This window comes from Schistocerca cancellata, chromosome 1 (assembly GCF_023864275.1).
Source record: "Schistocerca cancellata isolate TAMUIC-IGC-003103 chromosome 1, iqSchCanc2.1, whole genome shotgun sequence".
NCBI lineage: Eukaryota > Metazoa > Arthropoda > Insecta > Orthoptera > Acrididae > Schistocerca > Schistocerca cancellata.
Genome location: NC_064626.1, coordinates 76,324,733 through 76,396,821, shown reverse-complemented (window position 1 = coordinate 76,396,821; position 72,089 = coordinate 76,324,733). Strand labels below are relative to the sequence as shown.

The window sequence follows — 72,089 nt, the reverse complement described above, 5'->3', positions numbered from 1 at the left end:
CTCTTGACTTTCATTTATGGGGGCATTTGAAAGCTCTTGTCTACGCAACCCCGGTACCAAATGTACAGACTCTTCGTGCTCGTATTGTGGACGGCTGTTATACAATACGCCATTCTCCAGGGTTGCGTCAGCGCATCAGGGATTCCATGCGACGGAGGGTGGATGCATGTATCCTCGCTAACGGAAGACATTTCGAACATTTCCTGTAACAAAGTGTTTGGAGTCAGACTGGTACGTTCTGTTGCTGTGTGTTTCCATTCCATGATTAATGTGATTTGAAGAGAAGTAATAAAATGAGCTCTAACATGGAAAGTAAGCGTTTCCGGACACATGTCCACATAACATTTTTCTTTCTATGTGTGTGAGGAATGTTTCCTGAAAGTTTGGCTGTACCTTTTTGTAACACCCTGTATAAAACTGTAGATAAGGTCAAAGGTATCCTAACGGACCAGCGCTGGCCTAAAGCGAGCTTGAGGAATTAAATCCCTCCCTAAAGCTGAAGCAGGCAAAGAAAGGGTGAGATTGACCTCCACAAAATACTAAACTCATTAATTGACCAGAACCCCCCCCCCCAAAAAAAAAAAAAAACATCGCATGTCAAAACCCCATTTCACTGGCGGGACAAGTTTTACATAATTTAAAGTATAAAATAGTTATTTAACTAATTAACTAAAATCTCACAGAAAACTGGATAAACAAGTTACACAAACGCATTTATCTTGGTTGCTTGACGTGCGTCGTGAGTGGTATGGGACGTCCTGGTTATCGATTCAAACAAACCCAGGACTCAACCACAAGACAATAAAATTCATCTCTGATACATTGGGCTGAATATTAACACTGAAATGAATCCAACGGCACGCTGCGGAAGAAACGGAAGAGAATACTAAAGCGTCTGATAGGAACAGTCAACAGTAGTCACGACGAATAACTTCGGCAGTATAGCCGCGTTACTGTATCACCGTTTTAGCGGAATGTGAAAGTGAATCACCGCTGAACAAAGGTGTATGATAGGTCTTACTTTGACTGATACATACTCCGGCGAATAGCTACCGGTACCGGGACACAGTCTTGCTTGATAGGTCTTACTTTGATGCACACTCCGACGAATAGCTACCGGTACTGAGACACACTCTTGCTTCCACACCGGCAAAATAGAGGAGACATCACTGGTAGAATCTCCGTAACGCCTACAAAACTCCCTTTGCATCGTCTGACATAATCCGACTACAATGTATTACCTTTCTATTTATGAGCGAACGAGGGGATAAAGAAACTGAACTTATTTGTTTCAACTTATTTATTCACATTTTAAGCAATATCTTTCAAAGTACTCTCCACTTGCTCTAATAAAGCAGTCTAATCTTTTATTCCATTTTTCAAAACATAATTTAAATTCATCTTTTGTGTTGCTTGACATCATCTCCGTCGTTTCTTTCTTCATCTCAGCAACATCAGCAAAATGCTTTCCTTTCATGTGACACGGTGCACGGTCGGGAGAGAAGGGGGCGTGAGGAACTGGGGTCATACCATTTTTAGTCAAGAAATGTCGTACAGACAGTGCTGTGTGGGCAAGGACATCATCATGATTGAAACACCAGTCACCGACTGCGATCAATCAAGCCGCTTCTACCGCAAACTGTTGCGCAGTGTTTTCAAAACTTCCAAGTAGAAACCCTGCTTAACAGTCTGACCCTGCGGAACAAAATCTGAATCCTAACTCCTCCCACATTTCGCCTGACGAGCTTTCTAGGAGCGAGGCTTACTTGAATTTTTCCATTGACTTGATTGTTGCTTTGATTTAGGATCGTAAGCTTAGCGCCAAGTTTCGTCACCTGTGATAAATTTTTAGAAAGAAGTTTGAATCATTTGGAGACGTTCTCTTTCGAAGCACAGTATGCTTCCAATGCGGCATTTTTGTTCAGCAGTCATGGCACAAATTTGGCAACCACCCTTATTGTTCCCAGATCTTCTGTTACAAATCGCTGCACTGAACTTCAAGTCACACCCGGGAACTCACAAGTTCTTCAATGGTCCGTCGTCGATTTTTGTTCATGACTGCAGGCTTGTTTTCAACATTTTCATGTGCTCGGGCCACGGAATGACGACCAGAACGCGGTTTGTCATCAGCTGACATTTCACCGTTTTCGAAACGGGAAAACCACCCACAAGCTTGAGTTTTCCTCCTCGTCCTTGTACGCAGTTTTTAATATTTCAAGAGTTTCTGTTACACTATTTCTGAGCAAAATGCTGAATTTCGCCGCCACACACTGTTCGCGAAAATCATTCATAACGATAATCACACAAAGTAGTTGACACTATAGACTATGCCAAAACTGCTCCTGCTGACCTCCTTCAGTGACGGCACTCGGTTTACTGACTCTGGAATGTCCGCTCTATGCGCTTCCAACGACAAACCGCGGTACTGCCCACCAAAAAATAGTCCGGATTCTTTTGGGTTCTCCCTTGTACATCAGAAGAACGATAAGTATCTTCCGCATGTGGGATTTACAGGGCTGTCACTCAGGAAACTTTGCGAATAAACCTGAACAGTCTTTGGAGAGCAAGCTTTTCTATCTGCAGTACGCCTCCAACCAAACGAAACTAAAAATAATAAACACAACTGGTTTACCATCTTGAGCGTGGGTTCAAATGGTTCAAATGGCTCTGAGCACTATGGGACTTAACTTCTGTGGTCATCAGTCCCCTAGAACGTAGAACTAATTAAACCTAACTAACCTAAGGACATCACACACATCCATGCCCGAGGCAGGATTCGAACCTGCGACCGTAGCGGTAGATAATTGCAGCATCCAAGAAGAAATCGTGGGAAGACTTTGGAAACAGGTTGGAGACTATGGGTCAAGCTGCTGAAAAACCATTCTGGAGTGTAATTAGCAGTCTTCGAAAGGGAGGTAAGAAGGAAATGACAAGTATTTTGGACAGGTCAGGAAAACTGCTGGTGAATCCTGTGGATGCCTTGGGCAGATGGAGGGAATATTTTGAAGAGTTGCTCAATGTAGGTGAAAATGCGATCAGTAATGTTTCAGATTTCGAGGTAGAATGGGATAGGAATGATGATGGAAATAGGATCACATTTGAGGAAGTGGAAAAAATGGTCAATAGATTGCAGTGCAATAAAGCGGCTGGGGTGGATGAAACTAAGTCGGAACTCATCAAATACAGTGGAATGTCAGGTCTTAAATGGCTACACAGGATAATTGAAATGGCCTGGGAGTCGGGACAGGTTCCATCAGACTGGACAAAAGCAGTAATCACACCAATCTTTAAACACGGAAACAGAAAAGATTGTAACAACTACAGAGGTATCTCTTTAATCAGCGTTGTGGGTAAAATCTTCTCAGGTATTGTTGAAAGAAAAGTGCGAGTATTAGTTGAGGACCAATTGGATGAAAATCAGTGTGGGTTTAGGCCTCTTAGAGGTTGTCAGGACCAGATCTTTAGCTTACGGCAAATAATGGAGAAGTGTTATGAGTGGAACAGGGAATTGTATCTATGCTTTATAGATCTAGAAAAGGCATATGACCGGGTTCCTAGGAGAAAGTTATTGTCTGTTCTACAAGATTATGGAATAGGAGGCAAACTTTTGCAAGCACTTAAAGATCTTTACATGGATAGTCAGGCAGCAGTTAGAGTTGACGGTAAATTGAGTTCATGGTTCAAAGTAGTTTCAGGGGTAAGACAAGGCTGCAACCTGTCTCCACTGTTGTTCATATTATTTATGGATCATATGTTGAAAACAATAGACTGGCTGGGTGAGATTAAGATATGTGAACACAAAATAAGCAGTCTTGCATATGCGGATGACTTAGTTGTGATGGCAGATTCGATTGAAAGTTTGCAAAGTAATATTTCAGAGCTAGATCAGAAATGTAAGGACTATGGTATGAAGATTAGCATCTCCAAAACGAAAGTAATGTCAGTGGGAAAGAAATATAAACGGATTGAATGCCAAATAGGAGGAACAAAGTTAGAAGAGGTGGAAGGTTTCAAGTACTTAGGATGCATATTCTCACAGGATGGCAACATAGTGAAGGAACTGGAAGCGAGGTGTAGCAAAGCTAATGCAGTGAGCGCTCAGCTACGATCTACTCTCTTCTGCAAGAAGGAAGTCAGTACCAAGACTAAGTTATCTGTGCACCGTTCAATCTTTCGACCAACTTTGTTGTATGGGAGCGAAAGCTAGGTGGATTCAGGTTACCTTATCAACAAGGTTGAGGTTACGGATATGAAAGTAGCTAGGATGATTGCAGGTACTAGTAGATGGGAACAATGGCAGGAGGGTGTCCACAATGAGGAAATCAAAGAAAAACTGGGAATGAACTCTATAGATGTAGCAGTCAGGGCGAACAGGCTTAGATGGTGGGGTCATGTTACACGCATGGGAGAAGCAAGGTTACCCAAGAGACTCATGGATTCAGCAGTAGAGGGTAGGAGGAGTCGGGGCAGACCGAGGAGAAGGTACCTGGATTCGGTTAAGAACGATTTTGAAGTAATAGGTTTAACATCAGAAGAGGCACCAATGTTAGCACTGAATAGGGGATCATGGAGGAACTGTATAAGGGGGGCTATGCTCCAGACTGAACGCTGAAAGGCATAATCAGTTTTAAATGATGATGATGATGATGATGATGATGATGATGATGACCGTAGCGGTCTCGCGGTTCCAGACTGTCGCGCCTAGAACCGCTCGGCCACCCTGGCCGGCTTGAGCATGGGCAAGGTTGCCAGAGTGCCTTAACGTTTGTACAGTATTTTCCCAATTCACTATCCGATTGCTCCTAAGGGCGTTGGTAGTACAAAATTATCAGCATAGTCATACGGTAATCACTACTGACACGTAATCGTTAAAATACCTTACGTTCGGTGGCATACAGTTTCCGCCTACCTTAATTTCAGTCGATCTCTTTATGACGTATTCAATGGACTCCGAACTTCTGTGACTGCTACCTTACTCATTGATTAAAGGAAGTTAGAATGGAAATAGTTTTTTTACATTTTCGAATTGTTATCTCATTATAAAATTCGCAATTTTTCGAATAAAATGATATATATATCGCATTTAAACTCACATGGGAAGTATTTTTTTTTAATATAATCTACACCGGTTGAAAATGTTAAAATTTTTACTTGCATTACTTCAAGATCTAATGAAATCAGCAATTTTTTATATAGAAGGCTGTGGGTTGCTGTGTTATAAAGGTCATGCCCAGAAGACGATGGGCACCAGGTTGAGGAAGTTGAAACAAACTTTGAGAGACAAGAAAATTTCTGATTGTAAAACCATAAGAGGCAGGCTGACAGACAAAATGATTGATGAACTACAGCAGTATTACGGGACAGCCATTAGAAATAATACTGAGTATTTGTTGAAAATGAAGCAGGCAGTGTGGGCTACCTTCTTCTACAGACTGTCAACTGATGAAAAACCAGTACACTACCTTTGCCCTCCTCGACCTGATTCATGGTGCAATTACCGCAATGCCTCGTAATCAAACAGTTCATATAGCCATAAACATTCCATCCCAGCACCAGTCATGGGTATCATAAAACCTATTTACACAGACCTGGCAAATCCTGAATTACTGAAGAAGTGTCTGCATAGTCAGCCTCAAAATCCCAATGAGTCGTTCAATAATCTTATATGGACTCGCTTACCAAAAAATGTTTTTGTTGGAATGAAGACACTAAAGTGGGGGGTCAGTGATGGCAACATTGGTAAGGTGAAAATGCTACAGCATATGGGATATACGGTATGGTGCAGGATGCTTCTGAGTGACTAAAAATAAAAAAATTAAGCATGTATTAAGTGAGTTATAGTATTTTGAAACTTTAGAAGCCGTTCCTGAAAATTTACATTTTCTGTTGCATTTTTCCATAAATCTCAGAAACCACTTTGAGTAGAGTATTCAGAGTTTCAGGAAGTAATAACATACATATCCTGAGTCTACTGAACTAAAAGAAGAACGTTATGTTATGTAAAATTAAAATTTTTTAGGATAATGTACAAAAAAGTACACAAAATTTTAACTGTACAATTAAAAAATTGTATTTCCAAAAGCAGTGGCTGAAATGCAATTATTGTTGTTCAGTAGACTCCGAACATACAGTTCAATGTCCTGTAAAAGTTTCATGTCAAGGGCTACAGTGATTCCTGAAATGCAGGGAAGCCAAGTCGCTAAATTTGACATTGTTGGGATAGGGCGTTCCAACTCCCCTTAAGCGTTTCATTGTCTGGCAGTCAGAATGTATTGAAGACACGCAGAAAACTTTTCATTGTTGAATAGCATCAAACCTCTTAGCCGCAGGTTGCTCCTTACAGCAGTTAAAAAATAGAGAATACTTGAAATTTGGAGTGCACAATGCCTAGCAATAGACTGTGTATCCAGATACGATCATGCGAGAGTCCACCTACGAAAAAGCATAGTCTACACTTTGCACATCATAGGCATTGTTTGGCAACTCTGTTGTCATAGCAGTGATTCGCGGGTGTCGGACTGATTTATCATGCTGAATTCGCTTGACATTTTCTTGCCATCCCCTACTTAAGATATCACACTGTGTCAGAAAAATAATCTTTTTAGATAACAAAGTCGTTTCATCCATAAGCTACCCCTACTATCATCTTCCACACTGCGACCTATCAGCTATGAAAATCGCAGTGAGTGTGTCTTTACTGCAGCAATGCATTTCCGCTTAGTCGTGAAGCGCCCACTATCAAAATCGGTAGCTGCTTTTGAAATTGGTTCCAGTTTTGCTGTACAAGGTGTATCTTGCCATTTCCTTTCATAGCTAATTTAATTGAGCTGCTATCTGTCACAAGTACGTGACATATCTTAACCCTCCGTGTCATATGTCCCCTGACAACCTTGCAGGAGTTGCCATAGTCATCTGCTTCGTGAATTCCAAATTAGTTATGTACTAACAAAACAAGAGCAAGTGTCAGAACAGATTCGTACCGATTGTTAGCGACACGAATCTATATTTTGTTCATTATCCCTGTATCACACAAGAAGGGAAAAATGACGGAAGCAATGAACAAGCTTGGTAGTATGCGTTACCTAAGGTAGATCTAGAGGCGAAAAAATACAGAAATACAAAACTGCACATTTCTTCTGTTTTGTTCTTGCTTCAACAGTTTTTCATTCAATTATTTCTTGTGAAACTTCAATCTGATTTATTACTCCACGACATCGACGTATTACTCAAATAGCCGTAATATCTCCACATTTTAGTGGTATTCTTGATATTCTAGTTGTGTATGACACACGACCGTATATAGATACATTTGAGACCAACATTGCGTAATATCGTACTGTCTGTTGATATTTTGGACAAGGTCGTTTTGCACACATCTTTTATATTTTAAAAATAAACTTTCAATGCAAGCCGAACAGGATAAGTGTGAAACTCATTTGTATTTTTCAAGGGAGTAAACTGTTTTCGGTCTGACGCCATCTCTTAGATCGACATCTGTAAGTGCAGCTCCACTGAGGGCTGGTTGGAGCAGGCTGTAGCTAGCAGAGAGGACATTGTCAGCTGTCCATGGAGTTCTTCACATTGCTAGTACAACTGAAACTTGGGAATAATACTGACAATGTTTGGCACCTTGTCATAGTTCACTCACTTTCGGGGCTGGTGCTGAGTGATCCCGCTAAACTCTCGTAATATTCTCTTTTCACATCGATGAAGTAATCTGCATTGTCATCACTTTTACACTGAAGCGCGAAAGTAACTGATGTAGCCATGCGTATTCAAATATAGAGATATTTAAACATCCAGAATACGGCGCTGCGGTCGACAACAAGACAACAGGAGCCTGATGCAATTGTTAGATCGGTTACTGCTGCTAGAATAACAGGTTATCAAGATTTAAGTGAGTTTGAACGTGGTGTTATAGACGGCGCACGAGCGATGGGACACAGCATCTCCGAGATAACGGTGAAGTGGGGATTTTCCCGTACGATCATTTCACAAGTGTACTGTGAATATCAGGAACCCGGTAAAACATCGAATCTCCGACATTGCTGCGGCCGGAAAAAGATCCTGCAAGAAAGGGACCAACAACGACTGAAGAGAATCGTTCAACGTGACAGAAGTGCAACCCTTCCGCAAATTGCTGCAGATTACAATGATGGACCAACAGCAAGTGTCAGCGTGCGAACCATTCAACGAAACATCATCGATATGGGCTTTTACACAAAGTACGCGAACGAACTTGCCCCCCTTCTTGCAGCGGTGTACCGTAGGTCTCTGGAAGAGCGTAGCGTTCCAAAAGATTGGAAAAGGGCACAGGTCATCCCCGTTTTCAAGAAGGGACGTCGAACAGATGTGTAGAGCTATAGAATCTCTAACGTCGATCAGTTGTAGAATATTGGAACACGTATTATGTTCGAGTATAATGACTTTTCTGGAGACCAGAAATCTACACTGTAGGAATCAACGTGGGTTTCGAAAAAGACGATCGTGTGAAACCCAGCTCGCGCTATTCGTCCACGAGACTCAGAGGGCCATAGACACGGGTTTCCAGGTAGATGCTGTGTTTCTTGACTTCCGCAAGGCGTTTGATACAGTTCCCCACGGTCGTTTAATGAACAAAGTAAGAGCATATGGACTATCAGACCAATTGTGTGATTGGATTGAAGAGTTCCTAGATAACATAACGCAGCTTGTCATTCTCAATGGAGAGAAGTCTTCCGAAGTAAGAGTGATTTCGGGTGTGCCGCAGGGGAGTGTCGTAAGACCGTTGCTGTTCACAATATATATAAATGACCTTGTGGATAACATCGGAAGTTCACTGAGGCTTTTTGCGGATGATGCTGTAGTATATCGAGAGGTTGTAACAATGGAAAATGGTACTGAAATGCAGGAGGATCTGCAACGAATTGACGCACGGTGCAGGGAATGGCAATTGAATCTCAATGTAGACAAGTGTAATGTGCTGCGAATACACAGAAAGATAGATCCTTTATCATTTAGCTACAAAATAGCAGGTCAGAAACTGGAAGCAGTTAATACTATAAATTGTCTGGGAGTTGGCATGAGGAGTGATTTAAAATGTAGTGACCACATAAAATTAATCGCCGGTAAAGCATATGCCAGACTGAGATTCATTGCAAGAATCCTAATGAAATGCAGTCCGAAAACAAAGGAAGTAGGTTACAGTACACTTGTTCGCCCACTGCTTGAATACTGCTCACCGGTGTGGGATCCGTACCAGATAGTGTTGATAGAAGAGATAGAGAAGCAACGCGCTTTGTTACAGGATCATTTTGTAATCGCGAAAGCGTTACGGAGATGATGGATAAACGCCAGTGGAAGACTCTGCGAGAGAGACGCTCAGTAGCTCGGTATGGGCTTTTGTTGAAGTTTCGAGAACATACCTTCACCGAGGAGTCAAGCAGTATATTGCTCCCTCCTACGTATATCATCTCGCGAAGAGACCATGAGGATAAAATCAGAGAGATTAGAGCCCACACAGAGGCATACCGCCAATCTTTCTTTCCACGAATAATACGAGACTGGAATAGAAGGGAGAACCGATAGAGGTACTCAAGGTACCCTCCGCCACACATCGTCAGGTGGCTTGCGGAGTATGGATGTAAATGTAGTGTAACCTTGATGACTGCACAACACAAACCTTAATGCCTCGCCTGGGCCCATCAACACTGACATTGCACTGTTGATGATGGAAACATGTTGCCTGGTCGGAAGAGTCTAATTTAAAATTGTATCGAGCGGATGGACGTGTACGGCTATGGAGGCAACCCCATGAATCAATGGACCCTGCATGTCACCAGGGCTCCGTTCAATCTCGTGGAGGCTCTGTAATAGTGTGGGACGTGTGCAATTGGAGTCATTTGGGACCGCCGATACGTCTAGATACGATTCTTATGGATGACACATACGTAAGCATCCTTTCCGGTCAACTTCATCCACTCATGTCCATTATGTGCTCCGACGGTCCGACGGACTTTGGCTCTTCCAGCAGGACAATGTGAAACTCCACGCGTCCAGAATTGCTACAGAGTGGCTTCAGGAACACTCTTCTGAGTTTAAACACTTCCACTGGCCGCCAAACTCCCCAGGCATGAATATTACTGTGCATATCTGGGATGCCTTGCAACGTGGTGTTCAGAAGAGATCTCCACTCCGTCGTAATCTTAAGGCTTTATGAACAGCCCTACAGGATTCATGGTGTCAATTCCCTCCAGCACTACTTCAGACATTAGTCGAGTCCATGCCACTCCGTGCTGCGGCACTGTGTGAGCTCATGGGGCCCTACACGTAGGGTGACCAGACGTCCGGATTAATCTGGACATGTCCTCCTTTTTAGCTCTTTGTCCGGGGTCTGGGCGGATGTTTACAGTGTCCGGCTTTTTCGCAAAGTTGAGCGTAATACAGTGAAATTTACAATTCGTCCCGTTCTATTGCTCTTTTCTTAAATACTTTAACTATTGGCACAGGCTTCGTGATAAACACGCACGAAGGCGGTGTTAGTAGGTGGTACCAGGATCGTGGATGATATCGTTGATCGACCTATAAGCGAATGCAAATATGGATTATTTAAAATTTTCGTTTCGTATCTTCGCTTTGTATTGGCTTGGCTTCATGTAGTGCACGTGTGATTTGTGAGTGTAATATTTAACAGAGTGAGTTATGTAAAATATTTGGCTATACCTAAACAAAAGTGTACATTTTCTGATGTCCTTTCCTGAAAAATATCCGTCTTTCAAGAAAGGAGAAATGAATTTGAAGCGGAATGTAAAATATGTGGAGCTGGAACGTACGTCTCAGTGGCCAATAAAGATAAGAAATAACTCGACAGATTTACTGTCGTGGTTTTATTTCATTGTTTCATAATCATTCAATTTATTTGTATTAGGAAGGTTAAAGTGCTGTTTACATGTCGTCAGCTGCTGCTTGAATTGTAGATGTTGGTAGTGGTGTGTCGAGTGAAGGGAGGTGAATGGTCTTACGTTTTTCACTTTGTAAAGAATTCCGTGTTGTTGACATACCAAAACAATTGACGCCACAAGAAACCACAGTCAATGTTTTTAATTTTTTTATATTGCTCAGTTAACCACCACCTGACCATCAGTAACAACTGACAACTAGTTTTAATTGCCGGCCGAAACACGCAATCTTATTGGTTGCCTGAACGCTATAAAACGAAATGCATGTTGCTTTGTCACTGAAATGTTAAATTTCTTGCACAGGTGGCGAAGATCTTGAAAATCACATAGCCACTCAGAAGCATTAAAAAAACCTTCAGGCTTCCAGTTCAATGTCTAGGTTAGAGACATTATTTCAGAAACAACAATCTGCTTCTGCTACAAGCCACAGAGTTCTTTTTGGAGAAGGAGCATTAGCATTAGATAATGTTAGGCATCATTTTGGCTACAGATCAGTGGATTGTAGGCCAAAATTAAATGAAGCAATTTATTTTGACTCGGATGCTGCTAAAAAGTTTTTTTCAGCCAGAACAAAAACTCAACAAACATTATTTACAAATAATGTGACTGCTCTCCACATGCCTTGACTGTAACAATGGAAGATTTGAGTGGCATATCTTGTTTCGGTGTCTCTACTGATGGAAGTAACCATGGGAATATAAAAATGTTTCCGATTGTTATACAATATTTTGACTACAAACAGGGTGGTTTAAAAACAACAGTAATGGAGCCAAAATCTACTCTAAATGAAACATCTGGGACAGTTGCAGAGTACATTACAGAAACTTTACATCATTTGGGTATTGTTAATAAGTGTGTGTCATTTACTGGTGGTAATGCAAACACAAACTTTGGTGGTATTAACCGCAAGGAAGGCAATAATATATACAGCAGATTAAAGACATCTCTGAAAAATGAGCATTTGATTGGAGTGGGATGTCCACCTCACATTTTACACAATACAATTCAGCATGGACTTTATTGACTTTCTATTGATTTAGAGTGTATTATTGTAAAAATACATAATTATTTTTCTATTTACACAGAACACAACAGTTGCAATCATTCTGTGAATTTGTTGAAGTTAATTACAAACAAGTCCTGTCTCATGTGAAGACTAGGTGGCTGTCTCTTTTTCCAGCCATTGAAAGGTTACTGGAAATGTATGCGGCTCTTAAAGCTTACTTTCTCTCTGAAAGCAAACCACCAAAGGTTTTGTTTCAATTTTTGAGAACAGGCTGAGTGAAGCTTACTTATGGTATTTGCATTCATTGATGTCTTTGTTCAGTACAAGTATTCTGGAATTAGAAAAGGAGGACAACTCTGTGGTTGATGTCATTGAAATTTTAGTCAGTATGTAAGGCACTTGAGAACAATTACGTGAAAAATTCATTTGCCTTAAGGTCAAGCAGATCCTGAAAATTGCAACAGAGAAAGGCTTCGAGAAAGAAGTCAAACTTTTTACAGAGGAAGCTATTTTACTTTATCAATCATGCCATGAATATTTGAAACGGTGGCTCTGTATGTTTGAGGACTTCCCATGGATGTCACTTAAAAATGATTTTAGCTACAGTGATGTTGAGAAAAGTCTTGTGTATTTGCAGGAGAAATGTAAAGCCTTTAAAATTGAAAATGCAAAATGTTTTGATCAGTTCTGCAATTTCTAAAAAGGAATAATGATGATCCAGAATTTAGGACTTCATCTTATAGTAAAAAATGGGCAAAGTTTTTTTGTGACAGTGACTGTCACTCACAGTTGCTGAATACTTTTTCAGTATTTCAGGGCATAATGCTAATGCCGAAAGAATATTCTCTCTCATTACCACACAGTGGACTGATGAGAGGAATAGATTAAACCTTGAATCAGTGAAAGGTCTGTTGATGGTCCAATATAATTTAAAAGAATTTTCATGTGTCATTTTACAATTATCTCTTAAGTAAGCCTAAACTTCTGCATAAAATTGGTTCCTCCGAGAAGTATCAATAATGGTTAAGGAATGTATGTATGTTATGTCTATAAATAATAAACTCATTTATTAAAATTGAACATATGTTTGATGGGGAATACTTCAGATGAGGATACCACCCGTCAGCTTTGGACAAGTCAGATGTAAGTAGCCAATCAGGAGTGGCATTTAGGCAGCCGTCTTTGTTAAATCTTAAAACTATACGTAAATACAAAAAAACAATTGATGCCACACTGTCACCACAATCAATGTTTTTAATTAAAAAAAAATATTGCTCTGGGAATCACCACCTGACCACCAGTAACAATTAACTACTAGTTTTACTGGTTATTCCCGGCAGTCACGTGACTTGTCCAAAGTTAACGGGTGGTATCCTCATCTGCAGTTGACCCGTTTGATGTGTCCTCTTTTTATTCCTTTGTCCTCCTTTTTGAAGCTGTTTGTCCTGCTTTTTAAACAATTACATCTGGTCATCATGCCTACACGATATTAGGCAGAAGTACCAGTTTCTTTGGCTCTTCAGTGTACAGCACAACTAAAGTTGTGCGAGTATAGTTCCATTGGCCAGTGCGAGAATGTCATAAGAGACACCAGCCTACTAACACACACAGCTGCTACTGAAACGGTCGCAACAGCAACGTGGCGAGCACGCCAGACCGTGCTGTCTGCACAGCGACAGAGCAGTCTGACAGCGATTCTGAAACTGCGTCTACAGTAGCCCCAACATCTGCAAATCGTGATATGTAATCAAGATAAGGATGGGAGAACAAAATGGTTCAAACATAAAGCCCCCCCCATCAACAACTGCTCGTCAGAATATTGTGACACGGCTTCCAGGTGTAAAGGGGTAGGCAAAAAATCGAAAACTGTTCTCGACTGCTGGAAAGTATTTTTTTTCCAGACAGTGTAACTGACGGCATTGTGAAATACACAAACCAAGAGCCAGACAGAATGGCAGCAGGTTATTCACCGAGTACTCGAGACTCCCCACAGACAAATTTTGAAGAATTTTCTGCTTTCCTCTGTGTTTTCTATCTCGCCGGAGTGAAATGGCCACCGATGAAACCGCACCTTTTTTTTTTTTTTTTTCCTCTCCCCCCTTCATCGATGAGTGGAAGAAGGCTCCACACTCTCCTACAAGCTGCACATTTTGATGACAAGTCTACCAGGGCGCAGAGGAAGGAAACAGAAAATCTGGCACCGATCAGGGAAATATTCGATGGGTTTGTGAATGTCTGCAAGAATTACAGTGTACGAGCGTTGACAACAATAGACGAGATGCTGGAAGCTTTCCGTGGATGTTGCAAATTAATGCAGTATCTTCCCAATAAGCCGCCAAAATACGGAATAAAAGCATATGCACTCTGTGATGCCAGAATTATTTTACATGTTGAATATGGAAATACATGTAGGTAAACAGCCTGCTGGTCCACATCAAGTACCTAATGGTGCAAGGAATGTGGTGTTACAACTATTTCTACCCACTGAAAACACGGGCAGGAACATGATGGACAATTATTTTACATAGATACCAGTCGCTCGCTAACTGTACACTAATCATCGACTCACAATAGTAGGTACTCTATGGACTGACAAGAGAGAAACTCCACCAGAGCTGCTGTCTGTAAAGAGGTCAATGAACAGCGGCATTTTCGAGTCTGGAGAGAAGCCAGGTAACAATTGTCTCCTTTATTCATATGTTCCGAACAAGAAACAAAAAACATTCTACTAACAGTGGCGAATCAAATAAACCTGAAGTGATTACATTCTACAATCTTACAGAAGGTGGCGTAGATGTTGTCAACCGTATGAAATCGGAAATTCTGTTTCAAGTATAAGCAACTGCTGGCCCTTCATGCTGTTTTTCACCTTGCTGAACATCGAGGTGATAAATGCTCAAATAATATAAAAGATGAATACGAATGACTTAATGCTAAGGAGAAGATTCCTAACAGAAATGAGTACGCCCTACCACTTGAAGGAGAAAATAAAAGGCGTTGTAGGTATTCACAGCCTGCCTACAGCAGAAGTGGGTCAAGAGAAAAAACAAGATGTCACTACTGCCCCACAAGAGAGAGAGAGAAAATACAAATACCCAGCATCGTTGCTCTCTTTGTTCCAGTTATATTAGTAAAGAACATACAGCAACAAGCGTTCTTACTTGCCATGTGTTTTCATCACAAGAACCAGGAACTGACTCATATTAGTAACACGGGTGTGATGGTAATCTTGGACGTTTACTTTCAGTTGCTGTTTCGAAACACTGTTAGGAGAAATGTTGTGATAATTGTGTGTAACCACTGCATATTGAATTTTTAAAACTAAAGCAAGATATATGTTTCATCATGTTTATATGTAATTATAATGTTTTGGTAATAATAAGAAAGTGATTTACTTACTAATTGTGACTCTGTATGCAACCAACAGCAAAAAATGTAAAGAAATATTTTTTTTAGAAAAAATCTAACAAGGGAGCTTTGGCGCGACAGCAATAGCCGCGAGCGATCCTGGGTTAAACCTATGTACCTCGTATCTTCTGGCCCTGTATTGCAATGACTCTTCGTTTTGTGCACCCATAACAAAACAAACTGAATTGTTGGAAACTTGTCGCCTTGCCGCATTCTTATTGCTCCTTTGAATGGCTCTAAAATGTCGCGAGCTCTTTTGCAGTGTTGTTGTAACGAGTACGTTTTTCAGAGACGCCTCTCTCCAGAAAAAGTTTCATGGATTTTGTCGTATTGTCTTACTACATACTGTAGCATTCTAAGCAAGCTCTTCTACCTACCCTCCATTTCTTGCTTCAGGCTTTTCTGTATCAAACCCACGTCACCAGTTTTCTTCATGAAATGGACGGTATCTTTAGCGTCATAAGTCATGGAATAAACCACTCAAAGTCCATTTATCAAATAATCGTCATCCAACATGTGTTTCAGGACAGTGTTCAAAACATGTGTAATGAGTCCATAATGCTGATAGGGTTGCAGTGCTTTCCATACATTATCACCTTGTCAGTGGCAAATGAAATCTTATTAAAGTACTTGGGATTTACTCCTAACAATTTGAATAATGTTTCCTCGATGTAATTCTTAATAAATTAGTTGTCTCTGATCTTGCTACAGCTTTACATGGCATGCTTTCCATTCTGCGAAAGAACCTATTACTTCACCAAAGTTCGGCAAACGTTTTACTGCATGAAAAATCAAAATATTGTCTAATACTGAAAAAAATTGCTAATAAGAAACGGTATCCAAAACTGCTTTGGTTTATTATTTGATTATGTCTATCTTGTCACTGCGTGTTAAACTCCACTAAACTCTGTCCGAACAGGCCTTGGAAGGCCCAACGGTACTGAGCGTCCGCCATGTCATCCTCAGCCCACAGGCGTCACTGGATGCGGATATGGACGGGAATGTGGTCAGCACACTGCTCCCCCGGCCGTATGTCAATTTATGAGACTGGAGCCGCTACTTCTCAGTCAAATAGCTCCTCAGTTTGCCTCACAAGATCTGCGTGCACCCCACGTGGCAACAGCACTCGGCAGACCGGATGGTCACCTCCGAGTGCTAGCCCAGCCTGACAGCGCATTAACTTCGGTGATCTGACGGGAACCGGTGTTACCACTGCGGCAAGACCACTGGCCTCACTGTCTGTTAGATAAAATGAAATAGGCCTTTCTAATATTGCAGCAGTGGTAACACACACCAAATAATTGAGACTGTTTTGGCACAAATGGTCATTTTTATGTATGTCATTTATATAAATAACATGACAGAACATAATTTACAAAGTACCAATATCAAACGCCTGTTAGGCCTAGTGCAAGTAAATAGTTTTATGTTAGGAAATAGTTTCACAATTCATTCAATTGCTCCAGTTTCTCAAGCATGAGATGAAAAATTAGTAGTACAAAATTTCTATACGAATTTGGGATCGTCATTTTCTTCCATATAATCTGTGATGTCCCCTTTCCTTCTCCTTCATCGTTCTAACAAACAATCTTGTTGACACTAATTCTGTAACTATTCCTGCCATTGTCACAGTTATTCTCTTCACTAACCCTGTCAGAATCACCGGTTCAGTTATAGCACGTATATTCTCCGGTTACGTGTTATTACATGTTCGTACGAGGCTTTTCCGCTCTATTCCGAGAATAGATCTTAAAGCGACTGCGAACTCGCAGGAGAGCTTCTGTTAAGTTTGGAAGGTAGGAGATGAAGTACTGGCAGAATTGAAGCTATGAGGGCAGGTCATTAGTTGTGCTTGGGTAGCTCAGTTGATAGAGCAACTGCCTGCGAAAGGCAAAAGTCTCGAGTTCAAGTCTTGGGCAGGTACACAGTTTTAACCTGCCAGGAAGTTTCATATCAGTGCACACTCTACTACAGAGAGAAAATCCCGTTCTGGAAAATTTCTTCTGTTTAGTTTCTCTATATTCACTAATATAGCTACTGTCTCGTGTCTGGATTTTATGTATGTGGTCTATAAAGTACAAAGGCATATAAAATGTCAGAACTGACAAACTTTATGAGTTATTCAATATGGATTCTGATACTGAAATAAGAGTATTTCGATGGGGATGATGGCAGTTCTGATGAACAAGATGAAGCCGTTGACTGTAGTGAGCATGATGCACAAAGTGAGCAGGAATACGATCCTGAAGATGACTGTAATGAAGGTAACAGTGGGCTTGCAAATGAGACGTTTTTCATAGGAGACAGGCAGAGTAAATGGGAAAAATCTGCAATGTTGGTAAAAGGTAAACAAAACATGAAAATATCATGACAACATTTTTGTTTAGTATAATAAAGTTGGAAATTGTGAATCTTAACAAAAGAAACCATTTAATTTAAACAATAAAACATATATGCAATATATGTTACCACAGTTTTATATTATTATAGACCCCTATATATAATTCTACTAGAAGTACGGCATTTGTAGCAAAGATTGTCAGTTAAACAAATAATAATAATAATAATAATAATAATTATTATTATAATAATGTAGCAACAAATGAGGTGCTCCTTAACTATGGATCCATTGAAGTGATAAGATTATGCGATAGATTGGTACGGCGTACAACGTACGCCACATGTCGACTAACATAAGATGAATGCATGAGCCCACTACAGGGTTACGGGACTGTGGCCTTGTCCCCACTAGTTAGTTTTACATGGACTGTTTCAGAACAGATCAGTTTCATTTCCCAGTGAGTTCATTTGCAGTCAAGTTTTCTTAATGAAAAATCATAAAGTTACAAATAAATCACACATGTTCCAAAAGAGTAATGGTTGTTGGATATTCGTTTATTAAGTGTTAAGAATGCAACATAACTCCATAAGATTTGCTCCACATTGCCTGCAGTAAAGGAATACAATGTGGTAAATTGATCATCAACAATTGGCACCTCCAGCTGAGCAAGTTAAGTATTAATTCTTCACTAAAATACAAGGGTGTGCTGAAAAGTATCGCCTCTGAACTTTTTTATGGGAAAACTCTTAAAAGCTTTTTGAATAAAGGAAACATTATCAACACTCTACATCTTCAATCTTCACATCTACATATCTGCAGCCCTCTGCCACCAGAAGGCTCTTTATTGTAACATGTGATATGGTCATGTGTAACATAATGACATTGGTGCATAAGAAACAGTGTGCTGTGTGCTCCTGCAGGAATTTAAGACCACACATGAGCGCTGCAACATCTGTAACATTCCATTGCCTTGGGTCCACTGGCATCATCTGTACAGTCCTGTCTTGGCCCCAATCCAATTTTCATCTGTTTCAGAAACTTAAAGAAGACCTTCAAAGACTTCACCTTGAGAGTGATGAAGTGTGCAAGCAAAGGTGAGGTTGTGGCTCTGTCAAGAAAGTCAAACATACTACAGTGACAATATCAACAAACTGGTCTCTCACTGGGAGAAATGTATTCATTACCAAGCTGACTATGTCAAGAAATAAATACGTAGACATGAAGAATAAAGACAGAGTATCAATAACATTGGCTTTATTTAATAAGCTTTGAGTGTTTTCACATTAAAAATTCGGATGCTTTACTTTTCTCCTATGAGAGACTTCATTGAGTCTTATTCAATGTTGAGTATAATACAAAAGATAAAATCTGAATTTTGTACTGTTTGAGAGTAGGGTAACACTTCAATAGCAATCTCTCCTGAGATTTTGGGAACAATTTACCAATACTCCCGAATGTTCAGAAATTATGTGATTAACTATTCTGCAATTTCAGCATATTTTATGTTTTTTAATATACCTTTTACACCAAGAAACTATTTCAAAATATTAAATTTTCTGCTTTGGAGAGATGCAAGATGCACACTGTACAGAAGAACATATTCATTTGTGTCAGCATGGGAGGAAGTAACTATAGCTGTGTCCATAATCCCCACTGGCAGTACCTGTCAGTGTCACTTCTATTCCAGTACTATTGTGTGAATTTTTGCAGACCATTATTTTAGTTAGGTACACTTCTGTTTTTAATGTAACAATCACTGTCCCTAGTGCACTGTGAATACTTTTAAAAACATTACTTTACTTCTAAACACTTGTTTAGTGGGACATGTTATGGCACTTTGTGACAAATAAGCACTCGTAAAAAATACAAGTCAAGTTGCATTGTGTGCTTCTGTTAATGAATAGATGAGTCCTCAAAATTGAAGTGAGAGATACTATAAATCATCTTGCTGTAGTGCTCTCTGGATGTGGTCTACATATGTGGGAAGATAAAGGAGTGCTACAGGCTCTTAAAAAGAGAAGTGAATACATCAGTATTACACTTTTAGTTATCATTTAAGCACTACAAAGTAAATATTGCATCTAAGACTCCGTAATTTGAGAATATGGATGTTGCCTCTGCATATGCATATGACCTCTTATCCACACTGTGACAGATGAGAAGACAGCAAACATATTCATGGCAAAGAGTGCATGTGAAGGGGAGGAGGCTTCACTACAGACACTTGCCCCAGAGCTCTCGTCACCGTAGTTACAACCCTGTGCTACAGTTAAAAATGAAGAAACTAGTTTATTCTGCATGTTTCTACTCAGTAATGAGTTATAGCATCATTTTTTGGGTAAAAACAACTCAGAAGCCAGTACCTTTAGAATACAGAAGTGTGTTATAAGAACCATATATGGTGTTAATTCTGTGACAATCTGCAAAGACCTCTTCAAAAAAACTACATATTTCAACAACTGCTTCACATTATTTACAGGGTTATTTGTAAGTACCTCAGGAGATTCAGATGGTGACTGCACAAAAACTACAAGATACACAGGAAATAAACACATACCAGTCAATGAGCATATCTCCAAACTTTTAAAACTCACATTATTGGTTCTCAATATGGGCAATAATTGTGATGGAATATCAACATGTGCATGGAATGTCAACATGTACATGCAGTTCAATGAAGTCTCAACAAAAGCAGCCTGCTATACAAATCTATTAATTGGACTGCCTATCTATAGGTTCGCACTAATCTGATGCAACAATGGGGAACTAAGTTCTGAAGTGCCTGTCCCTAGTGATGCATCCTGCAATAACTCCAGGGTGCATGATATGAACAGAAACTTGGAGAGACACTTTATTTACTGCTGTGTGTCATTTTTCCATACGCCTTGCAGTTTTCGTGCAGTATTCTGGTGTTTATGAACAACCCCATACATTCATTAACCTCCTTTATCATTTCCAATATTTTTCTTTCCTCAAAAAAATAATAAAACCCATAAATACAATACTGGGACAAAAATAACCTCTACAGTGACTTCAAGAGATTAATATTAGAACATAAAGGAATCAGATCATAGATATACGTATATCCAGCAACCAGCCAGAGCACATTAAAACGTTATGTAGACAATGTGGAAATTTACAACAAATAAGTAATTTTGTAGATTTAATCAGGGTGTAGCTCTGATGTTCTCTGCAGTAAGTGGGGACCTGAAAACTTTGCATTTGTAATAAATGAGAATATATATGTGAATCCTGCCTCAAAATGTAAAATTTGGTATGAAATAGCATCTACTAGCTAACTGTATCAGGGTGAGCCATTTTATCAGGGAATTATAGCTTTATTTTATGCAAATAAATAAGGAAAACATAACCAATTTTTGCTTACTGGTGCTGCACATCATCTAGCAAAGCCCAACTTGGAAAAATAAAAAGTACATGAACACAACAATGTTATCAGTGTGCTCAATACATAGATGATGCATCAATGGTGGGCGGTTAAATGGTCTGTATAAGATACACATGACATAATGCAACCTAGGTCTTGGCTGTGGGACCTAGCATCTTAAAACAAAGAAACAAATACTTTTGTCTGCTTGCTAAAGTTCAAAATTTGGTACAATGGGGACACTTTAACATAACAGGTGTTTTGAACCATGGTGGCATCAAATACTGGTAGGGGTCCGGCCCGAACTATCTTGTTTACACATTCCCAACCTAAGCAGGCAGTTGCAGGGTAGCTGTTATTGAATGCTTTTTGTTGTGCATGCTTGTTGCTTTCATTTCTTATTTTGAAATGAGTGAAAAGATTAATCACTATTGAAGTTTTTGCAAAAGCAAATGTCCCTTAAAAAGCTTTCCAAACCACAATTTTTTAACAGTCAGTTTCAACACGCTAAGGCTTCGTCTTCAGGCACATAACGTGGCAATCTTTTATATTTGTACATATAATCATCTACAAACATTTCAAAATTTTCCAAAAACAGATAATGTTGCCAAAAATAACTTCTAAATTTCAGGTCCCTAGCAACAAGTATTGTTCCCACTACAGATTTATGCCAAGAAATGATCCTAGAGTACAGGATGTGTTCTAAAGTAGTCCACATTAACCTACTGCACATGGTTAGCCTGTTCATCACAAAGAAAGCAGCAAAGAACTATTCACTTTCTTATTAGGGCATGATAATTATGTACATTACATATCTGAGTACATTACAATCTTATTACAAACTACATCATGTAAACAAAGATCTTCAAGTTAATATAACTTTCTGTACAGCAAAATCATTCGTAACAATTTATTTTGTAATATGTCCACAATTAGCGTACACAATTTTGAGTCATTAGTGGAATCAATATTAGTATTTAGTTGTCAATCTGTTGAAAGAGGAACAACTAACATAATCAACTGTTCATTTCCTAGCAGACCATATAATCATGAGAAGATAACATTCGTGTTACACAAAGGAATCTTCTCTTACAGACTGAGTTCACATACTTCCTTAATTTCTAGACAGACACAATACTTTTTGGAAACGAATCATTACACACAATTCCCTTTGCCATCATCATTTGAAACAGAGACTTTTTCAGTTCAGTACACAAACTGGCTAAAAGTGTTTGTAGAAGCCCCTCAGATTTGGATACGACAGCCTTTCACTATGTGCAAAATATATGTGACTCTGACGTACTATTGTCTTTTTATGCTTGGTTTTCTGTGGGGAAGATAGCTGGATCTAACATTTCCAGTTTATGTGTAATCCTGCAGCCTTTTATGTGACAATTGCATTTCTAATAATAGAGTTAACCGTTTTAATAAATGATTCATCACACCTGATATCAAGCTTGAACTGGAGGAAGGAATGGGAAGTAGTTCAGCCATGTCCATTTCAAAGGAGCCATCCCAGCATTTTCCTTTAGTTATTTGAAAAGAAAATATAAATGAGACCGACCAGATAGGAATTTGAAGTGGTTTCCTGTGTCTCTTATCATTGTACTACCTTGTTTGTTAGAGGGCTGAGTTAGGTTGGTCACAAAGAGGCTTCCCCTTACTACAAAAATTAGTCAGGTTTTCTGTATTACAGAAACCAATAGTTGTATTTATTTTTAAGTTAACCAGGAAACACTGTGTGGTAATATTCAAGATAGTAATCTATGTAGCAAATTCAACAACAGACATTATCACTCATAACCATCAAAACAAAATGATTTTGAAATAAAATCCTTCAATATGCTCAGTTTTTGGAAAGAAAAATGGTGAAGCTACAATAAAAACGAAATTTTTTCTATTTAGAAATGTTTAACTTTTTGTGTCCAAAGCATTAACAGTGGCCACAGGAATGTAATATTTAACAAACATTTTGCTGCCCATCTTACTACTGTCTCACCACTGTAGCTCTTAAATAACTTTTGTTATACGCTGTTTACTTCTGTAGAGAGCCACAAATTTTCTGTTCATCTGGCAACAGGTTTTATTTGTCATGTTTCTATCCTTCCACTGACATTCTATGGCAAGATGCCCTATGACGTATAGAATTGTATAAATCAGTCAAGTTAAAAAAAAAGTTAGTGACAGGGAGAAAAACTTTTAACTATAATGGTGTGTTGCTTTGTCAGACATGATGACCAGTGAATATACAACATTCACTATGAGCAAAATTTGTGAAACTTTATTGTCCTACTGTCTTTTTCATGTTTCCTTATCTGTGAAAAAGTTGACTAATATTAAATCAATTATTTTTATCTGTAACTATGTCCAGATAAGAGTTACAAGGTCCTTAGTGTAATGCTGGACAATGAAGTACTGGATATAACATGTTGTCTAAAAGTCTATTTATTATAGCAAATAATACAGTCATGATTTTTAAGAGTAGGATGATCATTTCCTAAGAAGCAACATTCTCTGTCTCTCTCTCTCTCTCTCTCTCTCTCTCTCTCTCTCTCTCTCTCTCTCTCTCTCTCTCTCTCTCTCTCTCTCTCTCTCTCACACACACACACACACACACACACACACACAAAGAGCGCAGGCACGCGCTTGTAAAATTCTGTGCTTGCATGATATGCTACAGAATCTCCGTCACTTTCTCTATGATGGAAGCATGTTAAGTGTCCTTAATTGCTAAGGATATCCAAACTTGCAGCGCCATGCTTCCAAATGTTGAAGTGAATATCCACACAGGTACACCTGTAACATACTAAACAGTAATTCCTTATGTACAAATGTATCAGTTATAAATATTGGAATAATACAATATCAATGTAAAATAACTGAGAAAAACATTAATAGTGCAAGGAAAAGATAGATTGCTAGTTAACATAAAGATAACATGTGACGTTGCAGACAGACAAACTAAAAGACACATTAGCTCTTGGCCACAGCCTTCGTCAGAAAAAGAAGTACACATATTCATTCAAATAAACAAACAAAGAAACAAGCACGCATGCGCGCGCACACACACACACACACACACACATGATCGCCATGACTGGCAGCTTGGACTTGAACGCAACTGCCATGTAGAATGGAAGCAGCAATCTGGAGGAGGCAGGGAAGGGGAAGGGTTAGCAGTGTACAGGTTGGGGAAAGAGAAGATCAATGTCTGGCAGAGTGTGCAGGGACTAGGTCGCCAACTGTTGCAGCATTAGGAGGCTGTGAGGTGGGCAGGTGGGGAGAGGGGGGGCAGCAAAAAAGGAGAACATTAGGGAAAGATAGGCAGGTACATTGGCAGAGGACAGTGCACAAAGAGGGTGAGAGATGAGAAGAGGTTGAGGTGACAACAGAGAGGGTGGAAACTATGAAACAGCATGTTACCGTACACTGAAGTTGGGATAATTTCAGGAGCAGAAAATGCATTGTAACAATAACTCCCATCTGCACAGTTCAGAAAAGTTGGTAGTGGAGGGAGGATCCAAATGGCTTAGGGTGTGAAGCAGTCATTGAAATCAGGCATGTTATGTTCAGCTGCATTTTGTGCCTTAGGGTAGTCTACTTTGCTCTTGGCCACAGTTTGGCAGTGGCCATTTATCCTGGTTGGTAGTCATACAAATGTAAAAAAGCTGTGCAATGATTGCAGCAGGCCTGGTATATGACATGGTTGTTTTCACATGTGGCTCGGCTTCTGGTAGGGTAAGATAAGTTTGTTACATGAATGGAACAGGAAGTGCTGGGTACACTACTATCCCTAATCCACCCACCCAGTCCTGCTACAGACTTGTCCTACCCCATCAGAGGCAACCTGTGAAAGCAGCCACAACATCTACCAGCTCTGCTGCAATAATTGCATAGCCTTTTATATTGGTACGAGTACCAGCTACCTGTCCACCAGGATGAATGACCCCGCCAAACTGTTGCCAAGAGAAAAATAGACTGCCCTGTGGACCAACACTCAAAGCTGAACATAATGTGCTTGATTTCAATGTCTGCTTCACTACCTGAGCCATTTGGATCCCCCGCTCCATAACCAGCTTTTCTGAACTGTGCATATGGGAGATAACCTTACAGTGCATTCTCTGCTTCTGAAATTATCCTGGCCTCAAACTATGGTAACATACTGTCCCCACACCCTCTACCCCATAGTTTTAACCCCCTCTCTTGTCACCACAGCCCTATTCCTATCTCCCATCTTCCTTGCGTGTCACCCTCTGCCAAAGCACCCATCCATCTTTCCCCACTCTTCTCCTTTTTTGCCCCCCCCCCCCCCCAATCCTTCTTGCCACCTCTGTGCCCCCAGCCTCTTAACGTCAAACTGTTGGCAAACCGTGCCCCACAGCCTCTTAACGTCGCACTTTTGGCAACCTAGTCCCTGCACTCTCTGCCAGACAGTGCTCTTTTCTCCACCTTCCCCCCCCCCCCCCCCCCCCCCGCCCAACCATACACTGCTATCCCTTCCATATCCCTGCCAACCCCAGAGTGCTGCTTTCATTGTATGTGACAGTTGCATTCCGGTCTGAGGTCCTGGAGATGGTGATCGTTTGTGTGTGTGTGTGTGTGTGTGTGTGTGTGTGTGTGTGTGTGTGTGTGTGTGTGTTTCCGAAGAAGGCTGTGGCCAAAAGCTAATTAATGTGTAAGTGCCTTTAGGTGTGTGTGTCTGCAACTTAATGTGCCACCTTTATGGCAAGTAGCAAACTATCTTTCTCCTACATTGTTGATATTTCAAGCTGAAATTTCCATGTTCAAGAAAAAGCACTGAAACTGACCAAGGAAAGACGTGCATTACTTACTGAACGCCCCTTGTATTTTTTATTTATTTAAATTCATAGATGTGTATATATATGCAAGTTCCTTTCAGGTATGTAGTACAGGAAGAATGACTGTTTAAAAGTGTTCTGCATGCTGGAATTAGTCTAAGCTTGTTCCTATGGAAGCAAAATGCACAGGCCTGCAGTATATTACTCCCTTCCTGACTTAATACTGGTGCTTGAAACTTTGTAAATACGCTATTGCAGAATAGTTGAAGAAGGGTCTGCCAATTCAGGTGCTTCAGCATTTCTGAGAACTCTCCTATGGGTCACACAAACCTGAGATCAAACATGCCACCCTTACTTGTTTACATTAAATATTCCCTGTTGCCTATTGGCATGGTTTCCACACACTTCAGCAGTATTCTAAGATGGGAAATGTACATACTCCCTTAGCCAGAAATTTCCAGGACAGTATTTTTTTTTATTTCTTAGTTTGCAATACTAAAAAGGCACAAATACAATTATTACATTACCTGGTATATGTGTGTCGTTGGTGTGACATTGGCCACGTGTCTGCATAAACTCGCTATGTGGCAGGGCTGTGCTTAGCAACACACTGTTTGGGTTCTTGGTGCTTTAGTTACGGTGACACAATGGATGCTGATTGTGAACAAAAGGGTGAACATTAAGTTCTGTGTCAAGGTCCAGAAAACACTTAGTGAAACATGCGCAATGATTAAGCAAGCATATACAGGCGAAACACTTTCAAGAAGTCGTGTTTTCGAGTGCACAAAAGGTTTCATAAGGGCAGAGATTCGGTGCAAGGTGATCCCAGAGCTGGTTGCCCGTCTACAGCACATACCAATGCAAACGTGTAGCATGTAAGGCAATTATTGCAAAAAGGCTGTCATGTAACTGTGTGCAATATCAGAGAATTTAATTTGAATCGTGATGTGCATTATAAAATTTTACACAAAGATTTAGGGAAATGGAAACTTAATGCAAAACTCATCCAATCACATTCTAACCCATCAACAGAAGAGGAAAGACAAAGAATTTCTGTGGAACTACTGGATGGAGCAAGAAGTGATCCCACATTTCTGTCTAAGATTACTGCTGGACATGAAAGTTGGTGCTATCAGTATGACCCTCACACGAAGCATCAAAGTGCTGAATGGCAGAGTCCTGGATCACCAGCTTGAAAAAAGTGAAACGACAATCATCAAGAACAAAGACAATTTTGATCACATTCTTTCATAGTATGGGATTAGTTCACCATAAGTGTTCCTCCAGGTCAAACAGTGAACTAAACTCTTTACATCAAGTCTTGAAACATTTGCGACAAGCATGCCATGATTTGTGGCAGTCTCAGGATTGGTTCTCACTGCATGACAATGCAAGGCAAGACTCCATACTGCTTTATAGTCTCTGAGTATCTGGCCAGACATTCTGTTGTTGCCATCCCACATCCAACATGTTAGCCAGACCTCTTGCCTTGCGATTTTGTCTCGTTTCTGCGAGTGAAAAGGCAAGTGAAAGGAAAGCTTCATCAAGATACTGCAGACATCAAATAGGCCATCACAAATGAGCTTACAAGCATTGCAGTTGAAAATTTCCTGCTTGCTTCCAGGACCTCCAGAAATGTTGGAAAATGTGTATAGATAGCCGAGGGGACTACTTCGATAGGAGCTAGGATCATTAGTTGTTACATGCAATTTTCTATTTTTTAAAAAGACCTGTCCTGGAACTTTTCTGACAAATGGAGTATTTCATTAGTAGTCTCCTATACAGACCAACTGTTCTTTTCCAGCATTTTATCTATTAACCAAAATCTACCACCTGCTGTACCCACAACAAAGCGTATGTGATTTCTCCTTTCATATCATCAAAAATTGTTAGACCCATGTACTTGGAGGAGTTGATTCTGACTGTGATTCATTGATACTGTAGTCATAGGTTGCTACTCCTTATTTGCATGTTTTGGAGAGCACAATTTTACATTTCTGAACATTACAGTATGTTAGCAATCTTTGTGCCACTTCGAAACTCAAGATCTGACTGCATATTTTTGCAGCTTTTTTAAATCATTACTGCCCTATAGATAACAGCATCATCATTGAAAAATCTGAGGTTTCATGTTGCACGCCACATGAACAGCAAGGGTCCTTTAGTACACTTCCCTGGGCACACCTTATGTTACTTCTACGTATGCCAATGACTCTCCATCCACGATAACATGCACCTTCCTCCCTACGAAGAAATTCTCAATCCTGTAACAAATTTCATTTGGTCTCTCGTAGGACCACACTTTTATTGATTAGCACTGGTGTGATACTAAGTCACGGTTCTTCAGAAGTCAGGAAGCACTGTATCCATCTCACTGCCTTGATCCATAGTTTTGAGAATGCCATGAGAAAGACGATGAGTCAGGTTTTACATGATAGTTGTTTTTGGAATGCTCGCTGGGTGGCATGGAGGAGATCGTTCTATTCAATATACCTCATTACTTTTGACTTCTGAATATGCTCTACGATTCTACAACAGGTGGATGTCAATGATATTGGACAGTAGTTTTGTTAATTATTTCTGCTGCCCCGACAGATGAGATCTCATGTTTCCTTCCTAAGACTAAGCACAGTTTTTTATTTGAAGGATCTATGGTGTCCTGTGGTTCAATCAGAGCAAACTTGTCTTCAAATCCTGTGTAGAATCTCACAGGGCTCTACTGGGTCCAGTAGCATTGTTTAATTTCGGCAACTTTAGATTTTTTCAATTTCACTGACACTACCTATAATTAAACTGTGGTAGTACTCGAGTCTTCCTTTGTTCAGGAATAATTAAAAACAGAATTCAACGTTTCTGCTTTTGCTTTGCTATGCTCAATTACAGTATGTCATTCGTGAGTGGTTGGGTACTAGCTTTCATGCCACTGACAGCCTTTACACATGATAATAAATTCTTCAGATTCTGTGAGAGGTTTTTCAATAATATTCTGCTAAGATAGTCATTGACAGTCTCATACATTGTTCTTTTGACGGCCTAGATGCTAAATCTAGCATGTCTCTGTTTAGTATTTCTATGTTCTGTGTACACCTAATCTGTAATAGCTGCCATTTCTTTAGAAGCTTTTTATGGGGGCTGTATACCATGTACACTCCCTCCCATTGTTAGCTCTTTTACTACACACATATCAGCCAAACCTTATTAAAACTGCTTGATAGTTTGTACCTCTCACTTTGAAACTAAGTTCTTCATCAAAGTTCTAAACATCACACACAAACTCTCCACCACAGCCAGTGCAGCATAATTATGTGGCACTACACTTGCAGTGCTCGAGTAGAGTGTTGTACAAATTGTTCAATTACTGGATCTTGCCTACATTCTCATTTCACTGTCCGCAGCATGCAACAATGTATTCTGCCCGACTGGCAGACTACTACCCCCCTCACCGAGACTTAACCAAGAGGCAGCTGACTGTAATTCTGGCAAAGTTATAGACATTTGTGACAGGCAACAAGTAAATTTAATGAGGCTATAGTAACTATGCAGAAGCCAAGTTGGGTTATCAATCTCCAAATGTTAATGACATCTTTTTGATATTTACAGCAAAATACACTGTGCACATAATGAAAGTTCCAGTTTTAAAACGTTGCTCAGAATGATGTCAAATTTGGACAGCATATTACTGACAGAAAAATAATAAAACGAACACAATGACCAATGTAAGTGGCAGAATATGCACACCAACAGAACATGGCACATGGCTGCTCCTCAGTTTGCATATGAGACATCCAATATGACTGTCTCCATGAAGGGTTACAAGCTGCTGGTAAAGCTCGTTTACAAAAACATTGACTGTGCATCGGCAACCCTGCAGAGGTTCTGGACATTTAAAAGGTACGAAAAAATGCAGTGGTCCGATGTCTGCTATGGGTCCAAGAAAATACTATACAATTCGAAAAGACAGATGGCAGAGAGAGGGAAGCACTTGATCCGACATCTGTCTAAGATGTGGAAACAGCATTTCAGGACGGAATGGGAATTGGCAGTTGGCAAGAAGGCGGCTAGGAATAGGAGGTATTCAGACACTTATACTTAGAGTGTATGCAACAGATTTGACCAACTGTCAGAGTTGAGTGGAGAGGAGCCTTGTGTATCTGTAGATGTAGAGATCATGCAGCAATCCTCAGCAGTTAGGAGGACTAGGGCAGTTGCAAAGTCTAACAGGAAGAAGAAGGTTCTGCTGCTAGGTAGTTTGCATAGTAGAGGTGTGGGCCAGCAGTTGCAGAAAGTCTTGGGGAGTGAGTACCGGGTCACCAGCATTGTGTAGCCTAGTACAGGGTTGGCTCAAGTGACTGACAGCATAGGGGAGTTACATAGGAATTTTACAAAGGAGTATCAGGTAGTGATAGTGGATGGAGAAGGGAACAGTCTTGATAGGGAAGGGGAATATGATATAGGTGGTGACCTGGTAAAGATAGCTACTCAAACTGGTGGCACTAATGTGCATTTCATGCAACTATCATTATTGGCCTTGTCTTGATGCGGCTGTTAGGGACTGGGGAAGGCGCTGATGGCCACATTTCAGTGGTGCCAGTTGGGTCTATCAGTAGATCAGGATTCACTAGGCATGGCCTACACCTCAATAGGTATGGGAAGGGAAGGCTGGCAAAGCTTACAGGTGACAGTGTAGTGGGTGGTGGTGGTGATCACTCATGGAAAATTTTCTGTAGTAGTTGGTGTTAGAGCGGCACCTTTTTTAAAACTGAATTCAGTTGAGAGGTATACCTGCTTAAAGGAAGTCCCTCTAACTAAGGGCTCACCTTCTGAGGATGTATTGTTTCCAAGTAGAGCAGGAATTAGCATATTTCAAGAGTTCTTAGAGATAAAGTTAGTGAACTGCTTATAGATGTTGACTCTGAAATCATTGGTATATCAGAGCACCAATAAAATAATTTGACAATTCAGAGGCTTCCTTTACCTGGATACAGATTAGCTGGCTATTTTTTAAAGAGTTCCTTGCGGGGTGGGGGAGTGGCTATGTACGTAGAAAACAGTATTCCATTTTAGTCCATAGACATATCATGGCACTGTACTGAACAGATATTTGAATGTTGTGCAGGGACAGTTGAATTTAGTGAAACTAAACTTCTAATTGTTGTTGTTTATAGGTCCCCTAACTCTAACTTCAGAGCATTTCAGCTCATCAGTGTTTGCAAAAGTTACTGGAAAGGCTGTGTATGTAAGGACAATTGATCATTTTATATCACACAATTTGCTATCAAATGTACAGTTCAGCTTTAGAAGTCGTTTAACAACTGAAAATGCTATATTCTCTTTTCTCTGTGAGGTTCTGGATGGGTTAAACAGAAGGTTTCAAACACTTGGCATATTTTTTTGATTTAACGAAGGCATTTGATTGTGTTGATCACAAAATATTACTCCAGAAGTTGGACCATTATGGAATATGGAGAGTAGCTCACAACTGGTTCACCTCTTACTTTAGCAACAGGCAGTAAATGGTCATTATTCACAATGTTGATAATGGCTGTGATGTGGGGTCTGAGTGGAGTACACTCAATTGGGAGGGGGGGGGGGGGGTGGAAGGGGGGGTTGTCCAGGGATCCGTGTTTCTTATTTATATAAATGATATGCCCTCTAGTATTACGGGTAGCTCTCAAATATTTCTGTTTGCTGATAACACTAGCTTGGTAGTAAAGGATGTTGTGTGCAACACTGGCTCAGTTTCAAACAGTGCAGTTCATAACATAAGTTCATGGCTTGTAGAAAATAAACTAATACTAAATCACAGGGAGACTCAGTTTTTACAGTTTCCAACACACAATTCAACAAAACCTGACGTTTTAATTTCACAGAAAGGGCATACGATTAGTGAAACTGAACAGTTCAAATTTCTAGGTATTCCGATAAATAGTAAGCTGTCGTGGAAAGCCCACGTTCAGGATCTTGTTCAAAGACTTAATGCGGTCATTTTTAGTATTTGAACGGTATCTGAAGTGAGTGACCATTCGACATGAAAATTAGTCTACTTTGCTTATTTTCATTCAATTATGTTGTTCAGTATTATATTTTGGTGCAACTCTCCCCATTCTAAAAGGATATATTTGGCTCAGAAACGGGCGGTTCGGGCAATAAGTGGTGTAAGTTCACGAACCTCTTGTCGACTTGTGTTCACTAGTCTTGGTATTTTGACACTGGCCCCTCAATATATATATTGTTTGCTGTCATTTCTTGTTAACAATATTAGCTTCTTCCCAAAAATAAGCAGCCTTCACTCTGTTAATACTCGGCAAAAATCAAACCTGCTTTTGGATCGGACTTCCTTAACTCCTGTGCAGAAAGGTGTGCAGCATACTGCTGCATCCATTTTCAATAAGCTTTTTTTTTTTTTGGTCATCAGTCTACTGACTGGTTTGATGCGGCCCGCCACGAATTCCTTTCCTGTGCTAACCTCTTCATCTCAGAGTAGCACTTGCAACCTATGTCCTCAATTATTTGCTTGACGTATTCCAATCTCTGTCTTCCTCTACAGTTTTTGCCCTCTACAGCTCCCTCTAGTACCATGGAAGTCATTCCCTCATGTCTTAGCAGATGTCCTATCATCCTGTCCCTTCTCCTTATCAGTGTTTTCCACATATTCCTCTCGTCTCCGATTCTGCGTAGAACCTCCTCATTCCTTACCTTATCAGTCCACCTAATTTTCAACATTCATCTATAGCACCACATCTCAAATGCTTCGATTCTCTTCTGTTCCGGTTTTCCCATAGTCCATGTTTCACTACCATACAATGCTGTACTCCAGACGTACATCCTCAGAAATTTCTTCCTCAAATTAAGGCCGGTATTTGATATTAGTAGACTTCTCCTGGCCAGAAATGCCTTTTTTGCCATAGCGAGTCTGCTTTTGACGTCCTCCTTGCTCCGTCCGTCATTGGTTATTTTACTGCCTAGGTAGCAGAATTCCTTAACTTCATTGACTTCGTGACCATCAATCCTGATGTTAAGTTTCTCGCTGTTCTCATTTCTACTACTTCTCATTACCTTCGCCTTTCTCCAATTCACTCTCAAACCATACTGTGTACTCATTAGACTGTTCATTCCGTTCAGCAGATCATTTAATTCTTCTTCACTTTCACTCAGGATAGCAATGTCATCAGCGAATCGTATCATTGATATCCTTTCACCTTGTATTTTAATTCCACTCCTGAACCTTTCTTTTATTTCCATCATTGCTTCCTCGATGTACAGATTGAAGAGTAGGGGCAAAAGGCTACAGCCTTGTCTTACACCCTTCTTAATACGAGCACTTCGTTCTTGATCATCCACTTGGTTGTTGTACATATTGTATATGACCCGTCTCTCCCTATAGCTTACCCCTACTTTTTTTCAGAATCTCAAACAGCTTGCACCATTTTATATTGTCGAACACTTTTTCCAGGTCGACAAATCCTATGAAAGTGTCTTGAATTTTCTTTAGCCTTGCTTCCATTATTAGCCGTAACGTCAGAATTGCTCTCTCGTCCCTTTACTTTTCCTAAAGCCAAACTGATCGTCACCTAGCGCATTCTCAATTTTCTTTTCCATTCTTCTGTATATTATTCTTGTAAGCAGCTTCGATGCATGAGCTGTTAAGCTGATTGTGCAATAATTCTCGCACTTGTCAGGTCTTGCCATCTTTGGAATTGTGTGGATGATGCTTTTCCGAAAGTCAGATGGTATATCGCCAGACTCATATATTCTATACACCAACGTGAATAGTCATTTTGTTGCCACTTCCCCCAATGATTTTAGAAATTCTGATGGAATGTTATCTATCCCTTCTGCCTTATTTGACCGTAAGTCCTCCAAAGCTCTTTTAAATTCCGATTCTAATACTGGATCCCCTATCTCTTCTAAATCGACTCCTGTTTCTTCTTCTATCCCATCAGACAAATCTTCACCCTCATAGAGGCTTTCAATGTATTCTTTCCACCTATCTGCTCTCTCCTCTGCATTTAACAGTGGAATTCCCGTTGCACTCTTAATGTTACCACTGTTGCTTTTAATGTCACCAAAGGTTGTTTTGACTTTCCTGTATGCTGAGTCTGTCCTTCCAACAATCATATCTTTTTCGATGTCTTCACATTTTTCCTGCAGCCATTTCATCTTAGCTTCCCTGCACTTCCTATTTATTTCATTCCTCAGCGACTTGTATTTCTGTATTCCTGATTTTCCCGGAACATGTTTGTACTTCCTCCTTTCATCAATCAACTGAAGTATTTCTTCTGTTACCCATGGTTTCTTCGCAGCTACCTTCTTTGTACCTATGTTTTCCTTCCCAACTTCTGTGATGGCCCTTTTTAGAGATGTCCATTCCTCTTCAACTGTACTGCCTACTGTGCTATTCCTTATTGCTGTATCTATAGCGTTAGAGAACTTCAAACGTATCTCGTCATTCCTTAGTACTTCCGTATCCCACTTCTTTGCGTATTGATTCCTCCTGACTAATGTCTTGAACTTCAGCGTACTCTTCATCACTACTATATTGTGATCTGAGTCTATATCTGCTCCTGGGTACGCCTTACAATCCAGTATCTAATTTCGGAATCTCTGTCTGACCATGATGTAATCTAACTGAAATCTTCCCGTATCTCCCGGCCTTTTCCAAGTATACCTCCTCTTCTTGTGATTCTTGAACAGGGTATTCGCTATTACTAGCTGAAACTTGTTACAGAACTCAATTAGTCTTTCTCCTCTTTCATTCCTTGGTCACTGAACTGTTCACAGTAACACACCCTCTGCCCTACCTTCCTATTCATAACGAATCCTACACCTGTTATACCATTTTCTGCTGCTGTTGATATTACCCGATACTCATCTGACCAGAAATCCTTGCCTTCCTTCCACTTCACTTCACTGACCCCTACTATATCTAGATTGAGCTTTCGCATTTCCCTTTTCAGATTTTCTACTTTCCCTACCACGTTCAAGCTTCTGACATTCCACACCCCAACTCGTAGAATGTTATCCTTTCGTAGATTATTCAATCTTTTTCTCATGGTAACCTCCCCCTTGGCAGTCCCCTCCCAGAGATGCGAATGGGGGACTATTCCGGAATCTTTTGCCAATGGAGAGATCATCATGACACTTCTTCAATTGCAGGCCACATGTCCTGTGGATACACGTTACGTGTCTTTAATGCAGTGGTTTCCATTGCCTTCTGCATCCTCATGTCGTTGATCATTGCTGATTCTTCCGCCTTTAGGGGCAATTTCCCACCCCTAGGACAAGAGAGTGCCCTGAACCTCTATCAGCTCCTCCGCCCTCTTTGACAAGGCCGTTGGCAGAATGAGGCTGACTTCTTATGCCGGAAGTCTTCGGCCGCCAATGCTGATTATTTATCAAAATTTAGGCAGTGGCGGGGATCGAACCCGGGACCGAATACGTTTTGATTATGAATCAAAGACGCTACCCCTAGACCACGGGTACCCTGGTCAATAAGCTACAACTCAAATTAAAAAATCTTTGCAGTAATCCACGCACCTTGAAATCGAAACTGAAGAGTTTCCTCATGGCCACTCCTATTCTGTCAAGGAGTTCCTTGAGAAATTAAGCTGACTTTTTTGTTGACTTTTTTCATTGCATTTACTTAAACATATGGACTGGCTTTTTCAGGTTCATAAACATTTATTTTTATCTGTTATTACTTTTCTCTTGTAATTTCATGTACTGACACATTCCATGACCTTGGAGATTTGCTCCTCAATTTGGTACTATGGAACTTGACATGTAAATAAATAAAGCAATGGCGTGCAAACATGCACAGCACTAGGAATTGCCTGAATGTTGGACATGCATGTGAGCACAGTACATAAAATCCTTCTAAACAACCTGCATTGCTATTTGTACAAAATCACCTACGTCCTGAAGTTACTTCCAGTTAATGTGCCAGGAAGACAAGTTCACTCTTGAAATTCTTGCTTACATGGAATTGGTCAATGAATGGCCATGGACCATTCCATGGACAGACGAAGCCTATTTCCATCTCCAAAGACATATTGATACATAGAATTGCAGAGTATGAGCAATGGAAAATTCACATACACATCAACTGGTACCACTTCGTTTTGCAATAGTGGTGTACTGTTTATTGTATGTCTCTGTTTGAAGGGAAGAGTCCTGCAGGTTGTTTACTTGTATTGTCACTGACAAACACTATGAGAGTCTTTTGTGCACAACTTTATTCCAACCCTTCAACAGCGGGAATGTGTGGGTAGGACCATTTTTATGCAAGATGATGCTCCTTTGCAATCTGCACAGCCTGTGAAGCAGCTGCTGCTGAAGCATTTCAAACATGTTACAATTACTAGCCATCATTTCCTTACAGCCTGGCCATCCATATCACCTGATCTTAATCTGTGTGACTCCTGGCTCCTATCTGATGTGGTACAACCTTGCCATGGTGGATGGGCTTACCTAACTAACAGTGCCACAAGTGCTGGCTGCCGAACTTGTGCAGTCAAGCACATTGAACAGTATGGATGGTGTAATGTGCAACTCAAACCATAGTAGTCGTATTGCGATTCATCTATCATTTGTAGCTGACACGATTTATGTTGATACTTACAGCACCATTTACTAGTAAAATTTTTCGTTAATTTTTTTTCCCCTCATGACACTTTCTCTGTGGCAATAACGTACTGCTCAAATTTGACATTGTTCTGCGCACTGGTACTTTTTCTACGCCACTTTTAATCTGGAGCTTTAATTACAGATGCCCTGTATATTTTGAAATTTGGTATCTACCCTACAAATGGCTTCGTTAGAAGTTAGTAAACTTTATAGCTATCTATTCAATACTTCATAATTTACTTTGTCTTGCAACCAAACAAACCGCAAAGTGATTTTATGCTGCTGGTTTCATTTTTGTGAATATGTCATTTTCAAATTACCACTACACAAAGCACTCAACTTTCCTGGTACTTTCATTATGTACAATGAGAGGAGGCTCCAGTTTAAGAACATAAAGGACGAGCATTTGTATCTTAACTGGACACAATTGCCATAATTTTGTTTAATTTAGACATGTGCAGGTAATAGTTTTAAACCTTAATTCCCTACAAATTGTGCAATTGCAGGCTTTTCTGGGTTCCACATTCTTTCATAAGATTCAATTTTATAACAGTCTAGTCTTTAAACAGACAAATGATCATAGCAAAAATATTGAAAATGGATGTATTTATTTGTAATTACTTCGACCACCACCTGGTGTGTCTATAGTTTTTAGCTAAGAGAGACGTATCAGTTGATTGACATAGGTCTGCTTCCAAATGGCTGATGTGAATGTTCACGAGCACATAATTGCTCTCTTTGAAAACAGAGTTAGTGGATCTGAGGCAGGACACCTTTATGGTGTTGATGCTTCCACAGCAAGCAGATGGATTAGACAATGTACAGGTAATGATGAGTAGCGAGATGTCCATTATCTGGAAGACCACGAATCTCTACATGGGTGCAAAATGAAGAATTGGTCAGAGCAGCTCAGAATGCTCCTTTGTCACTCATCTGGGAACTAAGGAGAGCTTCATGTTTCCCGGGCTCACTGAGCACAGCTCTCATAAGATTAAAGGACCACGGAATGAGGTCTCTTCATGCTCTTATCAAAGAACCACTGCCTGATGAACAAGCCATTGATACACTAGCAATTGTGGGTTCCTTGGGCAGATGTTGATTGGAGGAAAGTCATTTTCATAACAAGTGCGCAACTGAGTCCACGAGCAAAGATCCTGCCCTTGTTTACTGCACAGATGTGCAACAACTTGATGTGCACTTCGTGGCCACAAGCACTAGAAACAGACGCATAAGTGCGAAATGCGGGGGCTGGATGTCTCATATGGATGCAAGAACTTTAGAATGTATCCAAGGAAGTTCAATTCAGCATGCTAGGAACATTTCCTTGAAAATGTTATCATCCACAGAGTTTTACTTTGGTACCCCAAAGGGTGTCTCACTTACCAACAGGATCCCAGAAGCTTAGTGATGGTGAAGACCCTTGGAGGAAGAGGAAGATTAAATGTAGCAACTGATAGATTGCAGAGGTATTATGGGTGTGCAATTAGGCAAAATACAAGAAGCATTACACATATATACTGTAATTGATGTAATTAAGCCCATATTCACAGCCAAGTTTTTTGGAAAAGTGTTTACATGGAAAAACACAAAATCCAAATGAAAGTGTAAATAATTTAATCTGGATTAAGATTCCCAAAAAGCATTTAGGTTTCCAACCAGGACACAACACCATTTCCACAATGCACCTAATTGATGAAGAAAGACTACGAGGTGCAGGAAGAAGAGACAGAAGCCTACAACATGCAGCAAAAGGGAAGAAAAGACCAGTGAAAAGGAAACTAACTCTGGAAAAAGAGGATGCTGATAATTCATCATATGGGGCAGGAATGTATTAGAAAACTTTAGAAGCCATTTCCCGTAACTTTAAAATTTTCATCTTTGAGGAACATTTTCTCAAAAACTGATGATAGTATATCAAAGAAATGCATAAACAATATTGTTTACTTCTTTTCCTTCATTTTTATAAAAAATTGTAAAAATATTGTATAATTCGAGAGTTATAGAAGAAAAAGTGCAAAATTTTAGAGAAAAAAAAAAGCATCTGTTTAAAAAAATTATAAAACAAAAACCAATAAATATTTCTTAACATGGCATTATAACTTTGTAGAAACATATTCACTGAACATGTAGTACAAATTTCAGAGCAATATTTTTAAGGTTTTAGAAAAGATGTTCCTTCTATTTGCTAAAATTAACATGGAGGAGATGGATCGTTTCGGCTCCCCTTAAGTGGACAATGACTGAACTGCAGCAGGAGATGCGTTCTGTAGCCCTGCATTTAAAATCATGTCCTTGCCTATCCATGACCTCATGATGTGCCATATAGCCAAGAAAATGGCAGCCAACAACCTGCAGCAGAATTAAAGTCATTATCATTTTTTTCCCCACCATGTTTAAGGCTACCTCTATCAGTAAAATGTAGCGCTGAAACTGTTAGTTCAGTTTCAGCACCAGAATCAAACTGTAATTCCTATAATTTGCTACCTAAAACTATCCTCTCACTGGCTACACGAGCTGCCACATTACCAACCGATGAGCAGTCCTCACGGACACTTGGTTGCAGTTTATAGCAAAGGCAGATTCCAGATGAAAAAAGAATGATAGGAAGAAAAATAAGAGCAAACAAAAAAGTCAATATGATGATGAAGATGACATAGCAATGAATTAGAAATAAAAAATATATTTAAACCAATTAATTGGATAAAAATGACAGTCAAATTCTTTTGATTAGATTCAGAAACAAAAACAAAAAAAAAGTATTACATTATACGAGCTTCAAACCTACAACCTTCAATACGGTAGGTTAATTCGCTAATCACTCCACTAAAGTAAACACTGAGGCGTGTTGTTGTATATATTTGACTGTGATCACCCAGTCAAAATGATGAATTGCAACCTCCAAACCTGGGTTTCACACAATGTTGTGCAAAGGTTATCTAATGTTTAAGGTGATCTCTGAGATTTTGATAACAGCATATGTGACAATTAATTGCATCTGGTGCAGAAGTATCCAGTAGTACTTAGTGCTCTGTATGAAACGTGTATTTAATTAGCACTGGTGTGTGTGTGTGGTTATCATGTATGTTGAAATACAAAATAAAAGTGCTAGACCCATGATTTGAGATCCAAACACATCAAGAAAGAATGCCAGCAAGGAATTATAAATGCACTACCAATTATTGTAGCAGTATGCAATGGAGAATGGTTTGGGCATGACAGTGAGCACTCTGAATGGAGGAAACCAACTCCAATGCATGAAATATCAAGTAATTTTAAATAGACTACAGATGCAATACGCTTACGCATGAAAGGAATTCTTGAGACTGGATTCCATTAGGAAAATAAGCTTATATAAACTCACCAGTTATTACTGATTTATTTCAGTTACATCCCATAGAGTTTCAGAGTTCTGTCCATGCTAGTAGATGCAATGTACTGCGAGTGACGGCCAAAGCGAACACCTGTGGCCATAGCTGTGTGGTCATTGAACACTTTTAACTCTTGCCACTGCTTGCAAAGATACACTCTGGAACACAAGGAAAAATATTATCTGTTACAGTTTATAGATATTACATATACACGCACAAACAAAATGCTCCAATCTTCCAAAACAATCTCTCTAAATATTCATTATCAAAAATCTTTTATTCGGTACTGACGCTATGTTAACTGTGATTAAGAATAAAACGGCACCAATGAAATTGAGCAAAACTTCCAGCCAATGTAAACTCAAACTTCATAGAGAAATAACGAATGTGTGGAAAGGCTCCATTATCTTCAAAGAACTACATCAAACCACAAATGTGCTAGGTTAGAAGTCCAAAACAAAGCATCAAAAGATTCCATATTGTTGTACCATATACAAAATCTAGAGTTCCCATAAAAGTCAAACAAACAATGTTCAAATCATACCTTCTGCCAACCATGACATATAGCTCAAAGACCTGTATGTTATCAAAAAAAGAGACTTCAGCAAAATACAAGCTTGCGAAATGAAATTTTTGTGATTCACTCCGCAAAAGACAAGACAAGACGGAATTAGAGAGGAGTGCATTAGGAATGACATGCAACTGACCTGTACAATGGAGGAAAGATGCATGCTGTGGCAGTTGAAATGGTTTGGACATGTGCTAAGGATGCAAGGAACTAGAACCCCAGCCATTACTTGGAAATGACAGTACATCAAAGACCTGCTGGATGTCCCAGAAGATGGCTAGATCAAATAAATAACGGAGAACACTGCAAGATTTAAAAAGAGATGAAGTTTGTAATGAGAGGAACAGATGGAGGCATATTGGCCACCAAAGTCCTGGTCACCTTTCTGAAATGATTCCCAGATGGTGACTGATGCAGTGATTAAATTCAAGTTTACTCTTGTATTGGCATTTTGTGTTCAGCCCATCACTTCTCTAGATACACATCAGCCCACATTACTGAACATGTCCAGTACACATACCTGACATCTGTTCCTGCAACAGCAAGATAAGTTCCACTCTGGTCAAAGCATAGGTCACGTATTTCATAACCTTCATCCATCTGCAGCGTTTTGAAGTTCTTCAATTTTCGCAAATCCCACAGTTTTACACAAGCATCATCTGCAGCTGTAGCTAAGTAATAACCATTTTCTGAGAATGATATAGCTGTTATTGGTCCAGAGTGACCTGCAACACAAAACTGACATTCATGAAGTATGATGTGTTTTGAATGTACAAAACATTCTTGTCTTCATAGCAAAAAGTCTTAACTTTTTCCTTGTTAGACTTCATTATTTACCTTCAGTTATGAATACCATGAAACATGAAATCGAACCCTAATGTTAATTTCTCAATCTAGTAAAAATAATGACACCCTACCTGGAAAGTTTGCCACATTAGATTGTTCTTTCAAGTCCCAAATTTTAACTTGTGAATCTGATGTTCCTGTTCCAAATATAAGACCATCAGGATGAAACTGTGCTGTTGTCAGCGCTATACCTGATGACCCTTGGTCAGCAACCTGAAAAACATCATATATTTTAGTGGAATATCATGTCATTTGCAAAAAGTTTTTGCATATCTTAATAACACTAAAATCAAACTGTGTAAGGAAAGTATGAAAATGGACAGTATAGTAAAGGAAACAGATTGCTAAAAAATTAGTTAGAAATGATACTATTGTTTAATTAATCTTAACTTATCTGAAAATTAAAAAGAAATTGATTGCTTTGTAACCACTTACAAATATCTAATATCAACATAACATAACAAGATAGTACTCTAATAAGCAAAACTTACTTTCGTAAGCAATCTTCCTGATCGAATATCTGAAAATGCCCAGTGCTGATCAGTAGAAGTTGAAAGCACATAATCTCCAGTGGGATGGAGGGAAAGACCTGTTACTGGCCCATCATGCGCTCTCAGCATCTGAGTAGTCTGTGATGTTGGTACGTTCCATACTCTAATTGTAGTGTCAGGTGAAGCAGTGATCACCAAGTCCTGATAAATAAGAAAATATATTTTTTGACCTTTTTGTAAAAAGTTTCAAAAAAAGATTTGAAACTGGATGAATTCATATATATTAAAAAACGAACTCAGGGCAGACCCCTAAGTCAGATAAAGTACCTAAATACTAACACAATGGAAAGATTTGCAAATATCACAACTATGTTTTGCCAACTGTTCCACAATTCTGAAAACACATTTTTTATAAATGATTTTAAATACTCTGCTGACTACCTGTGGGAGTCAATTTGTTATCTATCATGTGTTTTGTTCCAACAATAAAATCACTCGAAATAAGCTTATAGATAAAAGCATCATTGGAAACAATATTAAAATATAATTAAATTGTAAATCTTTCCTCATACATACATTCCTGACAGGGTAATTAGAACTAAACTCAATGCAACTGGTAAGCATATACTGGGAATTTGTTATAGCCCACAAGGCAACAAACACAAAGTATGTCTCAATTACAGTATTGTGCTATATAATGGCAAAAAAATGAATGACATACTGCCCATGTAAACTGAGTGACTGGTTATCATCTTTTATTTTTCTATAATTTTTTACGGAACAATGAAATGAATACATCACAAAGCCGAAATTGGCTTTAACTAGCAGACACTTGCTGTTAAGCATTTTCCAGTATGTTAATGTCTTTGAAGGCTAAGAGTATTTCCTGAATAAATTCCCTTTGCTTTTCAATGAGCTTCTTTAAGCACTTTCCAGTGTGTTAATGTCTTTGAAGGCTAAGAGTATTTCCTGAATAAATTCCCTTTGCTTTTCAATGAGCTTCTGTAAAACAAATATTGTATGAATAGTGGATGGATCTTTCTAAATCCTATTTGTAGCTCTGTGTGTGTATATTCTGTGGTATTGCTCTCACTATGGTGTTAAGAATTCTGATACATAACTTGTACGGGCACACAAGCAAAACTTACACCTCTGTAATTATTAGGATCAACATTGCCATCTTTCTTGTATATTATTTTGGCTTTCTCCAATTTTTGATGAAATTTTCAGTTTCTGGTACATACTGTGAATGTAAATCACTCTGATACATGTTTTTCCCCATATTCAATTGATTTTGCATTAATACCACATAAAACTGTAACTTTCCAATTCTTCACAGCTTTCTGTGGTATTGCTCTCACTATGGTGTTAAGAATTCTGATACATAACTTGTACGGGCACACAAGCAAAACTTACACCTCTGTAATTATTAGGATCAACATTGCCATCTTTCTTGTATATTATTTTGGCTTTCTCCAATTTTTGATGAAATTTTCAGTTTCTGGTACATACTGTGAATGTAAATCACTCTGATACATGTTTTTCCCCATATTCAATTGATTTTGCATTAATACCACATAAAACTGTAACTTTCCAATTCTTCACAGCTTTCTGTGGTATTGCTCTCACTATGGTGTTAAGAATTCTGATACATAACTTGTACGGGCACACAAGCAAAACTTACACCTCTGTAATTATTAGGATCAACATTGCCATCTTTCTTGTATATTATTTTGGCTTTCTCCAATTTTTGATGAAATTTTCAGTTTCTGGTACATACTGTGAATGTAAATCACTCTGATACATGTTCTTCCCCATATTCAATTGATTTTGCATTAATACCACATAAAACTGTAACTTTCCAATTCTTCACAGCTTTCGACACTATTATTAGTATCTCTATTATATCATCTAAACTATTTGTGGCATTTTCTACAATTTTTTCTTCCGTCTTCTGAGTACTTCCATCATACCATGTATTTCTAAAAGGACTGGTACATTATTATTCTGTTGTATTACTCAAAAGGACAGTGTTTTCTGAATGTTTTTATGGCTTTATACTGTACTATCTGCCACAACAAGGTTGGAATCACTATGTTAATGTAAGACCTTGTTGTTGGGTGAACCTAACCCATTTCTTTATACAATTTCTTTTACAAATGTCATGGCTCATAGGGGTAGACATCAATCATGTCTTTTGCTTTCCCCCCACTGCTTCATCAAGTTCCATTCCATATCTATTGTATTCCAAAAATTGGCTCAGAAATTATGATTTCATTGTAACATTTATCATGAATCTGGTGAATGAGAAAAAGTTCCACAATAAAATGCACAAAAAGGAAGTTTTATGGTATTAAAAACTAACCTCTTCTGGATGATATATAACTCTTGTAACTTTCTTTGTGTGTCCTTTGAGGATAGCAACAACCTGTTCGGTGTCTTTATTAAAAACGGTTGCATTCCGATCATTACCGCCTGTTAAAATTTTACTAGTATCAGCACTATGAATGTCCAGCGAAAGTATACCTGGTATGCTAGCACTATGAAGACCCTGAAAGAGAAAACATAATTTAGCAAAACAAAAGATTCACGACAAAGGTTATACAGCATTATGAAAGACCACTTGCAGTTTGTTGGTAGTAACTGAATAAAAAAGAAAAAGTTAAAACAACTGAAATAAATTTATCAGTGATAAATTTGAAAGGATGGGACTTCATTGCCCATCTGACGAATGGCAAAGTATTTTAGACATACTGCACTTACACCATCTTTTCTGAAGACAACGTATTGGTCTGAAATATTATTTTTTTTATGAAACAAATATATTTAATAATACGTCAATACCACTTATACTGCACTGCTATGTCTATATCATGTTATCTATGAATACAATTGTAAAATTTATATAAAAAATAAACAAATGTGTCTGATGAATGTTTCAGGCATGTACAACGTCAGATGAACATATTTTCTTACTGGATGAGAAGCTAATGTATGGAACGTGCGAATAGAATCATGAGACACAAGTTCCTCAGGAACTGTTCTTCCACGTCTTTTACGTTCCTGTGTTAGAACTGTTGCTTTATCCTGTAGTTTCTGTATTACTTCTGCTGTCATTCCAGCTTGTTCTGTTGGTTGATTTGCAACACCACCAGCTTCAACAGCAATGGCCTGTAACAAATGAAGAATAAATTTAATGAAGTACAATGCTGATAGTATTTGTGATGTGTGAAGAACAAAATGTGTCTGACAATGGCACAATGGCAATACAATCTAGCTTTGTCTTCAGTGAGAAACGATTAAACACAGAATTTCTATACTGTTCAATGAAATATAGGAATTCAGATGGAAAACAATTATGCACAATTAACCAAAAATTGGAATGTAAATTATTTCTCAATCAAAAAAGATAAAAATGTTGAATAGTAATATTAATGACGGTGATCTACAAATTTCAATGTGAGTGACACTAATACTAACAGGTTGTGGTATGCCTGCTGGATTTGTGGTGATTCCGGCCTGAGGTTTCAAAGTTGCCAAAGCCTCTCTAGCAGCAGTAACCTCCTTTGTGAGTCTCGCTATAACACGGCATGCAGCATCATGTTGGTATAACGCATGGCTGCAACAAGAAAATCAGAGTGCATGACAATGTTTCAAAAGAACAATTCACATGAGAAAACTATAAAACAATGAGGCAGAATATTACTGTTTGTATGAAGTTGATAAAAAGACCTGAGATTACAAGCAAACATGCTCAATAAATGATCTGCTCTCCTGTTTGTAAAACAGAATAAGTCAGTGTAGCTGCAGCAAGAAATTGATTAATAATTTCAGTTGTTTCATTTCTAGCTCTCCTTCGGTGTGGTTTTAATTGTATACGAATTAATTGTTATGGCTTGACATTTATATGACAGCTATTCAACTTCAGGCCAGGGAACTCAACAATGAATTAACATGTGTTTGAAACATAAGTGAGATGAGTGTAAAATGTAAGTGAAATAACTAGAAAATAAATATACACAGCTAATTGATTGCTAGAGGGAAAAGAAACTGTTCAGTTAACTGAACTGACAAAAACAATTGACACGTTAACTTTGTCATTCACTTAGACATACCTTGCAACATGTTGAGATGGATGTGAGGTGATATACAAATGCAACAATTGTATTACCAACTAAAGACAAGAATAAAACTGGTGTTACTTGACACTCTTGTTCAAAAATGTTTCTTTGTTAATGCTGTCCATACTATGTTGTATTCTATAAAAAAAAAAAAAAAAAAAAAAAAAAAATATGACTGACATCTCTTGCCAGACACCATGAATGAGCACACACTGTGTGCATGCTTCCACAATGAAACTAGCACTCTGCTAATTACTGTATGCTGAAGTGGACATTTAAAGGGCATTAAAGCTGTAAACTTATACGGAACTTGAACCTATTTTTGGCTTTTTACAGGCAATGTTTATTAAGTAAGCACTGATGTAAAGATAACTTCCTACAACACACACACACACACACACACACACACACACACACACACACACACTACCTTCCTCATTTCCGGCATATTCTTGTCAGGTTCTCTACTGGTTACTCATGTTGGGCACTTAAAGAATTGTAGCAGGTAAGAGCTCTCTTCTTATGACCATTTCTCATCATTTCAGTATTCTAAGATAATACACATCTTCAAAATGGAATATAGCAGCTTCAGATGCAACACAAATGGAGAACAAAGAACTGATGGCTACAGAACATGAAAGTGCACTAACACTGAACAATTTAAATACCAGTATCAAAACATTATTTGAACAAGATAAACAGATCAGTCTAAACAATCATTTACTCCGATTTGTATGTGTAAGACAGGGAAACTTGCAGGCAAGAATTTCACTGAAACTTCCTGGCAGATTAAAACTGTGCACTGGACCGAGACTCGAACTCGGGACCTTTGCCTTTCGCGGGCAGGTGTTCTACCAACTGAGCTACCCAAGCACGACTCACGCCCCGTCCTCACAGCTTTACTTCTGCCAGTACCTGCTGTGAGGACGGGGCGCGAGTCGTGCTTTGGTAGCTCAGTTGGTAGAGCACCTGCCCGCGAAAGGCAAAGGTCCCGAGTTCGAGTCTCAGTCCAGCACACAGTTTTAATCTGCCAGGAAGTTTCATATCAGTGCACACTCCACTGTAGAGTGAAAATTTCATTCTAGATCACAGACGTCAGGTAGTTAGCTTGGACCTCGGTCAACATAACCTCATTCAAACAATAGTCGATTTATGTCTGCATCATAAAGTTCTTGATTGAAAATGTCAGTTTGCGAGCCTAATTCTCATCATTTGCAGGAGGTGTTAACTGTTTTGTTTCAATATGAAGAAAACAGTGGTTGAGTCTCATAATGCTCTCAAGTACTTATGGTAAGGAATAATGCTCTCAAGTACTTATGGTAAGGACGCTATTAGTGGAAGAATGTGTAGTGAGTGGTTTCAACTCTTTAAGAACGTAGACTGGCATAGTGGTGGAAGAGAGAATGTTTTCGAAAATGCAGAACTGGAGACATCGCTGAGTGAAGTCGCGTGTCAAACTCAAGCAGAAATGGAATGATTAGTGGGAGTGACACAGCAAGCCATTTCAAAATGTCTCAAGGCTATGGGCATGATTCAGAAAGAAGGAACTTGGGTCCCGTGTGAGCTGAAACCAAGAGATGTTGAACGGCATTTGTGTGTTTGTGAACACCTAAACACAAAAAATCTTGGGGATATCCCGGCCATGCTTCCATGTCAACGGCCTAACCAAATATTCACAGCTCCTTAAGATCATGCCCTGCATTTTGTGGGACCTGCTCGGCGTGTTAAAACCCAAGTGAAATAATCACAGTTGCTCGTTATCGAATGCAATTAAAGCATTTGAGCAGAGCATTAAAAGACAAATGGCCACAATACAGCGAGAGGCACAATTAAGTGATTTTGCAGCACAACAATGGTCGATCCAATGTTGCAAAAGAGGTCAAAACGTACTTGGAAACATTAGGATGGGAGTCCTACCCCACTCGTCACATTCTCCAGGCATTGCTCCCCCTGACTATCACCTGTTTAGATCAATGGCGCATGGCCTGGCTGACCAACAGTTCCGATCTCATGAAGAAGTCACAAATTGAATAGATTCGTTAATCGCTTCAGAAGATGAACAATTTTTTCGACGCAGGATTCGTACACTCACTGCCCGAAAGATGGGAGAAAGTAGTGGCCAGCGATGGAAAATACTTTGAATGGTACACGTGTAACCAATTTGTTTCATTAAAGCCTCAAATGATGGGGGGAAAACGCCGGAAACAAAGTTATACACCTTGTAGTAAATAATAATTGAAATGTTTACTGCAGCCTTTTGGTACCCCACTTGGGATTCCATGTGGGGGGGGAAAAAAAAAAAAAAAACACGCACACACACACTTATAAAAGCACACTGTGGAAACTTACATTGGTACAAGTGTGAAATGAATGTTTTAAATTTTAATGTTCTGTTGTGTGTAATAATGTTCAATCAAGTATTTTTCGCCATTAGTCGTTTCCTTCAATTCTGTTGCTATAGCATTTTGCATTGTGAAACATGCAGGAAAAACTAAAGTTACAGAAGAAATCTGATTTATGCAATGAATGAGACCTAGAGTAAGTAATGCAAATAATAGAAGCAGAATCGGAACCAGAAAATAATGATGTGCAAGGTGTGTGTATAGACACAGAGGACAATGTGGAAGAAATGGATGTCGATGAAACAATTTGAAAGAGGGACAATGAGAAAGTGATTGATGAGATACAAATGCTGTAGAGACCTACATACACCAGCAAAATTGGTATAATCAATGTAAGACCAACCAAGCAAGTGCCAGAATAAGGATACTTTGTATAAATTAGCACTCTCACAATGATTTCCAGAATGTGACTTTCATTATGGAGACTTTCATATGGTTTTTTTGCATAAAATAGTGGACAAAACTGTAAAATAACAACCCAAAAAGCACAGACAGTTTGTAATTTATGGAATGCGACTCATCCTTCTAACAAATGTAAGTGGATCCCAGCAAGTACAACAGAAATGTTTTGGTTTCATAGAAGACCTCGTAACTATGGAAGTACTAAAATCTAAAAAGAAAATCACTTTCTATTTTATGGTCCACAGACTGCATGTACCAAAGGAAAATATTCCCAGTTTCATTCTCGAGAAATAGGTTTTCTGAACTTCTTACTGACAGCAGAATCAATGAAGTGACCACAAGAGAGAATTTCGTCCTTTCAGAAAACTATTTACAAGTTTTGCACAGGAATCTTGTGTACACTGCCATCCAAGTAGTCATTTGACAGTGGATGAGAAATTGGTAGCTTTTCATGGGAAATGCCCATTTAGGTTTTCATTAAGTCCAAACCATCTAGATATAAAAATTGGGGACCTCTGCGATACTGGATCTTCGTATGCTTTCAACTTGAAGGCAATGCACAGGGAAAGAAGGATCTACAGAAAAGAATCAAGGTACGAAGAGCTGTAATGGACCTTATGTCTCCTGAAGGAACTGGATACATTATTACAATGGACAACTCTTTTACGAGTGTTCCACTTAAACAGGAGCTCTCGAAACAAGAGCTATCTTAGACTAATACTCTTAGAAAAAACAAACCCAAAATCCCACCTGATCTTCAACCAATGCCACTGAGAGCACAATTTTCATGTATGTTTGCAAAGACTACCAAGTGACAGGCATAGATTTTGGAAGCCAAAAAATCCTGACTGGAAGGCTCTTGCACATGACAGAGGAAGAAATTTTTTGTTAGATCTAAGACAAGAACTTATAAAGCCTCACGTAAAGTTGACCGAAATGTCCACAAGCATGGGAACAGCACTGAAGTAATTGCTGTCTGGTGAAGATGCACGCCCAGAGACACGTCAATCAAACTCAATGGAACGTCTGCAAGGGACTGCCAGTGTTGGATGCTGTAAACTTTTTCTGAGGAAAAAAGACTGGAAGTGTAAAACAAAATGAGGCTAGTCCTATTCTTTCATATGTAATAAACAGGCAGATATGAAAAAAAAGTATGCAAAAACTGTATTGATTCGAACTGCAAGTGTGTAATTACCAATAGACACTACATTTTTAAAAAGAAAAAAGGGGAAAAAAGAGAATAAAAACATTTTAATAATTTACATAATTTGTTACCAACATGCCTGAAGTAATTTTTTTCCCTATCACACTGTTATGGTAAAGGATTATTCTTTTTTGATTGCTGAGATATTGTGTGTGATTACATTTGTTTTTGTAATTTTTGACATTACCATGTCTAACAATACATACTGCTTTGGGGTACTCTGGTAGCCCCCTTGGCTGAGGAAAAGTCTATGTGGCAGAGTCTCAAGTACCTACATGCTCCAGATATGTATACATGCAGAACTGTATTTCTGCACCATTCTTCCAACAGCTGTTCACAGTTCTGGCTGCATCATTTGAGTGTGCATTATGTTTGCTGCTATGGTGCCTTACTGGAGAATTTTACTTTATTTTGCATTTTTCATTTGTTTTAATACTGCATTCTTCAATTCTACAAGAGAAATGTCACATTAAGATGGCTGCACAGTCAGAGAGATCCTGGAGATACTAGCAGTGACAGTGAGTGTTATGTTTCTGGTGTAAGGAGCAGCAATGAGTCATCAACAGAATCGCTAAGTTGTAGTCCTCAGCCTTGTACCTCAGCTAGTACTGCACATCAGTTTGATGCTTCTTCAAGAGATGCAGTTGCTAGCTATTCATAATCTGAAGAATCAGAAAGTGACACCAAAATGCTTTGGAAAAGAGTAGGCCTTAATGACACTCTGGTTTGGAAACAAACAGATGTACGGCATGCATCTGACAACACAGCTTCGGGAAACAAATTTCAACCGGTTAAAAACTCAAGGAGTCTGTCATTTTATAAATGATATTTCTGTTAGAAGATGTTCCAGTTCATGCAGATGAAACAAATCACTTTTGTGTGTACAGCGGGAAAAATACTTCACAACCTGTGCATTCTTGACAGTCAAAGTGGAAAGATACTGGATTTAAGGAACTTTATTGTTTTGTTGCTATTTGTCTTCTAAAGGCACTAATAAAAAAGTTGAAAATATGTGATGATCAGTACAGAAATACACTGTTGAACACTCCAGTTTTCAGTTGTATTATGTTTGGAGGGAGTTTTATTTTACTGTTGAGAATGCTACACTTCAGTGATAAGTCTGCGAGTACTGAAGGCAACTGTTTGCTTAAAATTAGGAATACTGCTGATAAAATTCGTGAGACATTTCACAGTACACTTAATCCGCATCAGAAGCTTTACACCAATGGAAGTCTCTTCGATGGCAGGCAATGAAATTCTCATAACTCCATCTATCGGAGTAAACCTCACGATTTCGGTACCACCAACGTCAAAACCAAAGAGAGATTTGAAAGTACATGGATTTCCCTAATCTGTTAATAACTAGGCTTCTACTATACAGTTACACAAGCAGAAACATTATCTGTATCATTTTACAATTTTTTTTAAGAAACCATTTTTGCTTCTCCTGTAAAATTTAGGAAAATGTAGTTACAAGGTTTTCATTGCCTATCAGCATCTTGTTTTTCACAGTCTATTATCTTTTAACAACTTATTCCATCAGCAGATTTGAGACAACATTTGTGCTATGTGACTTGAGGTGTAAGATATCACTTTATAGAAAATGATTGGTAACACTCTCGGTCTTTCTAAGTGATGAGAGATGTTGCAACATTTAAGAAACACTTTCATCAGCAGTTACATTTTGGACAGCATATTAATAAAGAATTGGTTTATTATTATTTGTGGGCAATGCAAGGTACAAGGGTGCAGCATGTGAGAGAGATAGACAATGAGTTTTGTGTGTTCACCTGCTGTGGGCCACTTGTTGTTAGATGTCACAGCTTGAAGGTGTGTTGCAACCACGGAAGAACACCACTCACATCAATAGTGACATCACAGAAGACAAAAAAAGAATGTTTAAAAAACTGTCAGTCTGCCTTACTTTCTTGGTCATTTGGCTTCACAAAAAATGTTATTCTCACTGAACAAGATAACTGTATTCAAACATTTGTGATAAGATTGTAATATACTTATCTGATGACAATTAGCTCAATGTATAAATAGGCTTAGAGTGGCATTTAAAGAAGAAATATTGTTGGTCAATACATAAAACTGAGAAGGATTCCAGTTTCTTTCAGACTTTAGCACTGAAACCACTGCAAAGGAGAAGTTGTACATTTATCTGGATTTTACAAGTTGGTCTGGATAGTAGTTAATTTTATGAAATAGGCAACCATGATAAATATATATTACACAAGATGGAGTAAACCCAAAATAAACAAATTAAACCTGTGTCAATGTTTAAGAGACCACTATCTGTAACAGGGACATACTCTGTATGTTGACAATTGGTATTCCAGCCCAGACCTGTTTCTCTGGATACAAAATCATAGACAACCACACGTGGTACAGTTTGAAAGAATAGGTGCAACATGCCAAAACTGCAGATGAAATTGAAATGAGGAGAAGGATTTTAAGACAATTGAAAAGATGCTTGGTATCAAGTGGTATGACAAAATAAGAAGTGTGGATGTTGGTCACTTGTAATACAAGAAAATGGTTGAAACAGAAAAGACTAACAAGAAATACTGGCAAAAAAAGAACGAAGTGTATATTGTTGGGATGGTCCTTGATGTCACATGCTCTCATAATGAGCACATCCTATTTTGGGAAGATGCAAATTTCATCACAGGTGACACTAGTCGCAGGCACTATCACTCAGTGTCGTTGAACAGCACTGGTCCCCCATTGAAAATTGCAGCAATACTTACTTGTTAGCCAAAATAAGTCTGTAGTTCTGGTAAGTCATAATTTTCACAACTGTCACAGAATACTTTCCACTGAAATCTTCCCACAACATACTACATATCACCACGGTTTCTGGGTGGAGCTAGATGACACTGTGAAAAGCACACTGTCACACAGACAAGCAAAGTTTCACGTCACAGGTGATTATAATCCTTAAACTGCAAGAGAACCAACATAAGGGAATAGTATGGGAGTACTCAGCATCCTGGAGGACAAACAAAACAAGGAAAAATTAACTGTAATGTGCTGAGAACATAAAATGAGGTTAATGATAACATATTTCTGGATCAAGCCAGGTGAGAAATAGAAATGGGCAAGCCCATTCTCCAACAGTTGGGAATTCCAGGTTTACCACGTAGCAGTCAGACAAACATTAAAGACGTCATGAAAATCAAGGTCAGGAAGAACAGTAGAATCTGATCATTACCTCAATCTGATCATTACCTCACAGATGTCAAGTGTCATTGGATACAGAACAGGATAGACAGCCACAGACAAATAAAGCAACTAGAAACATCAAGATAGAAAGAGAAAAATTAAGACATAAATAAGAAAAGTACACAGAAGGAATCAAAACATACACTATGTGATCAAAAGTATCCAGACACGTGGTTGGAAATAACACAAGTTTGCGGTGCCCTCGGTCGGTAATGCTGCAATTCAGTATTGCGTTGGCTCACCCTTAGCATTGATAACAGCTTCTACTCTCGCAGGCATACGTTCAGTCAGGTGCTAAAAGGTATCTTGGGGAGTGGCAGCCCATTCTTCACAGAGTGCTGCACTGAGGAGAAGTATCGATGTCTATAGGAGTCAGGTCAGGACTCTGTGCAGGCCAGTCCATTACAGGTACGTTACTGTCATGTAACCACTCCGCCACAGGCCATACATTATGAACAAGTGCCCGATCACGTTGAAACATGCAACTGCCATCCCCAAATTGCTCTTCAACAGTGGGACGCAAGTAGGTGCTTAGAACATCAATGTAGGCCTGTGCTGTGGTAGTGCCACACAAAACAACAAGGGGTGCAAGCCCCCTCCATGAGAAACACGACAACACCATAACACCACCGCCTCCGAATTTTAATGTTGGCGCTACACACGCTGGCAGATGATGTTCACTGGGCATTCACCATCCCCACACCCTGCCATCGGATTGCCACATTGTGTATCGTGATTCGTCACTCCACACAACATTTTTCCAATGTTCAACTGTCCAATGTTTCCTCTCCTTACATAAAGCGAGGCATTTACCAGTGTGATGTGCGACTTACGAGCAGCTGCTTGACCATGAAATCCATATTTTTCTCACCTCCTGCTTAAATGTCATAGTACTTGCAGTGGATCCTGATGCAGTTTGGAATTCCTGTGTGATGGTCTGGACAGATGTCTGCCTATTACACATTACAACCCTTTTCAACTGTCGGTGGTCTCTGTCAGTCAACAGACAAGGTCAGCTTGTACACTTTTGTGCTGTACGTATCCCTTCACATTTCCACTTCACTATCACATCGGAAACAGTGGACCAGGGATGTTTAGGAATGTGGAAATCTTGCGTGCAGATGTACGACACAAGTGACACCCAATCACCTGACCACATTTAAGTCTGTGAGTTCCGCAGAACACCTCATTCTACTCTATCACGATGTCTAATGGCTACTGAGGTTGCTGATATGGAGTACTTGGCTGTAGGAGGCAGCACAAAACACCTAATATGAAAAAGTAAGTTTCTGGGGGTGTCCGTATACTCTTGATCATAGTGAACAATGAAAGGGAAGACACAAAGCTGAACTGCGAGGAAAAGAAAAACAAGAAAAAAGCAACACAGATGGTTGAACAAGAACTGTGAAGAAATAGTAGCGAACTGTGCAAAAGTCTGAAGAGACTGGAGTGACAAGAACAACACAGAAAAATAGGAGGTTTTCATAATAATGAGGAAGGCAGTGGCAAAACAATAAAGTGGACGAGAAGACAGAGGATAAAACAGGACCTGGACAAGTTTGAGGATACTTTTAGGAATAACTACAGTAATAGTGAACTCGAGGTGTTGGCAGCTGTTGCATTGCAGGCCAATGTCGTTACCAACTCATGTATTGTGTTACAAATGAGTATGATGAATTATGAGTCAGTTGTTAGTAGCCAGTCAGAATGCTCGTTTATTACAAGCTTTCAGAGCCAGTGGCTCCTTGTACTGGCGAAAGAGTTGAAGGAGAAGGAAGAGAGGTGAAGGAAAAGGACTGGAGAGGTTTAGGGAAAGGGATACAGCTTAGAAAAGTCATCTGAATTTTACCGACAACAGTTTCTCAAAACTCTGCAACTGGGAACTAGCACTACAACATGTCCTTGGTTCTTGCCACTCACCTGGCCTTGTTGTTGCTGTTGTTGTTGTTGTTGTTGTTGTTGTTGTCTGCAGTCCAGAGACTGGTTTGATGCAGTTCTCCATGCTACTTTATCCCGTGCAAGCTTCTTCACCTCCGAGTAACTACTGCAACCTACATCCTTCTGAATCTTCTTAGTGTATTCATCTCTTTGTCTCCCTCTATGATTTTCACCCTCCACACTACCCTCTACCGCTAAACTGGTGATTCTTTGATGCCTCAGAATGTGTACTACCAACTGACCCCTGCTTCTAGTCAAGATGTGCCACCAATTCCTCTTCTCCCTAATTCTATTCAGTGCCTCCTCATTAGATACGTGAGCTACCTATCTAATTTTCAGCATTCTTCTGCAGCACCACATTTCGAAAGCTTCTATTCTTTTCTTGTCTAAACTATTTATTGTCCTTGTTTCACTTCCATACATGGCTAAACACTATACAAATGCTTTCAGAAAAGACTTCCTGACACTTAAATCTATACCTGATGTTAATAAATTTCTCTTCTTCAGAAACACTATCCTTGCCATCGCCAGTCTACATTTGATATCCTCTCTACTTCAACCATCACCAGTTCTTTTGCTCCCCAAACAGCAAAACTCGTCTACTACTTCAAGTGTCTCATTTCTCAACTAATTCCATCAGTATCACCTGATTTAGTTTGACTACATTCCATTACCCTTGGTTTGCTTTTGTTGATGTCCATCTTATATCCTCCTTTCATGACACTGTTCATTCCATTCAACTGCTCTTCCAGATCCTTTGCTGTCTCTGACAGAATTACAATGTCATAGGCAAACCTCAAAGTTTTAATTTCTTCTCCATGGATTTTAATTCCTACTCCACATCTTTCTACTGCTGTCTACTCCCGGGGCCTGGTTTCGACTTACGTCTTTCAGTACTCTGGCAAATTCTTCATGTACTATTGTATCTTCCATTTCATCTTCATCTATGTCCTCTTCCATTTCCATAATATTGCCCTCAATTACATCACCCTTTTACAGATCCTCTATATACCCCTTTCCACCTTTCTGCTTTCCCTTCTTTGCTTAGGACTGGTGTTCCATCTGAGAACTTGATATTCATATACGTAGTTCTCTTTTCTCCAGAGATCTCTTTAATTTTTCTGCAGGCAGTATCTATGTTACCCCTAGTGATATATGTGTCTACATCCTTACATTTGTCCTCTAGCCATCCCTGCTTAGCCATTTTGCACTTCTCCCTCGACCTCATTTTTGAGACATTTGTATTACGTTTTACCTGCTTAATTTACTGCATTTTTATATTTTCTCCTTTCATCAATTAAATTCAGTCTCTCTTTTGTTACCCAAGGATTTCTACTAGCCCTTATCTTTTTCCCTACTTGATCCTCTGCGGCCTTCACTATTTCATCTCTCAAAGCTACCCATTTTTCTTCTACTGCATGTTTTTCCCCTGGACCTGTCAATCGCTCACTAATGCTCTCTGACACTCTCTACAACTTCTGGTTCTTTCAGTTTATCCAAGTCCCATCTCCTTAAATTCCTACATTTTTACAGTTTATTCAGCTTTAATCTACAGTTCATAACCAATAAACTGTGGTCAGAGTCCACATCTGCCTCTAGAAATTATATATGCTGGCCTTAATTTACATTTATTCCTCCTGTCTCAACACTGCTTCACAGTAACTACTCCTTTCTTTACTCCATTTTAGTTTCCTACACCTTTCCTACATTTTTCGCTGTCGCCCCTCCCACCTTTCCTTCTCATCCCATTCAGTAAGTCTCCCTTGACCAGGGGTTCTGAGTGACTTTACTAAACTGTATTCTTTCCCTAAACCTGTCCAGTCCTTTTCCCTCACCCCTCTTCCTTCCCCTTCAATTCTTCTGCCAGAAGGAGAAGCCACTGGCTATGAAAGCTTGTAAAACTTAAATCCTTTTGTGTGTGTGTTCCCCTGCTGCCACTTGGAGTGTAGATTTTTTTTTTTTTATTATGGCAATCGCTTTTTTGTGTTGAAGTTCATTGGCTTCACCCACAAGCAAGTTATCACATTCCAACCTAACCTAATACTCAGGCTATATACCAGTCAGTCTCTCAGCACATCTAGTTTTCTTTCATTCACATTTGTTGGCTTTGCCAACTCACTACCAAACTGTTACATTCCAACCTAGCCTAGACCTTGGGCTATGCTACACATCAATCTGCCAGCACACCTATTTTTTCCCCCCATTCACATTTAATGGCTTCACCAACATACATTAAAATTGTCACACTCTGACTTAACCTAGGCCTCTGGCTCTACATGTCTGTCAGCACATCTATTTTTCTCCAGTCACCGAAGAAATATGAAAATCGGTCACCAAACTTAAAATTCAAAATAAGCAGAACGAGAAAAGTTATTCTGGTGCTCTCCATACAGAAAACAAATGTTACCAATTCATATCTTTTGCCAAAATAAATTATCACATTCAGCCCCCACTGCTTCTGTATCCTTATCACCCAACTGGTTATGACTAATGTCAATGAACTGCTAACTTCAACACACAACAAAAACCTATCAAAACTGCAGTTGAGACCTCAGGAAATTCAAAAATGTCTAACAGGAGGCAGGGGCAGAGGACTGTTAATAAGAGTTAAAGGGAATTGTCTAATGGTGTGATTGCCGAATTCTTAAACAACCTGCTGACCTTTGAACCACCCGAAGAAAACTGGAATTCAAGCAGAACAAAGAACCAGGAATGAGACTGCACAGACAATATGATACCTACCGAAGATGGGATAGCAGCTGAAATGAGCAAGATCATGTCAAATTTGGAGGCCAAAGAAGTAACCAAAAGGATGGACGAATGTGATGGTAGCAGCAGTACACATGAAAGGGGACAAGAGGGATACGAATAACTAAAGAGTAATATTGCTTCTAGAGAATGGATACAAGGTGCTGTTGAAACTCGAACTGAAGAGAGTACAAGAATAGATCTAGATTACAGATGGAGATATCAAGCAAGCTTCAGAAAGGCAGAGGATGCATAGAACAAATCTTTAACCCAAAACAAAAATATGAATATAGAGCTTTAGAACAAAAAGATAGTAGTAATATTTGTGGACTTCAGGAATGCATACAACTGACTCCATTCGTAGACAGAATCTTTAAAAATAGGCTGAACAACAGAGGAAGAATTTGTAAAATTTAATGCAACGGATAATATTATGAAAAGTAACAATATTATGAGAGGAAAGTTGCCACTCACCATATAGCGGAGATGCTGAGTCGCAGATGGGCACAACAAAACAATTTTCACACTTAAAGCTTTCGGCCAATGGCCTTTTTCAACAATAGACACACATACACGCACACACACAACTGGGGGCAGTCAACTGATACCACAGTGCCTGAGTCTGTAGTCATGTGAGTGAGTTGTGTTTGCATGAGTGTGTGTCTTGTTGAAAAAGGCCACTGGCCAAAAGCTTTAAGTGTGAAAATCATCATCTCAAGACTGAAGACCACAACAACAACAACAGAAGATGTAGTAACATGTCTATTTTTAGCTATCAATTGTGCATGAAAACTCACCCATAAAAATTTATGAATGACAGAGATGCTGCTTATGAAACAATGGAGTACTAATCCTGTACATCATTGTCTGAGAAGTTGCACTTGGTATGTGCGAGAATTTAATGTGTCCATATGGAGACAGAAGTTTAACAAATGAACAAAAGGATTTTTAAAGCCCAGTGTCTCGGAGTAGGCGGTATATACAATGCATCTTTGGCATCCTGGTAATTAAACCGAGAATTTTTCATCACCCAATGGATGTTCTAGAATAACTTGCAATTACCATGATAAAAGTGTGCTGTTTGTGTGGGAAAGATATGTTTAGAGTTTTGAAGACACACTGTACGTCCCTCCAAAAATGGAAATTCACCGAGATCTAACAAGAAGTCGCGAGCCATCACGAATTTTATTTCAAGATGCAGACAAGGTCTGGTTGCTTTGATAAGTGTGCAGAGACTGACGGCAACCAAATACATTCTCTACGCAGCACTCTGCTGACAACTGGATGCATAGAGCCAGTTGACTGTTGTGCAATCCAATGTGTTCCCATGCCTGCCGCAGTGTGGAAATCATAGCTACCTAGCGTGCAGGTTGTAATGAATCACCCACTGTTTTATATACTGATGCAGCCAGAATGCCTAGTTGTTCACAGCCCTTACTACAAAAAAGTCACATTGGTGGGAAAAAAATCTTATTTATCAGCAATAAGTCAACACAATCTTAATAACACCAAAGGTAACTGACAACATGTAGGCCTACTAGAAGTGTGAGCGGTACACAATCTACTGCTTTCAGAAATGATCACTAAGAGAAATATTTCTGTACTGAATGACCGAGATAAATACCTGAGTTCTTGTCGAGCTGTCTGCAACTGCTGCCTCTGGGTAAAACTATGAAGCATGACAGCATCCCATTCATCTTGTAAGGTCTTTAAGATTGCTGGAATGCTTGTAGCGGATGGGGGCTTTGGTTTAACAATTGGTGTTGCTGAAATGTCAACATTAACTATGTAACAGCATATATTTCATAAATAGTTTCACCAGCAGTATGCATATATACTTACTTTTCACCTCAATAAGCATGTCAACCGTAAGCTCCTTCCCTGATATTGGATCCACCCCATTTTCTACTACATACTTTTCTATCAGTCGCCTTTCAAATATAGCTCCAGATACTGGAGATATGACAGGATGTTCTGGAACTTCATTTGAAACTGTAATGTAAACGTAAGTGGGCCTATTTAGTGAAATTGTACAATTAGCGACAAAACTAGTACAGCGACTTACTAACGAACCACCAACCTAACAGCTATTAAACTACAAAGAAATAAACAATTCAAAAACATCTGAACACTGAAAATAATTCTCAACTCTCATTTTAAAAGCACCTACAAATTATCTTCCATCCTTAAAGTGAAATGCAAACATATCGCTACCACGTAACACTCATTAACACAAAATATGGTACACGACACCGAGTGCAAAGAAATAGGCAAGGGCTACGAGTACATCGAGCAGTAACTGTTTCCAGATATCGTAACCCGAATGGCTGCATAGAACGCTACTTTTTCCTGACCGATTACACAGTGCTCAAGGAATATGTCTATTCACTTCTAACCATGCAGTGGTTCTTGTCATATACAGCACATTCCGATTATCTTGTTTGTCTAACTCAAATTTCATTTACTCAAAACTTCGTACGAAACCACCCGGTCACAGAGTAAACATAGTACACAACGCTTTCAAAATTTACGCATACAACAGTACAAACATAAACAGAATTTCGTACGTTTAACGCAAACAAAGCACCAAACGTTTTTGTAGTTTACACTCAGATACACTCGGTAACCTCCTGCATGGCATAACAACACTGGAATTAGAAAACGAAAACGGTTGACCTTCTAATAGCGACAATATATGGCTGAGATTGCACACATTTTACAAAATCACGTTCCTACAACCGCGAATGGTTATTCAATAAACGTCACAAAGAAATAACGAAGTGAACTTAGTATACACAACCACTTACTCGCACAACATAGCGCCATTTTTGTTTTACAAATGTTACCGGCAGCAAAGATCAACCAATACCACAGTTAAACACATCACACAAACGCAAATATAATCAAAGCTAATCCGCCTTTGGAAGAGATATTCATTTATGCAATAGCAGAAGCGAAATGAAAAACAAGTACATAACGCCATATCAAAAGCTTGTGATTTGATATATTAACAATATATAACTGTCAATACTGAGAGACTGAAATGGAAAACTTAATCGCGCGCAGCGTACGGACCAAATTCTGATCTCTTACAATTATCTGAAATGTCAGTATGAGTGTAAAGCAAGTATCACAAGTTTTATTCACAGTGAATTTGAAAAAGTATTCAAACATCTAGATATTTAGATTTTGGACAGAGTTTTGGTAACAGAACACATCATCATCATCTTTTATTGCAATCAGTGCTCATGTCCATAGGTATAACTTTAAAATACCCTACATGTGCCTCCTGGGTGGAGCTAATTGAGCAACAGTGATTACAGGCAGCCAGACTATCCGTAGTATCTCCTGGCAATGTCATATCAACTAAATAGCCATACGCTAAATAAAATAGTTTAAACAGTAAGTATACTGTAGTTTAAGATTGCGTAGTATTTATTTTACATGTTGTTGTTGTGGTCTTCAGTCCTAAGAGAATTCTACATCTCTACCATACTCGCTAGCAACCTATCAGTTTGTAGCGGAGGGTACTTCCGTTACCCCAAACTGATCCCCCATCCCAGTTCCATTATCGAAAAGGCGTGGGAAGAATAACTGTCAGCAACCCTCTCTATTAGATCTAATTTCTCGAGTCTTCCCTTAGTGGTCATTTCATGAGATGTATGTTGTCAGACTATTCCTGGAAAGTGCTCTCTCGAAATTTCAATAGTAAACCTCTGCATGACGCACAGCCTCTCTTTTGAAGCGTCTGTCTTTGGAGTTTGTTGAGCAATTCTGTCACGCTCTGGCGCCGAGAAAGCGATCTCTTCATAAAACACAATGCTCTTAGTTGGATCTTCTCTATCTTTTCTTCCAGTCTTACCTGCTAAGGATTCCAGATTAATGAACAAAACTGAAACATCATTCGAACAAACCCCTTGTAACCTTTCCTTCGTGGAGAGCTACATTTCCTTAAGGTTCCACCTATCATTCTCACTCTGGCATCTGCTTTTCCTACCATTTCTTTTATGTGATTATTCCATTTAATGTCAAATTGGATAGTTACTTATAGATATTTTACGGTAGATACTGTTTTCAGCAATCTGTTACCAATAGTGTAGTTGTATAGTAGTGTGTTTCTTTCTCTGAATACGTGCAACATGTAACATTTGTTCATGTTCAAGGTCAACTATCAGAGCCCGCACCATTCATCAATCCTCTGTAGGTCGATCTGCAAATCGATACTGTTTTTTGACGTTGCTGCTTCCTTATAGATAACCATCTCATCCAGGAACATTTTTAAGAATCTTCCAACACTTTCTACTAGATCAATTATAAAGGGCCTATATTGTAAATATTAATGATCCTTTCAAATTTCATTGGGGTACTCCGGAAATAATCTTTACATCTGTCGATATTGTTCTATTAAGAGGTAAGTGTTGTGTTCCGCTTGTAAGGAAGTCTTCACTCCAGTCAGAAATCTGGCCTGATACTCGGTAAGCATGTATTTTTTTCACTAACTAACTGTGTGGGACAATATCGATAGTCTTTCTAAAGTCAAGGAATACTGAGTACTGTTGCGTATAGCATGATGTATCTCATGGTGGAACAAGACATGCTGAATTTTGCAGGATCTCTGTTTGCAGAATCCATGTTGGTTTTTATAGAGCAGGTATTCATCTCCAAAAACGTAGTAATTCGTGAACATAAAAAATGTTTCATATTTCTACAACACATTGAAATCAATGATACAGACCAATAATTATGCACATCTGTCCTAAAATCCTTCTTGCAAATGGGAGACATCTTTCTACACTAGCCTATCCTTGTGGATACCTGTTAATATCTTCATAGCAACCATGAAGAACTGAAGCATTCATGAAGGATGATCTGATAATTTGAGCAGAATAGTACGTTACAGTTCGTTTTTTTTTTATTATCAGTTGTGTCTCAATTATGTATTCATTGCAACATATTTTATTAAATACATCTTTAGAAAAACTGTAAATAATTTTTTTTTTATTTTGGTGAGTCCACTGCACATGAAGACAATGACTTGACACTATATGTTATCAGACATTAAACGTCTATTCTATCCATAGTCTACATCCACATGTAACTGTTTACTGTAGTTATGTATGTGTCTCCTTGTACAATTTTAACCTCTCACACTTCCCTTCAGTAAGTAATTAACTATTTCTTCATGCCTCAGGACATATCCCATTCATGTATTCCTTCTTTTACACAAATTCTGCCAAAGTTTCTATTCCCAACAGTTCTATTTCCTGTCCTCTTTGGCTATTCTATCTACAGACCTAATCTTCAGCATTTTTCTGTATCACTGTATTTCAAGAGCTACTATTCTCCTCTTCTGTGTAATGTTTACTGCCTACATTTCAGTTCCTTACACTGTAGAAAAATACTTTCACACTGAAATGTATAATTGATGTTAAGAAACTTGTGTTCTTCTGAAACATTCTTCTTGCTGTTGTCAGTCCTCTTTACTTCAATTATCATGAGCTATTTTTGTGCACAAATAGCATAACTCATTTGAACATCCTGTATGTTTTCTGCCTTCTGTAGTGGGTAGAAATTATGTCATAAGTTTTAACAAACATGAAGCTGAAATTCAGTGAGTAACCTGAATCTGATATTATGCAAAATGATATCTCTGCCTATCTTCCAACGTTTTCCCTTCTCACTGGAAATATCGAGCTCACATGACGATGCACTGCTTTGGCAGCCTATTCACTTGTATTACAAAAGAAAAGAAAAAAAACATAAAATGTGATTTTGGGTGAAAGAGTGGGTAGAGGAAGAAAAATCTTGTTCCCACAGTACTTATTCAGTGAACTGAAGATATATCCTTATTGTTGGCATAATTAACTCAGAATGAATGAAGAAATATATTTAAATTTTATGTCTCTAATTATGTCTTTGATTGAAAAGCAGGACACAGCCATGAGGAAAGCTATAACACCACATGGAACACTAACAACAACATTGTGATTTTTTGCAACAAGAACCTCACCACAGGCGCTATGTGTCATAAGGCCAAGTCAGAATGCCAGTTGAGACTGGCCGTCACGTCACATCATGTCATTGCATCAGGTTGTATACACATTGGATGTCAGGTCACATCATGTCAATTTACAACACCAAATGATGAAAGTTACGTTATGACTTACTATCCATTACACAAAAAGGACTTCAGGAAATGACAAAGATAAAAATTTTTATTAATGACAAACTTCATAATGGATGTTCTTGATAAATTTTGTATGGAAAACTGCTGAGAAGAGAAATAATATTGTATTTTAAAACAAAGACATTTATTTGTTAGCAAATATGTATACACACCAAACAATATTTATTGGAGAATTACTAGAGCTTGCTTACCTTATCAATTATTTTTTTTACATAACTAATAACATCATAAACAACTATATACTACAAAGCAAGGTGGCGCAGTGGCTAGCACACTGGACTCACATTCGGGAGGATGACGGTTCAATTCCATGTCCGGCCATCCTGATTTAGGTTTTTGGTGATTTCCCTAAATCGCTCTATGGAAATGCTGGGATGGTTCCTTTGAAAGGGCATGGCTGACTACCTTCCCCATCCTTCCCTAATCCAATGAGACCGATGACCTCATGTCTGGTCTCCTCCCCCAAACAGACCAACCCAACCCAACTGTGTATTTCTTCTTCATAAGAGCTGATGTTTTCTGTGAAAGTGTTATTTAACTAAAATTGCAGCATCAATTTATGTTCCTATTCATATACAGTGTGGGCATCACTGCGTTGTATTACTATAAAACCTAAAATAAAATTTCGCTTTCAGATATCTGATCTTACTGGTGGAAGAACACTCAATGAAGAAAATATCAAAGCCGTCATGAAACACCTGAAATTTATCACAAAAGCAAAGCACAATAATAAAATAGAGATTAATAAGAAACAAAAGGACAAAATCCAGTAATATGAAATGTGTGAGTGTGGCAAAAATAGTTTAACTTCTGATGTTAGCAGTCGACGCCACCGTCAAAATTTTCTTCCCAAGAAACCTTCAGATGATGTGACATTATGACCTGTGTGAATGCCGCCATTTGAAAAGCTCTGTAGAATATTCTCATGTGATGTGACATTACAGCCAGTGTGAATTGGCCTACAGTCTGTAACATGCCAAAAGTTACATGGCAGTGATCACAAGTGAAATAAAAGTGTGTTGCCTTATGCATTGATCAACAGTTAGTTCATAAGAATAAATAGATCAAAGGTGTATGAATAGACTGTCTTATTTCTTGATGTAAATCGTTTAGCAAACTTGTTACAGACTGAATGAGGGTATAAGGAGGCTGGAAACTGTGGGTGTCAGATGTTCCCAGCTGTGGAAATACCTGTGCCACTGAGTGTATAACAAACCTGCAGCTGGCCGCTGGAAGATACACCAACGGCTGTCTGGTTAAAGGGTTGCAACTTTAAGAGTGCTAATCTCGTAAACACCGGGTCTTCTTAGGTCAAGGCTGTCCTTAGATGAGCCCAAGAGAGCTCTGAGTTTTGCCGGCGGACGAAAAACACATATAACTTTATGCCTCTTCAATAATCTTCCTATTTTTGAAGAGACACCGCCGATGTATGGCAAGGTGACCATTCCCCTTTGTTCTTCGCCTTCTTCCACTTCCTCACGTTGGGTAACCAGCTTCGGTTGTAAGGCACGCCGAATCTCCGGTTCGGAGTATCCATTTTGTTGGAAAATGGTACGCAGATGGAGTAGCTCATCTAAGGACAGCCTTGGCCTAAGAAGACCCGGTGTTTACGAGATTCCTTGTAGCTGTGGCATGTCGTACATCGGACAAACTTCTCGCACTGTAGAAGAGAGATGCACTGAACACCGACGCTACACTCGTCTGGAGCAACCAGAAAAGTCTGCAGTGACCGAGCATTGTCTCAGTACAGGCCATTCTATGAATTACCAACATACAAAAATTCTCGCATCGACGAGTTCGTACTGGGACAGTGTTATTAAGGAAGCAGTGGAAATACGTAGCTCGACGAATCTTGTAAACAGAGACACGGGCTTTCAGCTTAGTACAGCTTGGGATCCAGCACTGGTCATATTGAAGTCACTTCGAGCAGAGAGGAGTACTATTGGTCATAAGACGGACGACGATTCGCCAGCAACATAAATATTCTGTTGACAACGGGAGGATAATCAAGGCGCCTACGTGGACGCGCATTTTTGCTTGCGGCCTTTAAAGAGGTCGCTGGGGCGGCCGATGGCAGTGCAGAGCAGCTCGGGAGCCTCCGCGCGTGCGCCGAAGTATTTGGTTCTTCATCCTGTAGGTGACATTACTGTCCTTCCAGCTATCAGTTGATATCGTCGCTATTGGCCATCGAATTTGGCGCCTCCACGCATGCGCACTTCCTGCCTAAAATTGGCATAAATAGGGGGCCCTGGTCCTGCCTTAACAGTGTGTTCGTCGCACCTGAAGATGTCGGCCAGTTGCGCTGACGAAATATTGTGGAGTTTTCACTATGACATCCGACGTCTCGCCCGAGAACCATATATACAACATGTCCGCCAGGAAAGCCTCAAACAACATATTCATACTCGTGTTTGTAAGTGTCTCGTTGGTATCTGAAAAATATATAAAATATATTCTGATATCAATACATGTAAATATCATTGTATGGAACTGTGTTAAAATTTTATTTTGAATGGAAATATGTGGAGCTCACACTATATGATACGAAATACAGACTAGTCAATACATCAGATACTTCATGTGTGAAAGCACAATCGGTTTTCAATTAACTTTACATATGCTATCTGACTGCAAAACAAATCACTCACTTAAAATGTTGGCCCAGAATACAGCTAATTTTTATCTTATTGTTGTAAACAATAACTACACCAGAACTGTCATTAAAATAACAAAAAAAATGAATATAAAAATTAATGCCTCTGACTTTCTGATCAAACTACTTGAAAATTCGTAAAATAGTACTTTAATGAAGTTTTTTACTGGTATTACTACTTAGAAACAATACTGATATTTTCCCAAAAACACTTTGACAATCCCTGTACCTTGGCATGAGCTTTGATGATAATTACATTTATTAGCATATTTGTTTGCACAGATGGCTTGCTTGCAATGTAACCTGCCACTATGAAGATAATAATGAGACTGTCAAAAATCAAATTTAATTTTTTGTGCTTTTGATTTGCAATACACAACAGAATTTTACCAATTTCCATAAAAATGCTTTTGAATATAAAACTCGCGATGTGCAATGTGAGTATGGAAACACAGTCATGAAAGTAAAGAATGAAAAATGAGGGACTTAACATAACGACTGAAAAATGAGAACCAAGATTTCAAGTATAACTATGCTTCATTAAGCCTTAACAATAGTACAGTTTTTCATAAAGTTTCACACCTAGACATGTTAATAAAAATAATTACTAATAACCGTCTTGTGTACTGTTACCTTCCTTGACACTTGTTTCAACTATCAGACAAATTGATGTGCTTCACTATAAAATTTCTACAGCAAACTTCCTAACTGTATACAATCTGACTTAGCCGCTCGAGCGCGTGTATATATTTACTTAGCTTCTGTGGCGCTATAATCAAGATGACGTCACTTCCGGCAATGTAATTCTTATGGAGATTTGAACGCTTATCAGCTGCGCGTATCTAAATGGCTGTGTGTGTCGCCTTATAGGCGCATGACCTTGAAGCGGACTTAGCCGCTGAGCGAGGCAGCCGCGCCACACGGCCGCTAGTATTACTTAGGCCGTGTGGGGCTATAATCAAGTGCTTCCGGTTGCGACATGCTGAGTCACGCTCGCTTACTGAATGGGCGCGCTAGTGGGGGCAGGAAGTTCGCATCCTGTTCTGAGGCAGCAGCATGCTCAGTCGACTCGAGGCAGCCGCACGGAGCACACAGCCATGCCGTACCGTCGTAGAAGATATGCAAGGAGGAGCAGAATGCCAGTGTACAAGACTGTTTTCACCTTTGATGAGACACCAAATGATGTTTCTCAACAGGAGATTCTGAGTGGGCCAATAACTTTTGTTGGCTGTAAAATTAATTTCTCTTGTACAACAAATGAAGTTGTACCAGGCAATTCATGGATGACCATTGCTCTAGTGAGGGGCGATGAGAAGCCTAAATCTGGTTTGGAGTCGTATTATGACAGAGACATTATCTGTTATAGAACATTTGCAATTGGAGTGGTTGCAGACAGGAATTATGGTACCTGTGTTGTTACAACGGACAAGCCTTTCTCATTGTACACAAGGAACAAACAATAAAAAACTACACAATTACAAATATAAAGTTGGCTAATGTTGCCAAGCAGTTCTAGGTGTTTCAGTCTGGAACCGCGCGACCGCTACAGTCGCAGGTTCGAATCCTATCTCAGGAATGGATGTATGTGATGTCCTTAGGTTAGTTAGGTTTAAAAGTTCTAGGTGTTTCAGTCTGGAACCGCGCGACCGCTACAGTCGCAGGTTCGAATCCTATCTCAGGAATGGATGTATGTGATGTCCTTAGGTTAGTTAGGTTTAAGTAGTTCTAAGTTATAGGGGACTGATGACCTCAGATGTTTAGTCCTATAGTGCTCAGAGCCATATGAACAAATATAAAGAGGTTGGATTACCTCCAAAAATTGGCTTTTGTCATTCTTGCATTCATATCATCCCATTTCCTCCAAAATCCTTTTTTAAATAATGTTGCCTTCACTACACGGCAGGCCAGCTTCTATCCTTTCATAACCAGGTACAAAGCCAGATTGTCTAACACAGACTGCAACTCTCTTCAGAAGAAATAACCCCTCTGACCAACATATGTGGTCTCAAGAAAAGACTTACAAAAAATATTGTTACAGCAATACTACAAATGTTGACTATATTTATCAAATTTGCAACTTCCTTTATACTTCTTGAAACCCTCATTGCAAATAGGACGGGCCTCCTTCATACTGAACAATGAAAGTGAGGTTATGAGATACCAGCTGTGATACAAATTCACTGAAGCGCCAAAGAAACTTGTATAGGCATGCATATTCAAATACAGAGATATGTGGACAGCCAGAATACGGTGCTGCAGTCAGCAACGTCTATCTGAGACAACAAGTGTCTGGCGTAGTTGTTAAATCGGTTACTGCTGTTATAATGGCAGCTTATCAAGATTTAAGTGAGTTTGAATGTGGTGTTATGGTCAGCGCATGAGTGATGGGACACAGCATCTCCTAGGTAGCGATGAAGTGGGGATTTTCCCATAAGACTGTTTCAAGAGTGTACCATTAATATCAGGAATCCAGTAAAACATGAAATCTTCAACATCGATGTGGCTGGAAAAAGATCCTGCAAGAACAGGATGAACGACAACTCAAGAGAATCGTTCAACTTGACAGAAATGCAATCCTTCCACAAATTGCTGCAGATTTCAGTGCTGGGCCATCAACAAGTGTCAGCCTGCCAACCATTCGACGAAACATCATCGATATGGGCTTTCAGAGCTCGTGTACCTTTGATGACTTCACGACACATAGCTTTACACCTCACCTGGGCCCATCAACACCGCCATTGGACAGTTGATGACCGGAAACATGTTTCCTGGTAGGACGAGTCTCGTTTCAAATTGCATCGAGTGAATGGATGTGTATGGGTATGGAGACAACCTCATGAATCCATGCACCCTGCATATCAGTTTTGTGAGATAAAGTACTGGGAACTGAAACATCATTTCAAAACATCGACATATATCTGCTAGCAAAAATACATACATACAGAGACATTAAACAATGGAAAATACAGAATGGAATGTAACACTTATGGAAAGGGAAGTTGCTACTCACCATGTAGTGGAGGTACTGAGTTGCAGATAGGCACAACAAAAAGACTCTCAGAATTAAAGCTTTCGGCCATTAAGGCCTTCGTCAACAATAGGCAACAGAGACACATACACACACACGCGCACGCGCGCGCGCGCATACGCAACTAGCACACACAACAGCAATCTCAGGGTACTGAAACCAGCTGCCTGAGACTTCAGTTGTGTATGCGAGTTGCGTTTGCGGGCGCGCGTTTGTGTGTGTGTGTGTGTGTGTGTGTGTGTGTGTGTGTGTGTGTCTGTCGTCTATTGTTGACGAAGCCCTTGACAGTGGAAAGCTTTCATTGTGTTCTAAAACATTGCCAGGTATGTGAGGGATGAGATGATGATGCATCGGCATGTCAAGGTTAAAGCCAAAAAATACATAAGGATTCGCCAAATTCTCATGTTTGAAAACACTCACTACTGTGTCCTTCACTGCAGCCATGTCACTGCCAGACTGACATGTGGCGGCCAGTACCGGTCAGGAAATTGACAATTGGTTCTGAGAGATGTTGCTGTTGTGTTCATCTACTTCTTGTGCGCCAGAGTCTTTTGTGACGGTATACATGAATAAAACGTTCTCAGTTTTCCAGCGACGTCAGTTCGAATTAAATCTTCGAGATTTCAATGAACATCTCCGGCATCGTCGTCAGGAGCTCATTGACTGCCGGGGCTGCTACGGTTTCTCGCTTATATAGGCTACCACCGAACTTCACTAATTCCCACAATATCTAACGTTAACCTATCCACTTCCCTTTTTAAATTTTCTAACCTACCTACCCGATTAAGGGATCTGACATTCCACACTCCAATCTGTAGAACGCCAGTTTTCTTTCTCCTGATAACGGCATCCTCTTGGGTAGTCTCCATCCGGAGATCCGAATGGGGGACTACTTTACCTCTGGAATATTTTACCCAAGAGTATGCCATCATCATTTAACCATACAGTAAAGCTGCATGCCCTCGGGAAAAATTACAGCTGTAGTTTCCCCTTGCTTTCAGCTGTTCGCAGTACCAGCACAGCAAGGCCGTTTTGGTTAGTGTTACAAGGCCAGATCAGTCAATCATCCAAACTGTTGCCCCCACAACTACTGAAAAGACTGCTGCCCCTCTTCAGGAACCACACGTTTGTCTGGCCTCTCAACAAATACCCTTCCATTGTGGTTGGACCTATGGTACGGCCATCTGTATCGCTGAGGCACGCGAGCCACCCCACCAACGGTAAGGTCCATGGTTCATGGGGAGGGGTTTCGACGTATTTTTGAAAATTTTTGCTATCTGTTTCTGAGTGATAGTCAGACGTTTTGGTTTTTGAGCCATGAAACATCTGTCTCCGCCTGCATGAACAACAATTAAACTCTGACCGGCACTTTTGTTTGACAGTACTACTCGCACACTATCAGTGTGCCAACATTTATTTACTGTATAATGCGTGTGAATCCATGTTTCATCTTAGTAAACTACTGGTCGCTTTGATTCTGATGAATGCCTGAGAAAGTATGGTCTTTTGGCAACAATGCCCTCTCGTCCGCACAAAACAAAACTTTAATTTTGACACCTTCTAAAGCGAAAATCCATAGACACAACATTGCTTCTAGCGGTTTCCTTGCTAGCTTTGAAGCACATTTCTGTCTGACAAAAGTTGTGCAGTTTTCGCAAAGTTCGTATTTCCTTCTATTGTTCGTAATGCCATAGAAATTGCTGCCTGATAATACATTTATCCATATCATCGGTTACATACTAATTGTGAGCTTCTTGCTTCTTCTTCTTGGGTGCTAGTTTAACCGTAGCCTCGCTGTACCTCGTCACGTGACCTAGTTCCTGGCAGTGCCGCGTCACCACTTCGTCTTTCCAGGCAATTGGTACTGTTGCGTTCTCTACAACGAAAATTACAGAATTCGTTTCGGTAGTTGGCCGAGGGAGTCAAGATTGGTCAGAAGCACTTTCATTGCGTTTCGTAAGAACAGAATGATTGGTGCGTTCCAATTTCTTGCAGCTTAGGATGTAATAGGTAGGTGCTTTTTATATAGTATTGCGCATGCACGTTACTCGTAAGTTAGAATTTTTCTCCTTCAAGATTGCAGAATAGGAAAATTGATTTTTCTTATGATCTATGGTCTGCAAAAATTGGCAAGTCGGCAAAGAAGCACGCGTCGTCCCAATAGCTAGAATGAAATAAAGCGAAGAAAAGTGAAGTGATACGGCGATGAATAATTTCTTACCTCTTATTCCCTAATCAGAGACGAAAGAAGTGACACATGAAAATTACGACAGATGTCGAATGTCAGTTCTTTGAAATGAACAACCGCAGTGCAGTAAGATAATATATTTCGACTGGCATTAGTACCTGTCCATGCCCAGGTGTGTATTTTTTGCATTGTTATGTTACTCCCTCTCCTCATTC

At 39.4% G+C, this 72,089-nt stretch overlaps 1 protein-coding gene across 2 annotated transcripts; it reads right to left on the bottom strand.

The window, feature by feature from the left end:
• Positions 1 to 21,844: 21,844 nt before the first annotated feature.
• LOC126165354 (pre-mRNA-processing factor 19) lies at positions 21,845 to 60,732 on the bottom strand. 2 transcript variants are annotated; one of them, XM_049920312.1, is made up of 11 exons: positions 60,626 to 60,732; positions 59,661 to 59,810; positions 59,443 to 59,584; positions 45,256 to 45,394; positions 44,752 to 44,946; positions 44,141 to 44,326; positions 41,776 to 41,976; positions 41,356 to 41,497; positions 40,959 to 41,163; positions 39,864 to 40,028; positions 21,845 to 23,883 (listed from the first exon to the last, which is right to left on the bottom strand). In XM_049920312.1, exons 1-10 carry the CDS (start codon positions 60,642 to 60,644, stop codon positions 39,887 to 39,889), a joined length of 1,521 nt encoding a protein of 506 aa, XP_049776269.1. In that variant the 5' UTR covers positions 60,645 to 60,732; the 3' UTR covers positions 21,845 to 23,883; positions 39,864 to 39,886. The 2 variants fall into 2 exon arrangements, with proteins under 2 accessions (XP_049776269.1, XP_049776270.1); XM_049920313.1 differs by having other exon boundaries at positions 21,845 to 23,873.
• Between the last annotated feature and the right edge of the window lie 11,357 nt (positions 60,733 to 72,089).

What these genes read in the sequence shown, in the direction of transcription:
- LOC126165354 (XM_049920312.1), bottom strand. An exon ending in TTATATATCATCCAGAAGAG is followed by an intron (nt 41,977 to 44,140) that starts GTTAGTTTTTAA and finishes CTTATTTATCAG; the next exon opens with GACTTGGTGATCACTGCTTC. An exon ending in TAATGTGGCAAACTTTCCAG is followed by an intron (nt 41,164 to 41,355) that starts GTAGGGTGTCAT and finishes TTTGTGTTGCAG; the next exon opens with GTCACTCTGGACCAATAACA.